This window comes from Ananas comosus, linkage group 10, assembly GCF_001540865.1.
Source record: "Ananas comosus cultivar F153 linkage group 10, ASM154086v1, whole genome shotgun sequence".
Taxonomy (NCBI): Eukaryota; Viridiplantae; Streptophyta; class Magnoliopsida; order Poales; family Bromeliaceae; genus Ananas; species Ananas comosus.
The window spans coordinates 7,800,916-7,869,940 of record NC_033630.1 but is presented as its reverse complement, the minus strand read 5'-3'; the positions used below and the strand labels follow the sequence as shown (position 1 = coordinate 7,869,940).

The window sequence follows — 69,025 nt, the reverse complement described above, 5'->3', positions numbered from 1 at the left end:
AAGCCTCAACCGAAGAAACCACCAACGGTTGATCAAAAGTCTAAACAAACGGCACCTAACGTCGACAAGCCGAGAAAACCAAAGATCCGACAAGTTTTGATCCGGAAAGGTGATATCTTTCCTTGCTCATCGTCTTAGTCATTTTTGATCTTTAATGTAATGCTTTGATAGGTGCTTGTTGCATATTTTTACTCATTGTATTACATGATGATTTTCGTGTGTAAAAGTTGCTTTTAAAATTGATTTGAGAAAAGGTGTTTAGGAATTCAAAATTTTCGAGAAAAGAGATGATTGAGATCCATGTTTTTGGAGAGAGAAATTATTTTTCAAAGTTGTTTAAATGGTGTTTAACTTCACAATCATATTAAGTTAAATTCATATTAATTATCGTCTTTACTCCACTATTTATTATTTTGACGATAATTTATTATATGATTTCTTAATGCATAAATTCATCAAAATTTTGAAATCAAATTTGATTTTTTGGTGATTAATTCATCTTGGTTGTGAGTGTTGGATATGATAAATGGGTATTCTCTAATTGACTAAAATTCGTCAAAATTATTTTCAATTGTGAGATTGCCTAATTTAGGGGGAGTTTGAAATTAAAAAAAAAAGAGAAAAAGAAACTCCTATGTTTAAAAGATGTGGAAAGAGTTACATCCAAAAGGAGTGTGAAAACTACCACCACATGTAGGAAAGAGCTACCACCCCGGTCGTCCGGCAAGTGTGTGAAGCTACCACATGGTATTTAATTGAAAAAGCCGAAAAAGGTTGGAAAAATATAAATATTTTAGAATTTTCGGAGTAATAAGGTGCTAGTTTGAAAAAGATGCTCAAAGAGCCACCCCCGGTGCCATATTAGTTAAATCTCTATTTTGAATGTATTGCGACAAATTGGTGTCAATTTTGTTGAATTTCTAAAAATCATTTTTCATCAACTTACATCTTGATGTTTTTGAATCATTAAATTATTTTTGATTTTGAAATTTTGATGTTTTGATGTGTTTTGAAATTTTATAATATCTTATTTTCATTACAATGATTTTTGGAGTAAAAGCCTTAACTATATGAATTTAATTTAAATGTGATGGATTTTTAAAGTATATTTTTCGAAAATTTTTTTTTCACATTTTGGTCCTTGTACCGGAACAAGAACCCGTGTACCGGTACAAGGTCTGCGGCCGAGCGAAATATAACCGGGTATAACGCTTCGATCTTTCTCAAAACTCAATCGTTTTCCAAAATTTTTGGTTCTGTGAGCTCCAGAGACTCTCCTTCATTCGTTCTACACATTTTTCCTGTGGATTTGTAAGTTTTTAGCATCAAATTTGTGAGTTTTATCCCGATTTTGCTATTTTCACTGTTTTTGCGGGATAAGGGTTTGATCTCTGTTCTAATCCGTTTTTGATGCAATTTTTTGCTATAGATCAGTGTCTTAGGCTATTACCTTGCTTGTAGAACACTTGAACAACATCAAAACAAGTTATTTTTCGCTGATCTAAAATTTATGTTCTAATGTGCATGTAATTTCGGGATTTTTCAAAAAGTTCGATTTTTGCTGAAATATTTTGCATGATCTGGTTAGAAATAGCTTTTGTATGCATTCTAATGTAATTAGAAATTTTTTCGCTATTTTTACAGATTTTTTCCAGAAATTATGTTCATGTATGCAATTTTTGATATAGGAAAATGGCATTTTTGCTCATACTGGTGCTTTTGGTGCTCATGGCTGGGAGACGGAGCCGTGGTAGTGGTAGAGGTCGTCATGGGGTTTCTAAAAGGACACGTACCACTGAAGAAGCGTCCGGGTCTGATCCGGATTATCAGGAGAGCTCCCCTGAAGAATCTGAAGAACCTATTGCGCGACTTGACAAAGGCAAAGGTTTAGCTGGCGAATCATCTCACGGTGGTGGTTCTCGTACTCGTGAGGGACGTTCAAAACAAGCTGCAGAGGTTCCTCCAGCACGGCGAAGGTTGTTTGCATCAAAGTCGTGCATAGCTGAACGCTTTGTGAACTTCCATGATCTGATTCGGGAGGTTCCTGATTTTGGACGACTACTACAGCGCGCGCCTATTGAGCCTGTTGGACGGGTCCCTGCGAAGGCTCCTTTCTGTGTAGAACTCATTAGGGAGTTCTATATGAATGGAAAGGTGCTTGCTGAAGATGATGAAACAGGCACTTTTATCTTCGAGACTGTTGTGCGTCAGAGGAGATTTCCAGTTACCCCCTATGATATTGGAGAGATCTTGGGGATGCATGTGGACACTTCAGGTCTTCTCTATACGTCAGGAGGATTCCAAGCATCAACTCACCTGGATATCGTTCTTGGAGCTATATGCAAAGCCGGTGTTTACATGACTCATGGTTACATTGAATCCAAGGACTTATTACCTGAGTATCACTTGCTATCCTTGGTTATGAGCTACAATGTTCAACCAACTATCGGCACAAAGAGGATCCGCTGGGAGAGATTAGTGTTGCTATATCTACTTGGTCATCCCGAGCAGGCTCGTGGGTTGAACATCAACATTCCATTTCTGATCTGGCAAAGGATGATTCACGTAATTCAGGGTGCCACTCGACGGGATCTACTACCATTCCCTGTTCTGATTACGAGGATTCTTCAAGCAAATGGAGTGGATACATCTTGTGACAAGTATGATGTTGGCCTTGGGCCTATTGACTCAGTGACTTGGGCTAAGTCGGTTAGCACTCTCAAGTCATTCCATCAGACCAAAGGGCCACCTCCTGAAGCATCTAGTCCAGCACCTCCACCGAGAGCAGCTTCTAGTTCTGCTCCTCCGCCTACATCTCGAGGAAGTTATGATACTTCATCTAGTTCGGGGGAAGCGACGACATTGGAATCAGTTAAGAAAGATTTGCGAAAGTTAAAGAAGAAGGTGAACAACATTGGAAGGAAAGTTGAGTCCGGCATCAAAAAGTTTGAGTTAAGTATCAAAAGATTGATGGATAAGATGGGGTGTAGACATGATGATATTTGGGAACCTACTCCATCTTCTACTTCGTATCAGCGGTCATCTTCACGACATCCTCTCATTCCACCGTCTGGTGATGCTCCTGAGGCTGGAGGTTCTGGAGCTGGTGCTGGAGATGATGATGATGATGATGAGGACACGGAGTGATTTCTTCGTCGAGCTTAGTCTCTTTCTTTCACTGCATTTGATGTTTAGGACGATGTTTTAGATTTGCTTGCTTATCTTTCTGTAGTATGTTTTTACTTTTGTTTTAGGCCTGTAACTATGACTAGACTACTCTCATGTTTTTCTAGTATGTTTTCTCTTTCTATTTGCTTTCTTTTGGCAATTTTTGACAAAAAGGGGGAGAGCGTAGATGAAGGGGGAGAGCATGGATGAACAGGCATTGAACTGAAGCAGAGGATGATGAGTTCAAGAACAAAGGGGGAGATGTGAACAAAGGGGGAGAAGGTATAAGAATTTAGTGCTAATCATTTTTGAATGAAGTGTTTTGCAGGAAATCAAGACTTCAAGACTCCTAGTTGCGTCTAAGTCATAGAGTCTGTTTTAGGAGTTTTGATGTAATTTTGAGTTTCAAATTGTATTTGGATTACACGCGAGGGGTTCGATGTTTTGGTGATGACATTGAACTTCGTTTTTTCTTTAAATTGTAATTTGTGAGTTTGTGTGTGTTTTGTCACGAAATTGCCAAAGGGGGAGATTGTTAGGTCCTATGTGTTGGCAAGTTTCGTGGGTCGAGTCGGAGTCTTGAAGAAGTTCGGAGCGGAGTATTGAAGATCGAAGAATCCAAGACTTCGAAGAATCGGAAAGGACGCAAAACACGTAAAACATGAATCACGATGCGTAGGTAAGCTTTAAATCTTGTTTATGGTGATTCATACTTAATTATAGATCTTAGAATCATGTTTTCAAGTTGTAATTGATTAGAAAGTTTCTAAGAGTTTGTAAAATCCAAAACAATGCATTTTCAGCGAAAATTGCATTGCTGTACCGGTACAAGGGTTTTCTGTCCAGGGTACAGCCATCAACGTTGCGCAGAAAGTTTGATGGTTGTTCCGGTACAAGCTTCATGCTGTACCGGTACAAGCCCTGTTCCGGAACAAGCTGAAGCTATCCAGGGTACAGGAGCTTCGCAGAAAAATCTTCCGTCATGGTGTACCCTGGACAGCATTCCTTGTTCCGGTACAAGGTGCTGATTTTGGAAAGAAACTTTCTAATTCTACTCCGTTTTGATTCTAAAGTCTATAAATAAGCTATAGGGGTTCTCTAACTGATTAAGCATCATAAGAATACATGTTTGAGAAACCCTAGAGGCTCGGATTTCATTCTAAACCTATTTTCTACAAATTAGCCTCTTTAGATCAAATCGAGATATCGTTTCGCATTCTCTATATGTCGATTTGATCTCCGCTTCGCTTGGAGTTCTATTCCCTGGTTTTCTACGATACTCCTAAGAGAAGGATCACAATAATCATGATGCTCTTTATGAACGGCGTCGTGGATTCGGCGTGAACAAAGGCGGTTCGTGGATTCGGATCGTTGGCTCGTGGATTCGAGTGGCGTCGTGGATTCGGTGTGATTGAAGCTTCGTGGATTCGAAGTGGAGACGTTCGTGGACTCGAACGTGAGGGCGTGGACAACCCGGAGGGTAGCGCGAAGATTCATAGGAGGTTAAGAGAGGTTGAGTCCGTGGAGTCGGTAATCACCTTGTAATCTTTTCTCTTAGTGAATTATTTTTTCGCGTGTTGGTCCAGTGGGTTTTTCTCCAAGTTAGAGTTTTCCCACGTAAATCTCGGTGTGCTTTTTATTTTTCGCATTTATTTTATTGCATCAAGATTTGTGGTTTTTGGCCGTTCATCTATTCACCCCCCTCTAGGTGATAGATACAATCTAGATAGATCCTTGGGCTCCTCAAAACTTTCAGAATCTTGCGAATTCAGTTTTCTAACCGAAATTCCTGCTTACCTCAGGTTAGAACACGTCTAGACTAGTCCCCAAGGTCAACAAATTAGCTCAAAATGATTCGAAAACCTGCTGCAAAGGAATGAGTTCCAAACTACATTAGGTCGCTCAAACAACTCGCATATAGTTCCGAAATAACTTCATAGTGAACTAATTATCCCTACTAAGCTTCAAAATAGCTTATCCCTGATCTAAGAAGGTTAATTCACATCTAATTAACCCATCTTTAATTGCTGAAATCCCCGATTAAAACAGTGGAAAGCAAAAACCTGAAATCTATACTCAACTCAACATTATTAATGGAAAAATTGAGTCGATTACCTTCTCGGGCCTCCAACCAGTGAACTACTGGTTCAGAGTTGTGAAAAGCCTTCCAAAACACTCTTTCACACGTCCACGAAGGCTCAGCGACACCCGCAACAGCGAAGAACGAGCGAGGCGACGAAAACGAGCAAAATCGCTGATTCCTATATAAAGAGAGAAAAACCCTAGAGAGAGAGAGTAGGAGAGGGACAAGAACCCTGCTCTGAGCTCTACTACCTTCCAAGATGCTCTAGGAGTCGTGCTGGGGCAAGGAGATAAGGTTAGGAATGTGAAATTACCAAACTACCCATGCTGCCACGTATCTGCCTATGTGTACCGGTACACCATAGTGGCTGTACCGGTACACCAAGCAGAAAAAGCTGAATTCCGCCAGTTCAATGCACTTTCTTGTTTTTAACCATCCAATCACTCTCTAATTTGTTCAAAAACTTGTCCAAGTCATATAGAACATGTAGGATAAATCCACATATCATTCCACACACTCGAACTCTACAATTTGCGAAAGTTCAGTGTATTACATATAACCAAGGCGAGAATTTTACTTCAAGACGTCAAATCCGTGTAGAACAAGATAATCCTAAGATTATACGGATTATGATTAGGATAAAGATAAAACCGAAAAAAATAAAAATAAAATAAACCGGGTGTATGAACTGCGCGCGCTACCACCCTTCTGGCCCGGCTCGTGCCGTGCGTGCATGTGTGTAAACAAGAGCATAACTCTCATTTTCTCCCAAGTAACTAGCTTGAGAATAAAGGAATATATAAATACCATCAACATCCTTTTAGTTTCCAATGTGGGACTAAATCTTACAAATGGAAACTTTCGTTGGGCTCCCAAGCAGAGCCCATTAATTATTGTTGAGCTCCCCAAGATGGCTAACAAGTTTTAAATCACAAAAATCCAATAAAACCCTACAGCTCACGACAGTCGGAGGGATCTGTGGTCAACGAGGAGGGGCCGGGGGAGGCAGCTATCGGCAACAGAGGTGAAGGTGGGGGTGGTGGTGGCGGCGCCAAGGATATAGCAGCCAACTTAAATGCTCTTGGGTTTAAAAATAAAATCCGACGATGGGGTAGGCTTGGGGGTATGGTGGTTGACCGAAGGGGGGTTGCCAGACCTCACAGAGGCCAGGAGCGGCAATGTGGTCGGGCAAGTGGTGCAGCCTGAAGAACACCCGCCCTCGGGTTCCAAGTTGGGAGATGGCGCAGGGGAAGGCTCGGCAGTCGGGTAGCTGGAGAGGAGGGTTGTCGGACCTCCTTGAGGCCGGCGATGGCGGCGGCAATGGCAGCCACACTCAAGAATACCCATAAAGGATGACAAGAGAGAGAGAGAGGGAAGTTGATCCAGTCTGCCGGAGTGGAGCCAGCGGCGTTGCAGGGAGAGGGAGATGAGTTGATTTGAGTTAGAGTTACTATATATATAAAGAGAAAGAAAGAGAGGGGAGAGGGAGAGGAGTTGATTTGGGTTAGAGTTACTATATATATAAAGAGAGAGAGAGAGAGAGAGAGAGAGAGTTCGGCTACAATACTATCAATAGTACCAAGCTTTTGGTACTATCGAGTTTTCTGCCGTTAGATCTACCCTTTGATCATTTACACCGGTTAGATTATACTATTCAATCAACCACCCATTCAATCATAGGAGATCGCTATCATCCTAACCGGGGGCCACTATCATCCTAACCGTACATCCTTTCATCCAACGATCAAAAATTCGATAGTCGGCGAAGGTGGAGGAAGGATGTGCCGCCGCAATAGTTACGAAAAAAAAAGAACGAGAAAAAAAGGAGAGAGAAAAAAGAGTACTGGTATTTTAGTAAGTTTTTTAAAAATTCGGACGTAGTTTTAAAAAATCTAAAATAATGATCTATTTTTATAAAATTTTAAAATTTATAAATTTATAAATTTTTGGCCAATTTACATAAAAAATTCACTAGTTTTGGGTTTTTGCAAAATCGGACCACCTTTTTCGTTTTTGCAGATTCGGTCCGAATTTTTAGCAAACTGACCAAAAAACCCTTATTATTTTTTCCCTCTCATTTTTTTTTTCTCTCTCTGAAGAATGCAGCGATGGCGAAGGCGGAGGCAGAGGCAGAAATAGGCCGCCTCGCCTCTCACCCTCATGCTCTCGCCTTCACCCACGCACCCTGCACCTTCCTTACATCCGACCCCGTCGAGACTGTGCCGCGACTCTTTTTTTTTCCCCTCTCCGACCCTCCTCCATCGCCTCCGACGACGACCCGCCTCCGACGACGCCGCCTCTCTCGCCCTTCCCCGCTTTTTCTCGCCCTTTCTCTCTCCCTCCTTCTTTGTTTCCTTCGCCACTTCCGACAACGACACCTCTTTGCCGACGCTGACGACGCGAAGGTCGCTGCGACGCCGCAACCTCGAAGCGGGAAGTTCTTAGCGATGTCATCGCCGGCGCAGTGGTCGTTGGCGGAGAGGCATGACAAAAAAAGATTGTAGAAAAGAATAATAAAAAAATAAAGACAAAAAAAATAGAAGAAGAAAGAAGAAGATGAAATTGCAAAAAATTGCATTGTTTTAAAAATTTTTACATTATTATAAATGAAAGTTGCACTCTTTGAAAAAAAAAATTACACTCTTTGAAATCATATTATACTATTTAGAACAAAATTGCACTATTTTGACAAAATTTACACTATTTCATTTTCTATTTTTCACACTATTTCTCTTCCATTCTTCTTCCTCTTTCTCCTTCCTCTCATCCTCATCCTCATCCTCATCCTCCACCTCTAGAGAAGAGGATTGGAGGGGCGATGGTAGCGCAGGAGCGAGGATCTGGCGCGGAGCCGGGATCTGGCGCCTGGAGCCGTGGATCGTCACTGTGGTCGAGGAGGAGGTTGACCTCGCGGCAACGACGAAGGAGAAGGAGGGCGCGGGGGAGGCGGAGGTGGCGAAGGGGCGGCAAAGGGAAAGGAGAGGGCACGGAGGAGGCGGTGGCTGTGAAGGGGAAGGAAGGCGCGGGGGAGGCTGCGGCTGCGAAAGAGAAGGAGGCGCAGGGGAGGTGGCGGCGACGAAGGAGGGCGCGGGGGAGGCGGCTGCAGCGGAGGGGAGACCGGCGTCGTGGTCGTGACGGATGCATGCCGCGAGGTTCCCCGACGAGGTGCGCTCGCTCTTGCGCTACCACCGCCCCTTCAATCCTCTCTCTCGAGGTGGAGGATGAGGATGAGGATGAGGATGAGGATGAGGATGAGAGGAAGGAGAAAGAAGAAGAAAAATGGAAGAGAAATAGTGTGGAAAATAGAAAACGAAATAGTGTAAATTTTGTCAAAATAGTGCACTTTTGTTCTAAATAGTGTAATGTGATTTCAAAGAGTGTAAGTTTTTTTCAAAGAGTGCAACTTTCATTTAAAACAGTGAAATTTTTTTTAAAATAGTGTAATTTTTTTTAAACAGTGCAATTTCATCTTCTTCTTCCATCTTCTATTTTTTTTGTCTTTATTTTTTTTATTATTTTTTTCTACAATTTTTTTGTCATGCCTCTCTGCCAACGACCACTGCACCGGCGATGGCGTCACTAAGGACTTCCCGTTACGAGGCTGCGGCGTCGCAGCGACCTTCGTGACGTCAGTGTCGGTAGAGAGGCGTCGTCGTCGGAAGTGGTGAAGGAAACGAAGGAGGAGGGAAAGGAAAAGGGTGAGAAAAAGCGGGGAAGGGCGAGAGAGGCATCGTCGTCGGAGGCGGGTCGTCGTCGGAGGCGGAGAGGGGGAAAAAAAAAAAGAGTCGCGGCGCAGTCTCGACGGGGTCGGAGGCGAGGAAGGCGCAGGGTGCGTGGGTGAGGGCGAGAGCATGAGGGTGAGAGGCGAGGCGGGCTGTTTCCGTTTCCGCCTCCGCCTCCGCCTCCGCCTCCGCCATCGCTGCGTTCTTAAGAGAGAAAAAAAAAAGACGAGAGAAAAAAAAGAGGAGAGAGAAAAAATAATAAGAGTATTTTAGTTAGTTTGCTGAAAATTCGGACCGAATCTGCAAAAATAAAAAAGGTGGCCCGGTTTTGCAAAAGTTCAAAACTAGTGGATTTTTTATGCAAATTAGCCTAAATTTTTTATACAAATTCGCCCGGTTATAAAATGTAGGCCTTTTTGCATAAAAAAATCCACTTATTTTGGGCTTTTGCAAAATCGGGCCACCTTTTTCGTTTTTTGCAGATTCGGTCCGCTTTTTCAGCAAACTGACCAAAATACCCTTATTACTTTTTCTCTTTCCTCTTTCTCTCTGCTCTTCGTTCTCTAGTTCTTTTTTTTTCCATCGGAAAAAAAAAGCGAAAGCCAGGCGGAGCAATTTTTTCTTCTCTTTTTCTTTTTCTTCTTCTTCTTCCTCCTGCTGGAGCACCTTTTTTTTTCTCCCTCTTCTTCTTCTTCTTCTTCTTCTTCTTCTTCTTCTTCCTGTAAGAGCACGGGGCGCGGCACGGCGACTTCCGGCCTCGCCAAGCGGCGTCCACCCGGCGGCGTTCTGCGGGGAGGGGTCGCACCGGCGACCGCAAGCGCTGCGGCGAGGGTGGGGGCGCGCGGGAGGCGGGCGGCGAGGTGGAGCGGGGTGTCGCAGCCGGGTACGTCGCGCCGATCGAGGGCGGCGGTCACGCACGCCGCTCGAGGCTCCGCTCTGGCGGCGTCGGCCGCCGTCGTGATCTCCGACGGCTGCTTCTTATTCTTCGTAATGGTGTAATGGTGCACGCGGGCCGGTGCACGCAGCGGCGGCGGGCGGGCACGCGGGCGAGCTGCGGCTGCTTCTTCTTCGTCGTAATGGTGTAATGGTGCACCATTACACCATTAATGGTGTAATGGTGTAATTACACCATTAACGGTGCACGCGGCCCGCGGAGCGGAGCCGCGGGTGGAGCTCCGCCGGGCGCAGCTGGCTGAGGGCCTCCTCGAAGCGCGCCAGCAGCGCGGCGTAGCACTGGCGCTGCCGCACGGAGCGGGCAGCGAAGTTGTGGCCGAAGCAGCCGCTCGAACTCGTGGCCGAGGTTGCTGCCGGCGGCGGCGAGCGCCAGCCCCAGCATGCGTTGCTCACGCAGGAGGCGCGCGGACAGCTCGAGCTTGGCGGCGGAGGCGGAGAAGACGGCGCCGGCGGCGTCAAAGTGGCGGCGGAACCGCCGCTCGTCGGGATGCGGGGAGGGATCGTCAGGAGGAGGGGATGGAGGGGGCGGAACCGCCGCTCGTCGGCACGCTGATTTCGCTTCCCGCTCCGCGCGGCAGCGCCAGCGCCACGCCGCGCTGCAGGCGCGCTTCGAGAAGGCCCTCGGCTAGCTGCATCCGGCGGAGCTCCACCCGCGGCTCCGCTCCGCGGGCCGTGTGCACCGTTAATGGTGTAATTACACCAATGGTGAAATTACACCATTAATGTAAGTGTAATTTCACGGCATACCACATTAATGGTCTAATGGTTACTATCATTAACGTGCGCGGCCCGCGGAGCGGAGCCGGCTGTGGAAGCTCCCCGCGCAGCCGGCCGAGGCCCTCGATAGCGTGCCCAGCAGCGCGCGTGAGCGGCGCTGGCCGTGGCGGAGCAGCCGCGCGTACTGGCGGGCGTGCGTGGTTGGCAACCCGACGGCTGCCAGAAGCGACGGGACAAGGTGGCCCTTCGCTGAGCTTCATTGTGCGCGCGTCTACGGCCTACGAGTGCTCTCCGACCCCTGTCTCGCGTCTGCGAGAATCACACGACCGTCGCCCTCCACGCGGCCGGTGTCGCGCCCGGATAAAAGCTGGCCGCGGCTGTGGGCAGCGGCGTCGCCCTCCGCAGGAGGCGCGGGCGCAGCAGCGGCGGCGGCGGCGGAGGGTTTGGGGATTGGGAGGCGCTGGTGGAGGGGCTCGGGAGAAGGGCGGCGACGGAGCGAGGAGGGGAGCAGACGTGGGGGAGCAGGGTCAGGAGGGCTCGCGATCGATCTCAGGCTCAGCCCTCTGATTAATCTATGATTCTCCTTTTATATTATTTTTATTACTTGCGATTAATTCGGATAATTTTGATGTATTTGATCTCTTTTCGACGGCTAGGATGGAGGAATAGTTGTTGGTGGTGGGTGTTTTTTTATATTCTGATAGGTAGTGTACACTGTACAGATTATGTAGCTTCTATGGAGGGGGCGGAACCGCTGCTCGTCGGTACGCTGACTTCGCTGCCCGCTCCGCGCGGCAGCGCCGGTGCCACGCCGCGCTGCTGGCGCGCTTCGAGGAGGCCCTCGGCCGGTTGTGCCCGGCGGAGCTCCACAAGCGGCTCCGCTCCGCGGGTCGTGTGCACCGTTAATGGTGTAATTTCACCATTAATGGTGTAATGGTGCACCATTACACCATTACGACGAAGAAGAAGCAGCCGCAGCTCGCCCGCGTGCCCGCTCGCTGCCGCTGCGTGCACCGGCCCGCGTGCACCATTACACCATTACGAAGAAGAAAAAGCAGCCGTCGGAGATCGCGACGGCGGCCGACACCGCCCGAGCGGAGCCCCGGGCAGCGCGCGTGACCGCCGCCCTCGACCGGCGCGACGTCCCCGGCTGCGACACCCCGCTCCACCTCGCCGCCCGCCTCCCTGCGCCCCTACCCTCGCCGCGGCGCTCGCGGTCGCCGGTGCCGACCCCTCCCTGCAGAACGCCGCCGGGTGGATGCCGCTTGGCGAGGCCAGAAGTCGCCGTGGCACGCCCCGTGCTCTTACAGGAAGAAGAAGAAGAAGAAGAAGAGGGAAAAAAGAAAGGTGCTCCAGCAAGAGGAAGAAGAAGAAGAAGAAGAAGAAAAAGAAAAAGAGAAGAAAAAATTGCTCCGCCTGGCCTTCGCTTTTTTTTTCTCGCGGAAAAAAAAAGAACGAGAGAACGAAGAGGAGAGAGAAAGAGGAAAGAGAAAAAGTAATAAGGATATTTTGATCAGTTTGCTGAAAAAGTGGACCGAATCTGCAAAAACGAGAAAGGTGGCCCGATTTTGTAAAAACCCAAAGTAAGTGAATTTTTTATGCAAAAAGGCCTTAAATTTATTTATAATTTTAGAAATACCCGAAGAAAAAAAATTCACTCGGCGGCGGACGTTGAAGTCGCCTTGCTACGGGCGTCAACAGCGATCAATGAGCACGAAAGTTGCATTTATTACTTGGATTCAAAATTAGATACATACACAGATACCCTACTTCTAAAGCAGGGACCTTACTGAAAAGCCTTTCTGCTTGAAATAGATTCCCCTCCTGGTGGCGAAGCCTTTACTAAATCTCCTCCTACTCGGAATAAATCAGTACATAGAAGAAGATCGAGAAAGAAAGAGAAGAAAAGGAAAATTTGAAGACATGGAAATGAATCCCCTTCCTCTGCTCGTGGGCCCCGGCCTCGGCGACGACGAGGACGACGAGGAGATGAGCGCGGCGGTGGCCAGGGTGGAGCGGCTCCTGGGCTATGGTACCAGCGGCTGGAGTTCGTGGGCGACGCCGCCCTCGGCCTCGCCTTCTCCAACTACCTCTACCTCACCAACCCCGACGTCGGTCCCGGCTCTCTCTCCGTTCTCCGAGCCGCCAACATCTCCACCGAGAAGCTCGCCCGCGTCGCCGTTCGCCACCGCCTCTACCCTCTCCTCCGCCGCAACTCCCCACGCCTCGACCAGCTCGTAACCCGACTCCTCCCCCCACATTACACTAAATCCCAATTCTTTCATCTTTTTATCTCTAATTCCGGAGCTGTTCTCCCCCACCTCCCTCCCCCCCTCCTCATCCTATTCAGGTTAGCCAGTTTACGGAAGCCGTGCTGCAGGAGCCGGAGGACGACCTCGTAGGACTTCTCTATGGCGGCAGCACCGTCAAAGCCCCCAAGGTCTTAGCTGACATCGTCGAGGCGATCGCCGCAGCCGTCTATGTTGATTCCAATTTCCATCTCGAGATGCTTTGGAAGGTTCTTGCTCTTCTCTCTCCGTTACTTCTCACAATTAGTTTCCATTCTAGTTAAAGACCAAAGAAAGAAGGTTTTTTCTGTTGTACTGGGGTTTTTGGAACGCACATAGGTTATAAGGGGAATTATGGAGCCGATTATCACAGCGGAGACGGTGGACGAGCAGCCGGTGACGACTCTTCACGAGCTCTGCCAGAAGTATAAAAAGAATGCCATGTTCAAGCACTGGCGGAGGGATAATACAAATGTTGTTAATGTCTTTGTGGACGGGGATCTCGTTGGGATTGGATCCTCGGAGCAAAAGATGATTGCGAAGCTTAACGCGGCCAGGGACGCCCTGCATAACTTGGCAAACTCTAAATCGGATTTGTTGACAAGAGCACAAGTTGGTAGTGAAGCAGGGGAGCATAGAGAAGCTAAGCAGAAGCTTAATGAGTTATGTAGCAAGAAGCGCTGGCGAAACCCAAAGTACAAGTAAGCTTCCATTCCTTTGGATTGGATATAAGTGGGCCGACTCTGGAATCATGGATCTTTCCGGTGCTTTTTCTCACTCTTAAATTGATATTTGCAGTACATAGAGTTGAGCTACAGTGCTATTATTAATAGCACCCCCACCTTTGTGCTATAGAGTCTTTTTGGATGATATTTGACCATTGACACCATTAAACATGATCAATTAGTTGAGCATTCTATCTACTGAATTTTATGATCTTTGAAAACTATATTCTAGGCCATCAACTTGCCAAGAAATGGACGGTCAAAATTGAACAATCATTAAAAATAAGTGATAGAGATCTTAGATTTATATTGGGAGTAGTAGATCATTTTCTAGATAGTTGAAAGAATTTTCTATTAAAAATTCAAGTGATTTGGATTATTCTACACTGTTAAACGAGAAAACACCCTATATAGACCGTTGAAATTGTCACTTTTGAGGTCGCTTGATCACCAAGTAAATGATCACCAAACATCAAAAATGACTCTATAGCACAAAGAGTTTGGTGCTATTAATTGTATTCCAGCCTTGCTTGCAAAGCATATATGTTTACTATGATGTGTTGATGTTATCTTCGATTAGCTTTTAAGTTAGTGTCAACCGTGGATTGTTAGGGAAAAATAGTCTCGTGAAATTATTAACTTTTTTTTTTTTTATATCGCTGTTTCGATTCCCTCCGTGATGTTTGAACCAAGTGGTCGTAGGCAGGACGTTTTGGTATGCTGCAAAATTTTGGTAATCACGTCCAAGTACAAAGTGGCATGCTACTAAGGATTTTGAATTTGGTTTTCCTGGCTTCGTAGGTGAACATAGTAGTGGAAGGCTAACCCTATTCAGTAAATTAGTTTTGCCCGCTAGGGAAGTTCCAATTCAATAAGTATGCAAATGGAAATCAGTTCAATAATTGGTTATATAACGTATGGAGCCACCATATCTTCTGTTGGTGCGTGCTTTCTTGTTAGTCTACTCTTTTGGTAGGACTGATCGCTAAGAGCAATCCTTGTAGTATTGGCCTCTACAACACGCAAACTGGGCATGCCAGCCAACTTGCAGTGGTAAGATGCCCGTTGTCTTGTGCCCATCGTCTTATCAGCTCTCTTCTACAAGCACTAGCACCCAACTTCATAGTGCTATGGGAAATAAGTAGTTGAATAGCCGTAGCTAATATCATCTTCCATGATCCTAATCCACTCAGAATTTTTATTGGACAAGAAATGCAATAGCAAATGTGGGAACTTCAATTCTAATAATATTCATTCTTGGGGGCTAATTTGTAATCCAAGGTTGAAAATTCACTAGAGACCTATTTGTACCTCCGCTTGGAGCTATCAAGTTTTTAGGTTAGTTTTTCTTCATCCTGGGCCACCTGGGGGTGCTTGGTATGAGATTACATAGAGATGGTCGTGAACTTCACTCACAATGGGGTAGTTTTGTACTAGTTGAATTGGAGGTGAATATGTTTAATTTATTTTATAACAATCTCTTAGCCTTGGCTATGAGTTATTGCTACTTTAGAAGTGATTTTTGTTGGTGCAAAATTCTTATTTGGACGGTCTTTAGGTTTTAAAGAAGTACCTTTGACATGGTAGATTAGAATTGAAAGTAGAAAAGTATTAAGATTGATGTTCTAAGTTTAGTGATGTTTCTAGTTCCCTTGTCTATATAATCCCCTGATAGATCTGCTAAATAGTCGCCCCCTGTATTTCAGTTCATGTGGAAGTTTAAAGTAGTCAAGTACCTTTTCTTGGGCTCTTTTGTTTAAATGGGAGAATCTTTGCCCGAAGCCATGATTCTTGCTCAAGAATCAAGTGAGTTTCATTATGATGTTAATTAGTACTTCTAGAGTGACACTTCGGTAAGGTTTATTTTGAATGTGATAGATTTGTACTTTGTACAATGTATCATAAGAGAAACTAAGAAAAGTCTGTTTGTTACTTTGGTCACTATAAAAATTTAGGCCTTTGCAGCCCACAATGTTTGTTGCTGTAGGATAGAAATTCGTCGCTACTGCTATTTAGCACAAAAAAACCTTCGTTGCTTCTTTATCGCTACAGCCTCGTCGCTAAAATGTTTTAATGACGAAGTAAAGCAATTGGTCGCTGTTGTTTGCTACATTTAGTGACGACAAAAGATTTGCCACTCTAAATATACTAATAGAGACAAAATAAATGGTCGCTACTTGCCTGATAATTTGTTGCTAAATATACATTTAGATAGTATATTTTCGTTGCTAAATATAACTTAATTGCAACAAATTCTATTCGCTGCCAAAAGCCATTATTTTTAAATAATTTTATATTTTTATGATAGTATAGCAACGAGAATAGTTTGTTGCAACTTCAGTGACAGGTTAATTAATTTAACTAATATTTTGAGACCAAAAATATGGTCGCAAGTTCATCTGTCAAATATACATCCAATTATATATTAGTAACAAATAGTTTGGTCGCAGTTTCATCGATCAATTAAATAGCAATATGCATCTGCTATTTTTATGACAATTTCTCACATTTTACAATTCAAATTATCATCAAACATTATACATAAAAATTAATAAACAAGCCAAAATATATTTCCAATTCAAAGTATCTGCGCAAATCGAAATAAATAAAATATAGCCAATCAAATGTATCTTTCTTGAACAGTTAAAATATCCAAATCTTGATTAATCATTCTAATATGTGTTCACTAATATTTTTTCAACCAAAATGCAAAATTCTATCTTTGAAAAAATTTTGTACTTGGCTTGCTCCGGTATAGTCCATTTGCACATATTTGCACAAAAAGTATAAAACTATTATTATTAATAAGGTACCAAAATTTATCTAATTAATTATTACTTCGTCTAAACAATCTATTTACACCACTTCACAAAAGACTAAGATGATAATACAAGATGGATAAATAAGTTACGATTAATTGACTTAGTTATTTTGTGTAAGCAAAAGGATATGTCCTTTTGAAGTATAATAATGTTTTATTCCAATATAGTTAATATCTGTAGTTAACTTTTATAAGTATATAAGATTTTGACAACAAATGATATAGGAAAAATTAAATTTGAAAAAATACTCAAAAGAATCTTATTTACCACATAGTAGATGGTTCAAAATCATCATTTCTTGGTGACATTTGAATAATTTGTTGCACCATAGTCTTTAACTATTCAATCTCTTTACTTTGAGCTTCAATTTGAGATTGTTGAGTCTCAATTTGAGATTGTTGGGTGATGGAGAACCGAGTCCTTACCGGACTTATACTCGTTGTCGCAACCATATTTGAAATATTTGGTTGGATGATGGACCGGTATTAAAAGCCTAACTTGAATCTGAGCCTGATTCAGATCCTAAATTGAGTCTGAGTTTGATTAAGATTCTGTGGGTTAATCTTGGTTTATTAGATTAGGATTTCTAGTTTATTTGGAAGTTTTAAATTAGAATTCTATTCCTTTTTAGAATTCTATTTTGAATTCTACTATGTGAATTTATTTAATTTCCTTTTCGGACTCCCTAGTCGTATTCGTAGTCGTTTTAATCTATACCCTCTATAAATAAGAGTCAAGTCTCTATTGTAAGGTATGCTATGCTTTCGATTAATGAAAATTGAGTTGTTTGATTTCCTGGTGAATTTTCTCTACCTTCGCGAAAGCGTTGACTGGAGTGAGTCCGGCTTGAGACTTGAGAGCGAGTTCTGTGAATTATCTCTTTTGCCTCTCTCTTCTCTTTCCGCCTCTATATTTTAGAGCTGTTGGATCCGTTACAATTCAAGAGGGCCGTTGAGATCGACTTATTCGTGTGGGACCCACCCGCGGGATCCCTCCACAAATCATACGTGGGATTTCCGCTCCTTATCCGTGCGCATCCTCCCTCTTTCCTTCTATCCGTACGGGTAGGAACCGGGGTGGGCTTGATCAAAGACCGAAGGAAAAAACAACAACAACAACAATCTGAACGATCCGCCGTTGCCGCGATAACCATCTGATCGAGATTGCGATTAAGTCTTCTTCAAATTCTAGCGAAGCGGCTATGATCCGACGATCGAAAGAAATTAAACTAACTCGTCCGCGTGCGTGCGATGGATCCGATCGTACGGAAACTCCAAGGTGTGATCTTTCCTAATTGTTCTCTTATTTAAGTTTGCGAATTCCAGATTTGTCATTTATTTCTTTTAGTTTGATTTCTAAGAATCGCTCAATCCGTATTTTTAAGTAATTCTCGAAAATCCTAAACCATCCTGCATTATTGGGTCTCTCGAAAAGTCTTTTATACTTGTCAATTCTTTTGCAATTTTGAGGATTGATTTTATGAAACTTCACGTCGTGACTTAGGCTTTGGACCATGAGCTCGCCCAAGTATATATCCATATCTAGTCTCAAGTATTTTAGCACAAATTTCTTGCTTAGTCATAGGAACTTTATTCTCATCAGTAGGGGGTTGTGATTGCATCTTCACTATATTTTCCTACAATTAGAAGGCATAATATAGACAGTTAATCTAATACATATAAATATAGAAACATTATCCATATTTTTAATATAACAATTTATTAACATACATTCAAAATTAGTAAGAAGTAACATATCCTTTCTCAAACTTCTTGTTGGCCCATCATTTTCTAGTATGATAACTTTCCTTGAATAAGGCAATCTTACCACATTGTTGCGTTTTGTAATTCTAATGCATAATATTTATTTAATTTTTATCGTTTGTGAATAATGATTAATCAAATGCTTATCCACACAAATTACTAAATTTTCAATAATTATGTGTATCACAACTGAAGAGTGTCTCCTTGTTGGCTCTTTTTAAGTTTAGACAGTGTAATGAGGTGGTTAAGGATTTTCCTCGACGATTGATGTATCGATGCAAATAGTAAGCAAACATTTAACATCAAAAAAAAAAAAGAAGAAGAAAAGGAGGTGATTTATGCCTAATTGATATAGGCGGCTATTCGGATGAAAAGTATGAATTACTATAGTCGTGAGTTCTATAGCACAGAGGAAGAAAAGCGTTGGAATAGAAGAAGAAAGGGGAAGGAGAATGATAAAACACCTGTTAGATACTAGTCACACGGGTGTAAAGCTCACGCAGTTCAAAGACAACCTTTTAATTCATTAAATCTTTTTTTTTTTTTTTTTTAAATGGCTGTTCTCAGCTTAGGATGGAAATTTGGTGGTTTATAGCCATTCAGTGTCAAATGAATTTACTAACATATTTGTGATCTAACAGTGTACTAATACAGGGCGAGTTAGCATTGTGGGCTGTAAAGATCCAACTGCTTGACAATAACAGGAAGTATACTAACTAATCAATATAGAGATTATTGGAAGAAATTAAATGTGACATCATGTTCAGGTTGGGGTAGAACGCCTGGAAGAAGTCACGGGAATTTTGACACTTAATGCTGTTTTTTTTTTTTTTTAATTTTTTTTAAATATTTTTTTCAAATCAGGAATATTGCTTCGTTAGAAGAGGTTTCCAGCTATCATTAGAAATATTGCAACATAAAAACTCATCACGTAACTGTTTTATGTTGGTTATACCGGGTGGATTTTTCGATCAAGTGACTATATGAGCAGCCCTAAGAGTCTGAGCTGGAACTGAGAACTGATGTGATTGTCTCTTTATATAATTCACTAGGGACACACATAACATACTGAATTTCATGAATTTTTGAGTGATTGTAAGGTTTCAAGCCATAAAGACTTCTTAATTTGTGCTCACTTATTCTCTTCTCTTTGACATCAGAAACTTTTCCTTGTTTTTTAGTTCTCAAATTTTATAGACATCACTATTATATCCTCTGAATAGTAAGAATAGGTATTGCACAAAAAATTAAAACATTGTTCTTGAATTAGATCTATTATGATGCATTGATAAACAAACTGGTCCACTGCTCCAATTCGCTGTTGGCTACTCAGTTTTCTTTGTAGTAAAAGAATATAAGTTGAGATATTTGGAGAGGCACAAGAAGCTCTCTTCTCATCACTAGTCACACGTAATATGTTCTGATTGACAAAGTATTCGTACTTCTTTTTGCTTTTCCTGACTAGTTTAATGAGACTTGGTTTTTCTTGTGTTTATATGGTACTAAAGAAAATTGCTTATTGAATCTTCTCTATTTGGACCTCTCACATTCCCTTGCACCAATGTAACTGTTTTTCTGCATTCAATATTTTTCTGAATGTGACTAATGACAAGAGTAATCAAAAGTTAGTAGTCTGGAAGGTATCAATGCATTAGGTGATGTATAACAGGCCGGAACTAGTATTGATCGGATTAAACCGATTTAGTTCATCATTTTTTAACTTAGATTGGATTAGTTGAGCATATCTTTTAGTTAGTTAAATGAGAAATTTTAGCTATCCTCTTATTTAGTTTTATCTGTATTTATTTTAGATTTATCTCTTGATAAGGTTGTTATATTTAGTTATTTAAGATAAGATCGAATCCGAAGTTAGTTATGTGTATCTAAGGCTAAAGATATTATAAATAAGGTGTAAAGCTTCATTGTATGAGGATAATATTAATAAATTAATAAAAGATGATTCAGAACTTTGGTGCATGAGCAATCTTTTTTCCTTCGTGAATGCGTCGCCTTGGAGTGAGTTCAGTTACGAAGTGAGTTCGGTTTAGGAGTGTCCTGATTATCAACCGTGCTCACCTAGGTTGGCGGCGAGGAGCGGCGCCGGCGGCGGCAGCGGAGCAAACCGAGCCCGCACAAGCTAGGGCTCGGGTTCCACGGCAATGGCGGCCACGGCGGCGGCCGGGGAGCTCAGGGACGACGGCGGGGAGTTGCCTGAGGTCGGCGGGAGGCGGCACGGGTGGCCTCGGGCGAGGGAGAGCTTGCAAGGTATGCTCGGCCCGAGCAGACCTTGGGCGGCCACAGGTTGGCCGAGGCGGCGGCGGCAGCCCGCTGGGGTGGCGGCGACAGGCCGGGGTGGTCGCCGAGGCTCTGAGGAAGGCAGCAGGGATGGTCCAAGGTGGCGGCGACGCAGGGGAGAGGCCGCACACAGGCCTCGGCTCGGGCTCGGGCTGGATGGCTGCAGGCGGCTGGAGCGGCAGCGGCGGCGCTCAGGGTGGCTCGGGGCGGCGGCAGTAGGCGAGGAGGGTTGCTAGGGTTTCGGGGGAGGTGCCGGAGTAGGACCAGAGGGAGGGGGAAGTCCAGCTCTACCCTCGGCCAAAGAAGATAAAGAAAAAGGTGGTGGAGAAGATGAAAAAGATGGAGAGGGAGGCTACGGCTGCTGCTGGCCGGCCGGCGCGCGCGCGGCGAGGGCAGGGAGCTATATATATACAAAGCTCAAATTTGCGGAAAAGCCCATCCAAACTCAATATTTAATATTGAGTCTTTCACAGCGTGAGCAAAACGTGCAAACACACCTCTACGTGCGATTTCATGCGAAACGGCACATAAAATGTCGCAACTCTTGCAAAATTACCGTTTTGCCATCACCAACCCCTCGAACAACGCGCGATACCCGCAGATCCGTTCGTCAGATTTGCGAACGGATCGCACCAGTGCGATCAGCACAACGGAGACAACAAACCTACGATTTTGGTTCACCTCGATCGGTCACGGATTCGCGGCGAAACCCGTTCTCTCTCCGACAGGCGAAATGACGCACAAACACATATAATACGTGTATTTTCAGATTTTCTCGAAATTCGTGCGTCAAACCCAAAATCCGCCAGCGCCATCGGTTCCAGAATGGCTGAACCGTTCGAAACGAGCTATTGGACTGCTATGAACGGAGTTCGATACGCGCCGGAAGCCAACTTTACACATTGGCCTCCCCAGAAAACCGAGTTACTATTCACTTTAAGTGAAAACTGTAAATCGCGTAAAATCTCTATTCTAACTTGTTTTCTCCCGAAACTTGACGAGTGCTTTCGTAATTAAATTACACACAAAAATATCGTCAACAGAGAGTTTAGCTACACTGCCAAAATTTCAGTCCTTACAGATACAAATGAACCACAGCTCCTAAAGCTAAATCTGGTAACTTTCAGAAGATGACAGTGTAAGGTTAAATGGTTTTCTCCTAAGTCAATTTCAGGTCCAACATGTAAAATTATTCTAACCTCTAAATTCAGATTCTATATTAACCGATACAAATCAATGAATTGAGCTATTAAACATGATTCTACACATGATACACATGCTATCATAACTTCGGCTTGGGAGGGAATTCGACGATTTCGGTAAACTTCAACCTACCTCAAAAAACTCGTCCAACCACCGCGAGAAGTCGAACGAAGGGAAACCACACGTTCACCTGGCCTCCAACGGCGCAACCGTGACGTCCACGCGCTCAAATGGCCCTCTGGATCAACGTCGACAACCTCCCGAGCTTGAGCCGCGACCACCACCACGAGCACGCCCAAAAACTAGAGAGAGAGATAGCAGCAATCCAAAAACCCTCCTCTTAGGCTCTCTAAACATATATAAAGAGGTTGGGTTACATAGTGAACGTTACCTCAAATGACCAAAAGGCCCCTCACCAACTCAAAAATCCAGCTGGAGTACCGGTACCCAATTTGGTTACCGGTACTCGGCTTCTCAACCCGCAAGCTAGCACACAGGGTACCGGTACTCGCCCGATGCAGTACCGGTACTCGGCATCAGATTGGCGTAACCCGAGAGCATCAGTTCTAGAAATCTACTGGGGTACCGGTACTCCTCTCCCTAGTACCGGTACTCAATACTAAAATCTTGCATTTTGCAGATTTCAATATCAAAACTCTGCTCTCGCATCGCACTGAGTCCGTTTTGCGTCCAATTTGCCCAAAACGACTCCGACTTGTCGCGACACTCCAGATGTGTCGACAAGCCTCAGGTGCTGAAGTTTCACAGGCAACCAAACACTAGGGATACTACAGGGATACAGATTCGACACGATACAGATACGGTGATATGACAATTTCTAAAACTTCTAGGATATGATACGCGGGATAAACTTAAATAAAATATTATTTTAAATATATTTAAATAAATGTTGATTATATGTAATGATATATTGAGAACAATAAAATATCTCGACTATATTAAGGAATATATTCTAATATGCATTAACTTGTCTAATTGTTCTAAATATGTTCATAAAAAAAGATAATCAATCATATAAAATAATAATTCAAAAAATATCAAGCCAACTATCATTCAATTTGATCAAATGATAACAATAGATATATATATATAGTCGCACAAACTAGATAATTAGCCATTCAATATATATGTTTGATTTGTTAGTTCTATTATTAAAATAGCAATAAAAAAATATGCTAACAATTTAATAGAGAAGGAAAAAAATCATATTTTCTTTAGCCTTTGTTGCTTAATGCTGGGTTGACAAATTAGATTAAAGAGAGTAAATACTGTGTAAAGATAGAACGAGAGGGAGCGCCTTCTACCATTTAAGAGCAAAAAGATAGATGAAATGTCAAATTGAACAGATATTGGTGTTTTTCTTACTCTTTTCCTTCTTTCCAATAGGTTTGGGCGTGAGCTTTTAAAAAATTTTTTAGTTTCGATCATTTTAGACCAAAAAAGAACCTGGCAGTGTCCCTCCCGTATCTGCCTATATCCCTTACGTATCCGAGCCGTATCCGATTTTTTTATTTTTTAAAAATGCCGGATACTTCATTCGCGTATCGGACACGTATCGGGTGCGTATCGGTATTTGAGACGTATCCGATACGGATACGGCATGAAATTTGAAGTATCCATGCTTCATAGACAACTATCATCATGCAATCAACAATATATAGATGAACAAACGATAAATAAAACAATTGACATGTAGAGACTACGATGGTGATATAGAAGAACAGAGGAGAGTGAAACGATCTCACCGACTACTAGTTCGAAGCACCCACCTATCACTATCATGTTGGGAACTTGGGTGCGCAACAAGTCAATCGAACCTACGAAGATCCACCGGATCAGTAACCAACCCACCAATCCAAAATACCCAACTCACAAACCCCACACAAATTCCCAAAATCGGTTTCCTAAAACCGATCACCGTAACTCGTCGGAAGTCTCGAAAATCACACTTGGACGCCGTCGGGACCCACGAAGTGTCCCGAAACTCACCCGTGCCACGAGTCACCCGCTGCCACAAAATACATCGATTTGGATGTCTTGGCAGCAAACACAAGGACACAACTAAACAATTATCGCCGGACAATTGTTCGGATTCGGGTTCCCGGAAGTGTCAATTTCGACACTGGAACCCACCGTCGCTCGCCCGTCATCTCTGAACCCACGATATGATGATGGTGACCGGCCGACAAGGCTCAGCGACAAGTCTCAGGGCAAACAAACACCGTCGGATGAAATCCGAATCGAAACCGCGTTCTGCCGGCGAATTTCGCCGAAAAATGCACTGAAATCACTATTCAATTTCGGCGAAAGCTATCGGACCTTGGACAATCAGTCCAGAGGTCACCACACACACATACGTACTGCCCACAGTAGCCACAAGATGCACAATTGCATAAAAGTCCCTACATTTACATGAAATCTTAGTGTTTTATGTAAATAAGGTGATTTTGTGGCTCGTTAATGAAAATCGAAGACTTTCGAGGTCCACCGAGACACGTACTAACAGGTCTCGACGTGTCGGAGGTCGTGCTCACGATCCAGAGCACAACGGCTCATTGTGGGAGGCGCGGGAGTGACCCAAACATTCAGCGAACAACGCACACTCAGGGAAAACCGCGCTGACAACGCAACTTCGGAAGCCGTTGATCCAAAGTGAGGTGAGCACTATGATCGGCACTGACCAGCGATCACCGTGCTCACCTCCGGAGGCATCGGGACAGCCTCGGATCGTCGGAAAAACAAATGCAAACCCGAAACAGCAACCAAAAGACCCTAACAAGCTTACCGGAGCAGTGGGGGCTAGGGCACGGCCGACGACGGCTCGGCTGCGGGCGCGTCGGCGGTAGGCGGGTGCGGCCGACGTGGGGAGGCCGGGGCTCGCACCGGCAGACGAGGGGAGGCGGCGAAGGCGGCTGTGGAGCAACCCGAGCCCGCACAATCCGAGCTCGGGCTCGGGGTTCCACGCCGGCTTCGGTGGCGGTCGGGCCACCTCGGGGCGGCAGCAAGGGGTCGCCTGAGGTTAGAGGAGGAGAAGTGAGGCGGCGGGCGATGACGGCGGTGGCCGGCAGCTTAGGCACGGCTGCCTGAGCTCGGCTCGGTCTGAGAGTCGCCGCGGCGGCGCCCTAGGCGGGCGTGCGGCGCCGGCGGCCACTCCGGCTGGACGCGGAGGTGCCGAAGGGTAACGAGGGAGGTCGCCGATGTGGTCTCGGGCGATAGCAGCGTGGGGGAGGGGTTGCGAGCTCAGCTCGGTCTGAGCTTGCCCAGGGAGCCTGCAGGGCGGTGGCAGCACTCGGCGACGGCGGCAGTCGGCGGGGGAGGTCGCCGGGGCTCCGGGGACGGCGACAAGGGTGGCCTCGGGCGGCGGTGGCGGCGCGCGGGCCAGGAGCTACAATGCCCTCGGCGCGAGCTGACCCGACTGGGCTTTAAACTGCCAGGGCGGCAGCGGCGACGCGCGGGGGCGGTGGCGACCGGCGGGGGAAGCTTTGATAGGGTTGGGGGGACGCCGATAAAGGGCAGGGAGGCAAAGCCGCCTCGGACTTCCTCTCCAACCCGAGAGAAAGAGAGAGATAGAGGTGGAGAGGGAGGAGAGGAAGGAGAAGGTGATGGTGGCCGCGGCTGGCCGGCCGGGGCTAGGTCTGCGGCGGCTGGGGGCGCGCGGCGCACGATGTGAGGGGGAGGTAGGACGGCTAGGACAGTTGGGGGCTAGGGTTAGGGTTTGCATGGTGCAAAACCCTAGGTGACTATATATGTAAGGACTTGTTTTGCGCAAAGGTCCCCCCAATCTCGGATATTTTAAACCGAGTTCCTCACAGCGCGAGTAAAACGCGCGAACACACCCCCAAATCCAATTTCATGCAAAACGGTACATAAAATGTAGAGCTTTTCGCAAAATTACCGTTTTGCCATTAATGACCCCTTCTCGATCAATGCACGATATCAGGAGATCCGTTCGTCAGATTTGCGAACGGATCGCACCAGTGCGATCAGCACGATAGACCCAAACTCACGATTTTGTTTCGCCTGGTTCGATCCCAGATTTGCGACAAAACCCAATCTCTCTCCAAAAGGCAAAACTACACACAAATACATAGAATATATGTATCTCCAGTTATCTCGAAAATCGTGCATCAAATCTGAAATCCGTTAGCGCCAATGGTTCCACGATAGTTGGACAACACTAGTAATAATAACTGGGCTTAAGCATTTTGGGCTGGTGGTTGGGCCCAACGAATTATTGTTGCTAGTGTGCTGGGTCGTTACATTTGGTCTCAGAGCCAATCACCAGCTGGAAATGCGTGGCTAGTCTCGGCTGAGTCAGAGTCTTAAAGACAAGGTGATAGGCTATGTCGGAGTCTGAATGACAAGGTGACCGGCTATGTCAGGGTTTGGATGACAATGCTAGCGAGACGAGTCTCACATCGCCGTGTGATCTTGGGCTGTGTGTGTGATTAGACTGACGAGGACGTCAGGGCTTTAACGGGGGTAGTCTGTCAACACTAGTAATAATAACTAGGCTTAAGCATTTTGGGCTGGTGGTTGGGCCCAACGAGTTATTGTTGCTAGTGGGCTAGGTCGTTACAATGACAGTGAAGTGTGCTTGTGTTTCATACATGCATGCATGAAACACATGCATGTCATGTTGTCAAGAGCCTATGTAACACATGCATGTCATGTTGTCAAGAGCCTATACATAGGCTAATTAAAGAAAGTTAACAATTGAAGTTGCCAACTTCAATTGTGCATTTGCATGCATGCCTATAAAAGGGTTTTAACTCCACAGATAATGAAACAAAGCACAAACAACAAGCAACGAGTGAATTAAGTGAGGTGTGAGGTGAGGCCTGAAAACTTAATTAGTAGCTTGTTGAGTTTCTCTCTACTTTTAAGAAAAAAATTCATTTGAGATTAAGGTAGGGGTTTTTTTCTTGTAACAAGGGAAGGGTAGTAATAACCATAAGGCTCTTGTGTTTAGATTGAGAGAAGCATAAAGGTATGGGCTTGTATTTTGGTTTTTTTTATATAAAGGATACATCTCTCTCGCTCTCGATGTGGACGTAGGCAACTTGCCGAACCACGTAAATCGTTATCTCTTTTTCTGTATATTTCTTTTCTATTATTTTTCGCTATTTCTATGTTCGTGTGTTTTTTATTGATAGCACATGCAGGACGATCCTAAGTCCCAACATGGGTCGCCCTGGAGTGACTCTAGTCCCGAAGTGAGTTCGGTTCAAGAATGAGTTCTGATTATCTTTTCTATTTATTCTTTTTTTTTCTATTTTTTGAATTTTTCTATTTTCTTTAATTTTCATTTTTTTAATTATGAAAATTTTGAAAAAAATAAAAAAATATTCAAAAAAAATATTTCAAAAATTTCTATAATGTTGAAAAGCTTTCAAAATTATAAATCATATTTTGGAGCCCTCCAAAACGTAAAACCTTTTATTCCATCTTCCATCATTAGGCTTTCGCTACAGAATAGCTACCGAATATTCTGACTAGATTTTCATGACTGTCTGCCATGCTACATTTGACTAGCTGAGTTCTGAACTGATTTCAAACATTTTTAAATCAGTTCCATTGCTGTCTATGTAGATCAACCTTCAAGATCAATCTTTTCCTTAATACTACCTACATATACTAATAGTTTTATGCTTTGAGTAACCTCACTCCGCAAATCATACCGAAGGAACACGTGGGTAAACCTTGAGGTTTGAGAATATAAGAGAGCTCAACGCTTTTCCATCGGTGATTGACTCCAATCTATAGAATAGCTAGTTATGCCAGTTGCTATCATTGAAAAGGAAGAAGATGGAATAGTTTAACTGTGAAATGGAAGTCGTGTGCCATGCTGCCATCTGGCTAAACAAAAATTTGCCCAACTTGAATATATTCAGTCACACAACAATGCACAGCTGTTGAAAAATATACTTGAATATTACAAGTTGGTGAAGGCTATAATTTTCCATAAGACTTAGACCATATTCACCCAACTTCTGCTTGGGCTAGTTGTTTTAATTCTTATTGTTGCTAGGCCTTATTATTTTAGACTACCTTCTATGCATTAGTTTATATATAATATGCCGGGCTATGCCGATGCGTGTCGATCATAAAAAATATATGTGTGCCGACACGTAATGGCATAAAATATTTATTTTCTTTAGCAACAAAACATGCTAATTATTTATTATATATTTTTGTCAAATCTTTTGAACTTTATTAAGAAAATTACTTACTAATTTCAAAAATAGAGAATTTTGAGTTGTGCCATCGGCACGGGGACTGTATTGTACCGATATCTTACTGGCACGATACGACATTGTGGATACGGTCCGTGCTGATAGGCACTTTAATCCTTGATATAATATATGTTTATTCCGCATTGAATATGTTATAGTATGTTAGATAAGTTTGCATTGGATATGTTATAGTATGTTAGATTAAGTCAGATTATCTAACTTATATTATTTTTTAAAATAAATAACTTAACATAAAAAAATTAAAGACCATTGAGTTAGTTTAGAAATAGATTAATTTAAATAAATGTATTAGATTTATGAACTTGCAGACTATAGAATTTCTACTTGAATAATTACGTAGAATAAAGGCATAATAAATTTGGGCCGTTAGCTTAATTATAATAAATTAGAATTGGTAGAATATATTAAATTAGATATAAAATATATTTGATTTATTAGATTTTAGATTAAATGTATAAATTTATTTAATTTGATTGTATTTTCTTCATGGCTTCATCATATTGTGCAGAGTGGTGCAACACCATCGTGAGTCGCTACTTCAGTATAACATTGATTAGATGAGAAAATTATCAGTTTATGTATCACCGTTGTCTTAGAACCCGTGTCTGTTTGGTTGTAATTGTTATTGTAGAGACAAAGGCGCTCCATTCATTCTGTATATTGGATGTTGCAATGCAGTTTGCTAGAGTTATTATTATTGATTCTAGAATTTATTTCTATCAGCTTCTTGTGCTACTATATGCATTTGCTATTTAACTTATCCCTGTTTTTCTCCCTAAATTTGGTGATTTTTATTTTTCTATTTTCTTTTCTTCTAATGCTATTAGAAACAAGTAATTTGGAGCACATATTCTTTTTTATGATACTTTTTCATCCTTGAAGAAGTCTTTAGTATTCTTATCCTTGTTTTGACACTTAAATATCTATTATGTTGGTGCTTCTACTTCTTCTTTTGGCTACAATAGTCTCTGATGTAGTTAGTGTTTGGCAAAAAGAAACATGTGGCACTTTTACTACAGTCGGAAGCTGAAACGAGATTCTTTTTTCCGAAAGCAAAAGCTTCAATTCGGTGCTTTGGAATTTTCTCTAGAGAGTGTGTTGGGTGGATTTTTAACATAGTGCATCTCCTAATGCTGCTTTTATAGATAACATTTCGTAGAACGGCACTATTCCCTAAAGAAGGGCCAAACTTTATTTACTATGTTTGACTTGCAGAGTGGAGAAAGAACAGGGGCCTGATCATGAGAAGAAGTTCATATGCTCTGTTCAGGTTGAAACTTCAGATAACGCTTTTGTAACCATTGGTTACCCAATGTCAAGAGTGAAGGACGCGGAAAATTCTGCCGCCTCCAAGATGCTGAATGAAGTTTTGGGTGGTATGTAAAAAACGCAGTAACGGTTCAACCTCAAGCCTTATTGTTACCACTGACAAATGAAGGTGCTTCTGTTATCCCCCTCTTTTGGGACTAAGGGGAGTAAGCTTATTTATCAAAACTTCTACGAACTATTTTACTTCCTTGTGTTCTCTGTATAGTGATACTGCAATATCGAGTATAATCATCGTGTTGTTGTATAATTGTTAGTTAAATGCTCTATGGTCAGGAGTTTTTTGTGAGGTCATCCTGGTTGTGTGCAGATGTTTATATGTAGCATGCTTATTAAAGAAAGACATCCTGTTTAGGGATACTAGCGGGGAAGATTTGATTCATATTATCATAAGAAGTTTATTTTTAACTTCAGAGATGGTTTGTGTACTTTTTAGGTTTATTTAGGTTTATCTTGGTATACTTGTTTGTATTGTTATGTAGCTTCTGCATGGATTTGACCCAGTTGATCTAGTCAGATTAGCATACATAGTGTAGACCTGTCGATTGGGTGGGAACATAACAGTTGAATGGTGCTTGCTGTGTCTTAACTAAGTGGACCACACCCCATCGGCTTGAAAATTAGGTTTTCTTGGGTGATTGTCTACAGAGCAAGCAGTCGACTACATTCAAGAGGTCGGCAAATCCCGTTGTGAAGTAGGGTTGCGACCTTGTTCGCTGTTCTTTTCTTGAATTTCAACTTCATTTACCGCGAGAATTCTTCAATACTTCATATTTTTCTTGGTGGTTCATTTTCTTTAATGTGATTTTGGGGAAATTTAGTACAAATTCCTCGGCATATCATGTTTAAGGTACGTTGTCTTTAATTTGATTTTGGGAAAATTCAGTACAATTTCCTCAGCATATCATTTTATTTAGGATAGATTTTAGGGATTGTTTGTTCCAGGGTTTGGAATAGGCTAATTTGTATAAAAAATTCACAAATTTTGAGCTTTTGCAAAACTGGGTTATCTTTTTCAATTTTACAGATTCGGATCGAATTTTTTGCTATCGGACGAAAATACTCTTATTCATTTTTTTTCTCTCTCTTCTTTTTTCTCCCTCTTCTTTTTTTTTTTTTACTTCACCATTTTTTTCCTCTCCCATCCGCTTCGCACGGCGCCCACGCCCCCCCGGAATCCTTTGCCTGCTTCGCCATGCTGTCTGCCAACCTCTTCTGCCCACTCCCGTCGCCCGCCTTCCCCTGCTGCCGCCACCCTCCTTCTCTAGAATCTCTTCTCCTCGACGATGACTCCCCCGTCGCGTCCCTCGCGCCGCTGTGGCCACACCTCAGCATCGCCTACGGCATCCTGTCGGTGTCGGTGTCGGGCGCGGACCAGGCCTCCCTCCGCGAGCACGCCGGGCACAGGTTCCTGTTCGGGTTGGCAGCGCTGTTTGAATTGGAGGAGCCGCGGGAGCGTGACCGGCTGAAAGAGTTTCCCTCGCCCACCTCAAGATCGCCGTCCGAGTCCTACTCTCCGGCGAGGGAGATAAGAGCGTCCAAAAAATACAATTTTTTAAGGTGTAAAAAGTTGTGTAATGGTGTAAAAATGAAGAAAGGGGAAGAGGAGGAGAAGGAAAAGTTATACAATTTTGGACGAAATGGTGCAAAGTTGGGCAAAATGGTGCAAAATTGTGCAATTCTCATCAAAATTGGCCCAATTTTTTGCCCAATTTTGCACCATTTTGCCCAATTTTACACCATTTAGGTGAAATTTACATTCCTTTTTTTTCTTCTTCTTCCTCCAATTTATACTATTTTTTTCTTCCTCTTCTTCCTCCTTTCTCCTTCTTCTCCCTGAAGCCCTACGAAGAAGGTGGGATGCGGGCCCATGGCGGCAGCGGCAGTAGAGCGTGGCGCGACGGAGCGGAGAAGGTGGGATGCTGCAGCAGCAACGGCGCGGATGGCGGCAATGGCGCGGGTGGCGGCCGCGGCATTGTGTAGGATGCAGGCCCCTTGCGGCGGCGGCAGCGAAGCGCGGCGCGGCGGAGCGGAGAAGGTAGGATGTGGCAGCGGCAGCGGCAAGGGTGGCGGCAGCGGCGCGGGTGGAAGGATCGGGGGGAGATCTGTAAGGAAGTGAATTCTCGAAATACGAGAGTTAGACTTCATCCAGAATCGACCAAGGGTCGTATTGGTGAGCTTTGGAAAAGCCAAAGATGTCAAAATCACGAAAAGTGCAGTGGAAATGAGTCCACAAGAGCAATTAGTGCAAAACCTGCATTAGAGCAAAACTGCTCTCGGGGATCGGTCCCTCGCAGGGAGGGACCGGTCCAATCGGCTGGGGTTGCGGGGATTTTTGAAGCAACCGGTCCCTGGCAGGGAGAGACCGGTCCCCGAAAGTGACCCTAGCGAGAAAAGCCAAAATTTGGCTAAGTCCCGAAATCTTAGCTCTCGGGAACCGGTCTCTCGGCCAAGGACCGGTCTCCCGGGGACCGATCTCTCAGGGAAGGACCAGTACCCGAATGCGTGATCCGAGCTGAGGTTCTCGGGGACCGGTCCCAAGTCGGGGAGACCGATCCCTCAGCGCGCAGAAGGCCCAGTAAGGGCAGTGTATAGAGATGAAAGGTGAGGGGCTTTTATACAAAATGGCCTTAGTTAGAGAGGTATACATGGGAATTACTCTCTCCCTCTCTCATTTCCACCCTCACTCTCTCTCTCTATCTCTCACACTCTCTTGCTCTCTCTCTCTAGAAGAGAAGAAGAAGAAGAAGAAGAAGAAAAGAGAAGGAAAAGAAGGAAGAAAAGGAAGAAGAAGAAGAAGGAGATCAAGAAAAAGAAAGCTTTGGACCTCTCCTTCTTCCTCTCTTCTCTCTTTGGAGCTAACCTAGAGGTAAGCTTCTAACCCTAGCTTATGGAACTTAGGGTTTTTGGGTTTTAGCTCTTTGGATGGGATCAAATGGATCCCTAGCACCATGAATGGTGGAATTGGAGATAGAATCTAGGGTTTTGAGATGGGTTTAGCTTGGTGCTAACCCTAGGGCACCAAAATGGGGTTTTAGTAAAGAATGATATTGATCTCATTTAAGACCTTGTAAACCTAATTGGTAGGTGCCAAAACGCGGGGGTGAAGTCGGATTTTGCATTCGTCGAGCGGAAGAAAAGATATCCGCAAAATAAGGCCGACCAAGCTTCATTTCGACCTAAGAAGATCAAGACTTCGTCGTAACGTCCGTTAGAGGGCATTTCTAGAGCCTCCATACCCTCAAGAGGTGGGGGGTGTCATCCCGAAGCAACCGGGTTTCTTTTTATGTCTAAGTTAATTATGTTGATCATATTGCGCTATAGGAATAGTAGTTGTACATTTTCATTTCCTTGCATGCTTTCTTGGTAGTGTAGCGAGGTGAGCTTGACACGTGGACTAGGATAGCATGAGGATTGGGTCTTGTGACATAGAATCCTATAGCGGCATAAAGAGCCGAACTTGGACATAGCCTAGTAGAGTGGCATCGAACTAGTGTGGTAGAAGCACTATGACATGAACGAGTGGCCTGTAGAATAATTGAGACATTTACTACAATGACTAAACGAGTGGCATTGAGTCTAGTGTAGTAAACTTGACATGAGCCTAGGGATAGTAGAAGTCCCAACATTGATTATATATCATGATTGTGCAGCAGAGGCACATAGACCCTAGTAGACAGGGTACTTGAGAGGATTGGATCATACTCACTAGTCTGTTTTGCTTGTCGGTGGTCTCTCCACCGAAGCACGAGTCTCCGGAGTATCTCACAGGGTTGTCCCGCAGACGGTCTCGGTGTGCGAGTGTAGCTTCTCCTCACCTATGAGATTGAGAGTGAGTTGAGGGTTTAACCTACGGGTTAACTAAGTAGATTGGGTAATAAACATGGAATGCATAGTAGACTTGCATTATTATCTTGAGTAGACATAGTGTATGTTGTAGTTTACATTACTATGCACTTTTATATGCTTATGACATAATACTAGCATGATAGTAGTTGTTGCATGCATTATTATCATTGATGGCATGATAGAGTAGTTGCAGTTCATTTCTATATATCTATCTATCTCTCTATCTGTGCCAGCTTAGACCTAGTGGGAAAACCAGCGGCGTCGGCGGCCGAACCCACTGGGAACTATATTTATATAGTTCTCACCCCGTGTGGTTTTGGGGTACAGGTAGACACAGAGGCGAGCCAAGCGAGAACCGCGGCAAGGGCATAGCGCCCTAAGTGAGCCTAGTTAGTAGCTTTTCCTTTATGCATTAGAGTACCCTCGTGTACTAGATGACGTTTTGGATAGTTATTGGAGAGCTACTTGTATTTTGCAAGATGAAAATGTAATGTAATCAGCTTATGTAAATGTTGAATGGTTGTAATAGTTAGACTATCTCTCTTTATACACTTGTACATTCACTTATGGTTCTTGCTCTTAGTTATAGTGCACTTGTGTGTATCATATTGATCATGTATGTTATTTAAGCATTCCCTAGGCGCTTAACTGTACATGATCTGGTTGCTTGGCCTTTGGCGGACAGGAGAGGTGCTGTCCGTTCGGCGGTCCGTCTGGCGCGCCCGAACCGTGCCAAATTGGTAGTGGATTCGGGGCGGGGCGTGACAAAATCCGAGCATGGTGGGGTTGGACGGAGAGGAGGAGGAAGGAGAGGATGCGGGGTTGGTAGTAGAGGTAGGCGTACGCGAGCGCTGCGGCGGCGGCGAGGGCGAGCGTGAGTGCGGCGGCGGGGGTGCAGCAGAGGGCACAACGGCGGGTGGCTGAAGAAAAAAAAGTAGCGAAGGAAAAAAAAAGAGAGAGAGAAAAAAAGAAGAGAGAGAAAGAAAAGGAATAAGGGTATTTTCGTCCGATGGCAAAAATTTCGGCCCGAATCTGCAAAATTGAAAAATGTGACCCAGTTTTGCAAAAGCTCAAAATTGTGGATTTTTTATGCAAATTGGTCTTTGGAATACTCTGGTCATCTTTCATATCTTTTATTGAAAATATTTAAATTATTACCATTTAATTTAAGTTGCCCAGTTGTAAAAGATGTTGTAAAGTAGAGATATTATTATAGATTATTATGTTGCATGAGATATTTTTATTTTCATGCTTGATGGGAATCATTAGTAGTCTATTAATAAGAATATATTAGTTTCTAACAACATTCCAATCCAAATGACTTGATAAGTGAGTAATAAACTTACAATTTCAAATATAAAATATACAATATTTTTAAAATATTATAAATTTGAACCAAACTGTCTCTTAGAGTCAGTAGATTATACTCTCAAATTATAAGATTTTATTAGCATTCAATTCTTGTATTGGATTAATTGCGCTTACATTTGTTCTCGAATCATGCAAATTTTAGTTCTACCTGGGTCTTTCTTAAATGCTGAATACATGACCTGGACACTAGATTAATTCATGGCTAATTAGAACTGTAATTGAAGGACTGATTTGAGAAGTTAATTATTTTCACCCGTTAGATCATACCATTTAACTAACTATCCACTCAATCCTAAGGGACCATTATCATCCTAACTACACATCTCTTAATCCAATGGCCNAAATTGGTAGTGGATTCGGGGCGGGGCGTGACAAGAGTTGTTCGTATCAGAGCCTAAAAGTAAGTAAAGAGAGAGTCTAGGATGGACCTAAGAGATGTAGGTTGGCAACCCTAAGGTGATAAGTACGTGAGAGAAACGTAAACCTATATCGGTTGAGGAAGAATCCGATTAGGTCGGATCGAGTATAGATCTCTAGTGTGGCTAGAGATAGAATCGAGCGATGTTAGTTCTGAGCTCGAGGAGTTTGTGTTGGCTGCCGACAACACGACGCTAAGAGTTAGGACTAATACAATGGTGTACGTCCGCTTAGGGCGGAGTTGAGTCGCGTAATATAGAATATGCGACGAAGTTAAGTGGGTTAGGTGACTAACCCGGTTGTTGTGTTGCAGGAACAATGTCCCCAAGACGCTATGTATGTAGATCCGTTCCGGCACCGTCTTCTGAGGTGCCCAAGGAAACCGGATCTAGTAAGGTATAGGAACTACGGGCGCAGGTGTCGGCCTTGACCGGCATTGTACAGCGCTAGGAGAGTCGATTCGAGCAGCTCCAAGGGCTAATGGAGCGGCATTTTGCGGCGGCAACTGTAGCTGCGACTGAGGGCCGTGATCCACCCCCGCCTCCAGCTCGTGCGCCAACGGCGGCTGAGGGTAAGGGCATTGTGGCAATTCTGGTGGCGGCACGTCTTTCGCCGGCGAGCGTTCTTCCGACGGCGTCGGATTCTACAACACCCGATGCGACGGCATTGGAGGCGGAGAGAGAGCGCGCGCTTGCGGCTCTCGAGAAGTTCCGAAGGTTTAATCCACCGACCTTTGAGGGAGAGAAGGTCGAGCCATGAATGGTTGAGTCATGGGTGGACTCAATGGAGACCTTGTTCGAGGACCTCTACACCTTGGAGAGGGACAAGGTCTACCTCGCCACTCATTGTTTGGAGCAGACGGCGAAGGTTTGGTGAAAGCGAATCAAGAGGAACCGAGCTTCCGACCTTCTGCCGTTGACGTGGGAGGAGTTTCGGGGATTGTTCTCTGTCAACTACTTCCCCGATAGTGAGAAGAAGAAGCTCCAGGAGCAATTTTAAAAGTTGAAGCAAGGTAGCCGCACGGTAGCGGAATATGAGCGGGAGTTCTCTCACATCATCGACTGCGTCCCTGACGTAGTGCGGGATGACAGGGATCGAGCCGATTGGTTCGAGCAAGGGCTCCGTGCTGATATCTACCTGGCAGTGCACATCCTGAAGCTCACTACCTTCGCGGAGGTACTCGATCGAGCGTTGTGGGCGGAGCAAGGAAACGCTCATATCCGGGAGGAGCGAGAAGCGTCCGAGAAGGACAGCGGCAAGAAGTGGGCCCAGAGTAGTTCGGGAGCTCAATCGAAGTCAAGGAAGCCGCCGAAGTACCCGCGAACGCAATCCAAGGGCCGCGAACCGCAGCGGCGCACAATCTGTGGTGGGAACCACGAGCCAAGGACGTGTGATCAACGGGAAGGGAAGTACTTCACGTGTGGACAGGCGGGCCATATCAGCCGCTACTGTCCAGTGAGGGCTTCGCCTGCCCCTTCGGTCACGTCGACTCCGGCGACTTCGGCGCACTATGGAGGAGTCCCACCTACTGCGTCATCGGCTGGACGTGCGATGGAACCACGCCAACCTGAGGCGATGAGATCGGCTCCGAGCGGACGGGTGTTCGCCGCCCAAACTCAAGCCGAGGAACCTGCTGAGGCGGAGAATCGCCATGTACTCGCAGGTATGGTTTTAATTGACGGAGTTCGCTCCAGGGCCATGTTTGATACAGGTGCTACACATTCATTCATCAGTAGGTCATTTGCACGCATGCATGACATAAAACTACAAGAGAGTAAAAGCACTTGGAGAGTATCGGGCCCCGGACGTGATTTTCTAGTCCGTATGGAGTGTTCGTCTTGTCCCGTGCGGTTGGACGATTGGATAATGCCCATCCGTATGTTGATGTTCAAGAAGTTAAAGGACTTCAACGTCATTCTAGGAATGGATTGGCTCTCAAAGTACTATGCGACCATTCACTGTAGAAATAAAGTGATAACGTTTCGAGAGCCGGGTCAGGAGGAATTCACCTACTGGGCCTGTAGAAGCTCGCGCTTCGCTGCTATGGTGTCAGCAACGAGGGCGAGGAAGTTGATTAACAGCGGTTGTACGGCCTATTTGGCGATCGTTGTAGAAGTCGAGAAGACGACTCTGGCGCTTGAGGAACTATCCGTGGTCCGAGAGTTTCCAGATGTGTTTTCCATGGAGTTACCGGAAATGCCGCCAGACCGGAAGATCGAGTTCGTGATAGATTTGGTTCCAGGAACCGCGCCTATCTCGAAGGCTCCGTATCGGATGGCACCAGCAGAATTGAAGGAGTTACGGGCTCAGTTGATAGATCTCCTCGATAAGAAATTTATTCGGCCAAGTGTATCGCCGTGGGGAGATCCGGTTCTATTCGTGCGAAAGAAGGACGGATCGTTTCGACTTTGCGTAGATTACCGCGAGTTGAACAAGGTCACGATCAAGAACAAGTACCCGTTACCGAGGATTGACGATATGTTTGATCAGTTGCAAGGGTCTCGGGTTTATTCAAAGATTGATCAACAATCCGGTTATCATCAACTCAAGATTAAGCCGGAAGATGTGCAAAAGACCGCGTTTCGCACGCGGTATGGACACTATAAATTCACGGTCATGCCGTTTGGGCTCACTAACTCCCCGGCAGCGTTCATGGATTTAATGAACCGTGTCTTCAAGGAGTACTTGGACCGATTTGTCGTGGTTTTCATAGACAACATCTTGGTCTATTCTCGTAGCGACGAGGAACATACCGAGCATCTGAGAATAGTGCTTCAAGTCCTACGGGAGGAGAAGCTGTATGCTAAGTTTAAGAAATGTGATTTTTGGCTCTGAGAGGTTGCATTTCTTGGGCATGTCATTTTCGAGGGAGGAGTATCTGTTGACCCGAGGAAAGTGGAGGCGATCAAGGATTGGCCTCGCCCGACTAACGTCACGGAAGTCCGAAGCTTTGTGGGTTTAGCGGGTTACTATAGACGATTTGTGGAGGGATTTTCGAAGATCCTGGGTCCACTTACCCGTCTGACTCAAAAAGGCACCAAGTTCGTGTGGAGCGGTGAGTGTGACCGGAGTTTTCAAGAGTTGAAGAATAGATTGACTTCGACTCCGGTACTCGTCTTACCGGTGCAAGATGAAGACTTCGTGGTGTATAGCGATGCGTCACAATCGGGTTTAGGGTGTGTTCTGATGCAGGGCGGGAAGGTGATCGCGTATGCGTCCCGTCAGCTGAAGAGCTATGGGAAGAACTACCCTGTTCACGACTTAGAGCTGGCCGCGGTAGTGTTTGTTCTCAAGCTGTGGAGGCACTACTTGTATGGCGCGCGTTGCGAGATATACACAGACCACAAGAGTCTAAAATATCTGTTTAATCAGAATGAGCTCAATATGCGCCAGCGGTGGTGGTTGGAGTTGCTAAAGAATTTCAATGTTACAATCCTATACCACCCCGGAAAAGCAAACGTGGTGGCCGACGCGCTTAGCAGGAAGTCAGTGAAAAATCTTGCTATGTTGGTCACACGTCAGGAGCCACTGTGGAGAGTGATGGAGCGATTAGATCTCGAGGTGGTAGCTCCGGAAATCCCGTCTAAGAGTTTGCAATCTGCAGACCCTAATCTCCAAAAGGTGCGGCGAGACATCGAGAGTGGACACGGCGGTGATTTCAGTGTAGACGCTGAGGGTGCGCTTCGGTTTTGAAACCGATGGTGCGTACCGGAGAACAAGGAGGTCCGGAGGTTAATATTGCAAGAGGCATATCAGACTCCTTATAGTATTCACCCGGGTGGCACCAAGATGTACCGCGATCTGAAGATGCAGTACTGGTGGCCGGGCATGAAAGCAGACATTGGGCGCTATGTAGCGCAGTGCCTTGTATGCCAGCAAGTGAAAGCTGAGCGCCTATTTCCAGCGGGAAAGCTTCGAGGTCTACCCATTCCCGTCTGGAAATAGGAGAATATCGCTATGGACTTCATGGTCGGATTGCCCCGTTCGACGGGTGGCCACGATGCGATCTGGGTGATTGTGGATCGTATGACCAAGTCGGCACACTTCCTACCGATTCACACCACCTGGTCGGGGGACAAGTTGGCGCAGGTATACTTGGATGAAGTTGTGAGGTTACACGGGGTTCCGAAGTCGATCGTGTCAGATCGAGACCTCCGTTTTACTTCGCACTTTTGGAAAAGCCTGCAAGAAGCACTTGGCACACGGCTCGATTTCAGCATCGCGTTTCATCCTTAGACAAATGGACAGCCAGAGAGGACTATACAGATTCTAGAGGATATGTTGCGGGCGTGTGTCATTGACTACAAGGGTAGTTGGGCAAACCATTTGAGGATGGCCGAGTTCGCCTACAATAACAGTTATCAAGCTAGCATTGGGATGGCATTGTTCGAGGTCCTATATGGACGGAAGTGCCGATCCCCTATATGTTGAAGCGATGCAGGTGAACCTGCGGCATTGGGCCCGGACATATTGCGAGAGGTGGAAGAGAAGGTCCGTCTCGCTCGCGAGAGGTTACTTACGGCACAGTCGAGGCAAAAGAGCTATTCTGACAAATGCCGTAGAGATTTGGAATTCGCGGTAGGTGACCGCGTTTTCCTAAAGGTTTTGCCAATGAGAGGTGTGAAACGCTTCGGAGTGCGGGGAAAGGTAAGTCCCTGATATATTGGACCATTCGAAGTATTGGAACGTATTGGAGCGATAGCATACCAACTTGCATTACCGCCGAAGCTCGCGGGCGTGCATAATGTGTTCCACGTCTCCAACCTTCGGAAGTATATTCCCGATCCCGAGCATGTTATGTACTACGAACCGCCGGATCTACAAAAGGATTTGAGTTATGAAGAGTTTCCGGCGATGATTATTGCTCGAGAAGTGCGAAAATTGAGAAACCGTGAGATTCCCTACGTGAAGATTCGTTGGACCAATCACGGCGATCGTGAGGCTACGTGGGAACTCGAGGAATCGATGAAGGTGCATTATCCTCATCTTTTCACGGAAATGTAATGAGGTATGAGTTGTTGAATTTGTTTCGAGGACGAAACTCCTTTTTAGGGGGGGAGGATGTAAGAAAGTGAATTCTCGAAATACGAGAGTTAGACTTCATCCAGAATCGACCAAAGGTCGTATTGGTGAGCTCTGGAAAAGCCAAAGATGTCAAAATCACCAAAAGTGCATTGGAAATGAGTCCACGAGAGCAATTAGTGCAAAATCTGCACTGGAGCAAAACTGCTCTTGGGGACCGGTCCCTGGCAGAGAGGGACCGGTCCCATCGGCTGGGGTTGCGGGGATCTTTGAGGCAACCGGTCCCTGGCAGGGAGAGACCGGTCCCCGAACGTGACCCCAGCGAGAAAGCCAAAATTTGACTAAGTCCCGAAATCCCAGCTCTCGGGAACCGGTCTCTCGGCCAAGGACCGGTCTCCCGGGGACCGATCTCTCAGGAAAGGACCGGTACCCGAACGCGTGACCCGAGCTGAGACTCTCGGGGACCGGTCCCAAGTCGGGGAGACCGGTCCCTCAGCGCGCAGAAGGCCCAGTAAGGGCAGTGTGCAGAGATGAAAGGTGAGGGGCTTTTAAGCAAAATGGCCTTAGTTAGAGGGGTATACATGGGAGATTACTCTCTCATTCTCTTATTTCCACCCTCACTCTCTCTCTCTATCTCTCACACTCTCTTGCTCTCTCTCTCTTTAGAAGAGAAGAAGAAAAAGAAGAAGAAGAAGAAGAAGAAAAGAGAAGAAAAAAAAGGAAAAAAATAAAGGAGAAGAAGAAGGAGATCAAGAAAAAAAAGGCTTTGGACTTCTCCCTCTTCCTCTCTTCTCTCTTTGGAGCTAACCTAGAGGTAAGCTTCTAACCCTAGCTTATGGAACTTAGGGTTTTTGGGTTTTAGCTATTTGGATAGGATCAAATGGATCACTAGCACCATGAATGGTGGGATTAAAGCTAGAATCTAGGGTTTTGAGATGGGTTTAGCTTGGTGCTAACCCTAGGGCGCCAAAATGGGATTTTTGGCGAAGAATGAGATTGATCTCATTTAAGACATTGTAAACCTAATTGGTAGGTGCCAAAACGCGGGGGCGAAGTCGGATTTTGCATTCGTCGAGCGGAAGAAAAGATATCAGCAAAACAAGGCCGACCAAGCTTCATTTCGACCTAAGAAGACCAAGACTTCATCGTAACATCCGTTGGAGGGCATTTTTAGAGCCTCCATACCCTCAAGAGGTGGGGGGTGTCATCCCGAAGCAATCGGGTTTCTTTTTATATCTAAGTTAATTATGTTGATCATATTGCGCTATAGGAATAGTAGTTGTACATTTCCATTTCCTTGCATGCTTTCTTGGTAGTGTAGCGAGGTGAGCTTGACACGTGCACTAGGATAGCATGAGGATTGGGTCTTGTGACATAGAATCCTATAGCGGTATAAAGAGCCGAACTTGGACATAGCCTAATAGAGTGGCATCGAACTAGTGTGGTAGAAGCACTATGACATGAACGAGTGGCATGTAGAATAATTGAGACATTTACTACAATGACTAAACGAGTGGCATTGAATCTAGTGTAGTAAACTTGACATGAACCTAGGGATAGTAGAAGTCCCAACATTGATTATATATCATGATTGTGCAGCAGAGGCACATAGACCCTAGTAGACAGGGTATCCTCTTGAGAGGATTGGATCATACTCACTAGTCTGTTTTGCTTGTCGGTGGTCGCTCCACCGAAGCACGAGTCTCCGGAGTATCTCACAGGGTTGTCCCGCAGACGATCTCGGTGTGCGAGTGCAGCTTCTCCTCACCTATGAGATTGAAGAGTGATTGAGGTTAACCTACGGGTTAACAAGTAGATTGGTAATAAACATGGAATGCATAGTAGACTTGCATTATTACCTTGAGTAGACATAGTGTTTTGTAGTTTACATTACTATGCACTTTTATATGCTCATGACATAATACTAGCATGATAGTAGTTTTGGCATGCATTATTATCATGATGGCATGATAGAGTAGTTCGTTCATTTCTATATATTTATCTATCTCTCTATCTGGCCAGCTTAGACCTAGTGGAAAAACCAGCGGCGTCGGCGCCGAACCCACTGGGAACTATATTTATATAGTTCTCACCCCGTGTGTTTTGGGTACAGGTAGACACACGAGCGAGCCAAGCGAGAACCGCGCAAGGGCATAGCGCCCTAAGTGAGCCTAGTTAGTAGCTTTTCCTTTATGCATTAGAGTACCCTCGTGTACTAGATGACGTTTTGGATAGTTATTGGAGAGCTACTTGTATTTTGCAAGATGAAAATGTAATGTAATCAGCTATGTAAATGTGAATGGTTGTAATAGTTAGACTATCTCTCTTATACACTTGTACATTCACTTATGGTTCTTGCTCTTAGTTATAGTGCACTTGTGTGTATCATATTGATCATGTATGTTTATTTAAGCATTCCCTAGGCGCTTAACTGTACATGATCTGGTTGCTTGGCCTTTGGCGGACAGGAGAGGTGCTGTCCGTTCGGCGTCCGTCTGGCGCGCCCGAACCGTGCCAAATTGTAGTGGATTCGGGGCGGGCGTGACAAAATCCGAGCAATGGTGGGGTTGGACGGAGAGGAGGAGGAAGGAGAGGATGCGGGTTTGGTAGTAGAGGTAGGCGTACGCGAGCGCTGCGGCGCGCGGGCGAGGGCGAGCGTGAGTGCGGGCGCGGGGGTCAGCAAGGGACAACGGCGGGTGGCTGAAGAAAAAAAAGTAGCGAAGGAAAAAAAAAGAAGAGAGAAAAAAGAAGAGAGAGAAAGAAAAGGAATAAGGGTATTTCGTCCGATGGCAAAAATTTCGGCCGAATCTGCAAAATTGAAAAATGTGACCCCAGTTTGCAAAAGCTCAAAATTGTGGATTTTTATGCAAATTGGTCTTGGAATATCTGGTCATCTTTCATATCTTTTATTGAAAATATTTAAATTATTACCATTTAATTTAAGTTGCCCCAGTGTAAAAAGATGTTGTAAAGTAAGAAGATATTATTATAGATGATTATGTTGCATGAGATATTTTTATTTTCAATGCTTGATGGGAATCATTAGTAGTCTATTAATAAGAATATATTAGTTTCTAACAACATTCCAATCCAAATGACTTGATAAGTGAGTAATAAACTTACAATTCAAATATAAAATATACAATATTTAAAAAATATTATAAATTTGAACCAAACTGTCTCTTAGAGTCATATAGATATACTCTCAAATTATAAGATTTTTTATTAGCATTCAATTCTTGTATGGATTAATTGCGCTTACATTTGTTCTCGAATCCATGCAAATTTTAGTTCTACCTGGGTCTTTCTTAAATGCTGAATACATGACCTGGACACTAGATTAATTCATGGCTAATTAGAACTGTAATGAAGGACTGATTTGAGAAGTTAATTATTTTCACCCGTTAGATCATACCAATTTAACTAACTATCCACTCAATCCTAAGGGACCATTATCATCCTAACTACACACATCTCTTAATCCAATGGCCGAAAACCTACAGTACTAATGACTTAACTACTTTGAAAGCTAGGAGCTCAATTATATATATATATATATATATATATATATATATATATATATATATATATATATACATATAATTGATTTTGTGAGCTTTTGATCGTAAGCTAAATGATATTGAAAAATTATAAAATTTGACTTTTTGAAGTTTTAAATGCTCTACATAATGTTTAATGGTATATATCGTCGATTCGAAAGCTCTATCATCGAAAACAACTTATGAGTATGAAGGCGATCGTACTCATAAGAGTATAGTAGCCAAACTCTATATAGAGTAGGGTTACTATACTCTTATGAGTATAGAGCTCTTCGTACTCATAAGTTGTTTACGATGTTGGGGTTTTCAAATCAACGATTCATACCGTTAAACATGATCTAGAGTATTTGAAACTTCTAGAAAATAAATTTATAATTTTTCGAAATCATTATAAAGTCCATCAAGCGGGTTTAAAATGAAATGAACGGTTAATGTAATATACCGAAACTTCGGTAGAGTATATCGAACTTTAGTCAAATTGACCGAAGTGTGCGAGAGAAATAGTTGGACAAAGTCCAAATGATATTCTAATAATGTTGGAAGGGTTAGAGTTGAGTTTCAAGTAAGTTAGAGGGGTTTTAGCATTGCTCGGCGCGAATTGGAGTCGAAACAATGCAAAACTCAAGTTTGGAGCATTGTTAACCGGTTAAGCACTAGGGGTGTACCGGCACCAGGTTGCAAACTGAGAACAGGTTGCTCTCGGGTTTGGCCTCTGGTGTGTTGGTTAACCGGTGACTGTCCTGGGTAGTACCGGTACCCTATTGCAACCCGAGAACAGCCAGCTCTCGGTTTTGGGTAGCTGAACATGGGCGTACCGATGATGCCCTCTCGCGTACTGCTACGTTGGCTGCGAAACAGCAGCTGCAGTCTGCTGCAAATAAGAATATTTGGAGGGTCTTTTGCTATTGTAACAGCTTATAAAAAGACCTCAACCCCTCTCCCATTCACAGCAGTGAACCACTACTTCTCTCTCATTTCTCTCTCCCTCTCTCTCTAGGAGCTCTCCCCCAAGGTGAAAGGATGAGATTGGAGGAGATTAAGAGGAGATTTTAGAGCTTTTGGAGGATCTAGAGCTCTCCTAAAAGGTGTAGCTTAGTGAGCTTTTAGGCTAAGATGAGGTTTCTTGTAAGAACTAGGCTAGGATTTGGTTTTATACCCTAAAACACTTAGGTTTGATCTTTTTACATGAGAAGAAACCTAGTAGAGACCATGGAACTCATGAAAATCCATATTTCTTCATGAGCTCTCATGGTAGAAACTTAGGGTTTATTTTATATGCCCTTAGAATGGTTTAAATGACATAGAAATGGTTCTAGATAAGTTTCTAGATGATAAATAAGCTTGCTTTTGCTTATCTTAGAGATCAAAGTGGCGTATTAGGCAAATGACATTGTTAGGGCACCAAAATTAGGGCTTTTGCCCTAGGTTGGTTTAAAGGTAAATTGACCTTGTAGAAATCAAATTGGTTCCAACTCGTTGGTCGACTCGGTTCGCCAATTCGACGAGTCTACGCAAAGTTATAGGGAAAAAGCCTAATTTGGCTTCGTTTTGCTGCAGGCGAGAGAATAGGCGTCCACAAATCACGAGATTTGAACTGTAGCACCCTAGCAACCATACGAGGTGGGTGGTGCTTCCCGAAATTGATGAATTTCCTTTTATATTTAAAGTGTCATTTTTTGAGCATAAGTTATGTATGATCATTATGCATTGTAGGGTGAAATAAGAGCATGTGGACAAATATTGTTGCATGTTGTAAGTACAAATGCATGTGAGATAATTGTAAACTAGTGAGAACTTGTAAAAACCCTATGTATGCATGAATGATGACAAGAACCTAGAAAAGGTAAAGAAACTAGTGACATTACGAACAAATGACATTATGACATATGGATTGTGTGGCATTAGCAAACAAAAGGAATGCTAGAGTTGAACACTTAGTGTGTGGCATTAATGAAACAAGAATGCATGTAATTGAGTACAAAGTACATTTAGTGTATGTGGCACTAATGAAAGTAGAGAATGCAAGTACATGAGAAAGTTGACATTATGACATAGCAACCTTATAGTTAAGGGTCATATGAGTATTGCATTCTTATAGTTAAGGATTGGAGGGAACTTGGAATCCTTAAAGTTAAGGATTGATTATACTCACCTATAAGTCTTGGCTTGAGGGTGGTCGCTTCTCCTCGAGCCATGAGCTCCGGAGTTGTCATCACTGGGAAGGTGTTTTCCCCCGAAGACGGTCCCGTCGGGAGACAGCTGAGGGCCCGACCAAAGGGATTTGAGCTAGTGAGTTTATTGAGGGCGAAACCTACGGGTTAGCCAAGTGGATTGGAAATTGAAAAGTAATCTTGCATTCATCATGAGCATTTTATTTGAGCATAATCATTGATTATATCTTATTCAGCCATATTAGCTGTATTTGTTTAGTTTGGCTACTATCTATCTGTATTCTTCTATTATGTCTGATTTAGACCTAGTGGGAAAGTCGACGAGGTCGACGGCCGAATCGACTGAAAACTTTGTTGTAGTTCTCACCCCACTATTTACACAGAGCCAGGACCAAGTGAGCCGGCCGACGATTGCGGAAAAGGTAACACGCCATAGTCAGAGACCACCCGGGCGGGTTTCATATTTTGTTAGATGCATACCCTCTTTATATCATCTTTTGTCTTTGATAATGTTAGTAGTATGAACATGATAAATATTGTAAAAGAGCTTATGGTTTAATGTAAAATGCTTATATTTTGGAGGAAATATTATATTCATTTGAGATCATGTGATGTATAAAAAAAATGATGCAAAGAATGTAAAAGAATCTACAAGTTGAATGCATGTATGTGGTTAAAAGTTAATCATATCACTTGTATGAATGTTTAGTTAGTACTTTCACTTTGGCTATTACTTGCCCTCGTGCAAGCCACGTGTATCTTTGTTCCGCTGCATAGAATTTATATATACATGATTTATACTTGTGTTGAGCCTTGGGCGGACAGGGGAGGTACTGTCCGTTTGGCGTCTGTTCGACGTGCCCGAACCGACCAAATAGGATCGGTCCCGGGCATAACAGTTAAAATTGAACGACATCCTAAAAACGGATGATCAGATCCTTCAATTTAAGATTGGAGTTATTGATCTTTAGTTAGGTAGTGAATAGAATTTTCTATCAAAAATTCAACCTATTCCGATTCTTTTTCACCGTTAAACTAGCAAATACCTCATACCGGTCGTTAAAATTGTCAATTTTGTGAGCTTTTGATCGTAAGGTAAATGATATCGAAAAATTATAAAATTTGATTTCTAGAAGTTTTAAATACTCTACATAATGTTTAACGGTATGGATCGTCGATTCGGAAGCTCTATCATCGAAAACAACTTATGAGTATGAAGGCGATCGTACTCATAAAAGTATAGTAGCCGGACTATATATATATATATATATAGANATATGTATGTGTATATATATATATATATATATATATATATATATATATATATATATATATATATATATATATATATATATACACACACACACACATACATACATACATACATATATATTGTTAGGAGCCGAATTCCCTTCTCTTTGACCCGCTCAAAGATCCTCCTAGGGAAGCGTGTCGGGATGTAGAACGGCTACGATTAGTTACACTCGAAGTTTGCGCCCTTCGACTGGATCAAGCGATTCGGCTCACGAGAGATCGGACCAGCCGAGTTCAGAACCTCTACTATAGAATCGGTTCGGCTGGATGAGCCGAATGTACAAAAAATACTGAAATTTGGGTCGGCCAATAAGCCAAATGCCTTTATATATTGAAGTTAACTTGTGAAAACAGTACAAAGGTCGAGTGTGCCTGAGGGCATACAGACTCGGTTGCTCTAGCTTAACTCTACTCCTAAGAAAAACAGTAAGTGCGGTGAAGTAAAGGATTACAAGTAGACTACTCCTAGAAAATGCGATGAAAATGCAGAGGAAATAAAGGTGGTCTTCTATTCTCGGGAAAAAGACTCGTTTTCAAGGCGTTATTTGCCTATTGATCAGTTATTCCCTTTCCATGATTAGCCATTACTCCTATTTTTCCTGGCCACTTCCAGCTGATCGAAACCGCTTGTAACCACTTGCGGTTATTATAACTCCCTTCAATCATGCGGCGGTTTCTCAAATTTGTTTCGATGCTCCCGGTGCACATTAGACTCCTTGCTTTAAAGATTGTGGTTAATTGGAGCACTGACGCACCACCTGGCTGCACATTACTGGCCCAACAATTGCCCCCTCGACAGCTTCCTAACGGACGCTCCGGTAGCTGGCGTAATCAGAGCGGCGTCTCCCGATACAATCAGTTTCAAATTCTTTGTACGGTACCTCCCTAGCCGTCCTTTTCTTTTCTACGGCCACAATCTCACCATCTCTTTTTGTCTTTTGTGCGGCATTAATTATGTAATCTTAATTGCTGCCGTCTCTTCATCATTATAGCCGGTCTCAGAAATCGATTCGACTCGACGGCTTCTTTCTTCTTCGCCATGCTAGCCGTCCTTTTCTTTTCTACGGCCACGATCTCACCATCTCTTTTTGTCTTTTGTGCGGCATTAATTATGTCATCTTAATTGCTGCTGTCTCTTCATCATTATAGCCTGTCTCAGAAATCGATTCGACTCGACGGCTTCTTTCTTCTTCGCCATGCTTCCTCCTCTCCATTTGCTTTTTAACTCAAGCATCGTCTTCTTCGCCTTCTCTTTTCTTTTCCTTCTTTTCTCTGACCTCTTCTCCATCTCTGATCTAAAGCCTGGTCTACTTCTTTCCCTTTTTCGATCCTTAGAGTTTTTTCTTCACTTTTTTCTTTAGTTTTAGCAATGGCGCCGCTTCCGTCTTTTCCTCTTCTTCGTCTTTGGATTACACCATGCTTAGACAGTTCGTCTCATCGGACCCTTCTCGATTCATCTTAGGTCCTTCATTCACTGACAAACCAACCCCTGACGATTTCCCGTATTCCAGTGACGGTCTTCCATTGATGGCCCAAACCATTCATCTCCATTCTTGGTACCCGTCGGCTTCAACGGGGAAAAGCCTCCGGACTTGGCCAAGTGTCTCGATGCGTACCTTGCTTGACTAGACCAGGTAGAAGCTGTCTATGGTGATTTCTGGCGAAAAGTAGGTATTTATGAGGCGATTAAATTATCTCGGCAACCCCCTGTAGTCGACAACATTCTTTTAGCCGCTGCTCTCTATTTTTGGTCTCCTGCTTCCAACGTTTTTCTTTTCAAAGGAAGACCCCTCACTCCCACTCTTTTTGATGTTGCTGCCATCATTGGTTTACGCCCTCATGGAGTTACTCTCTCCATGGCTTACAACCCTGATGGCGTGTCTGACTTTGAGGCCTACCTTGACTTCAATGACTTGGCTTATTCCAAATTTCTCCGCAAGTTTGCAGGTGAGTCTCTTGCTGCGGTTACTAGGAAGGAGCATACAGCTTTCCCTCTGTATTGGTTATGCCATAATCTTTTTTGTACCTGTTGAACCAATCCGGCGCAGACAGTTGGCACACTGAGTTTATATAGCGTTGGATCGGGAGCACGGAAAACGCGCCAGGAGATATGAGCTGTGATTATTTGAAAAATGTGATAACCGTAAGCAGTTTTGGGCAGTTCCCAATGGCAGTTCTAATCGGCCGAACGTGGTCCTCCAATCCGGAGAAGATGGCCGATCGTGCAATAACTGAACACAAGGGGAAAATATATAAATAGGCCTGTAGTACCCTGAAAAGGGGTCTTCGCCCCTGCGCACAAGAGACCACCTTTATTTTTCCTCGTTTTTTCTGAGGAGTAGTGCTTGTAACTTAGCCTCTTTGAAGTCTGTCTGCCCTCCGGGCATCACTTCGTTGTAAACGCCTTGGAGTCTGTCTGCCTTCCGGGCATCACTCCCTTGTACACTTCGGAGTCTGTCTGCCCTCCGGGCATCACTCCCTTCTTATTAATAGAAAATCATTTTCGGCTCCTTAGGCCGACCAGATCTCGTTTTGTCCTGACTATTCGGTTCATCTCTCAGCCTGAATATAGGCCCTACCTGTTCATTCGGCTCGTCTTGCCGAAGCAAATTTACTAAGGAGATTTTCGGACCCGGCCGATTTGATCCCTCATCGGTCGAATCGCTTGACCCGTCGCGGGCGCAAACTTCGAGGGTCACGAACAGCAGCCGATTTCCATTTCGACACACTTCCCGAGGAGGGTCAAAGCATCAGGAAATTCGGAAAAATAATAATTTTTTGGCACGCCCGGTGGGACACATATTTGAGGTAAATTTGAATATGGCTGACGACAACGCTATGAATCTCCGTAATAGGGCCATTCCCAGAAATTCTGGGAGTGAACAGCCCAGTAATTCGGAGAACGCTGTAGAGCGCCAAGCAGTTTTACCGACAGAAGGTGAAACTAGCGGTCAATTCGGCCAACAAGAGCCTAGCTTGACCCAAGCACTTGGCCAGATGACTAGGGTCCTGCAGACTTTGGACCAAAAATAGTCATGCAAGTACCGCACGGCTGGACGCCGTTTTGGCCGCAATCACGGCCTCTAACGAAAATATAGCCCGAATAGGGCAGTTATTAACTCGAAACGAACAGCCGATAGCAGGCCTTCAAGCGCCTGTGGTAACACCAGTGTTACAGAATCCGGTAACACCGGTAGGTGGCCAGCCTCAATATCAGGGGGCACAGTATCAAGCGTTTTATAGACCGGCTGTCGGTAATGCCGGTCAACAGCCAGAAATGGCTTGGGGTTTGCCACCACCCCCTCCAATTGCAGCCTACCAGCCTCAAAATGTAGAGGCTAGGGGGCATCTTCGGAATGCACAAGGGGTAATCCCCTAGGGCAAAATATTGGGATTCAACAACCATTGAACCCAGTACCAGCGCAAGCCCCCGTGCCGGGGATTAATAATGAAATATACGCGCAAATAGAAGAAGCGATCATAAACACTTTCGGAGTAGGCACAAGGCCGGCAATGCGGCCTGTATTCAGATCACCATATCCTGTTAATATAGATGTGGAACACCCATATCCGGCAAATTGGAAGATGCCGAAGTTTGACAAATTTTCTGGAGATGAGACCGAAAATACGGTCGAACATGTCGCCCGATTTACAGCCCAATGCCGCGAAGCTGCGGCAGATCCTTTTTTGAAATTAAGATTATTTAATACTTCATTGACCAAGACAGCTTTCACTTGGTATACGAGTTTACCTGCTAATTCCGTTCGAGACTGGGACGAATTAGAAGGTAAGTTTCATGAGCAATTTTATAGAACTGAGCCTGAGTTGTCAGTTGCAGACTTGGCTCAATTTAGACAAAAAATGGGAGAATCGGTTGATGAATATTTAAACCGATTCAAGACGGCTCGAAGCCGATGTTTTGTGAGGATGCCGGAATCAGAATTTGCCAGAATGGCATTTAACGGCATGCATTTTAAGATTAAAGACCATTTTGAAGATAAGTTTTTTCCAAATCTTTTTGATTTGGGAGTTCGAGTTGCTCAATATGAGCAATTTCGAAAAGGGAACAATGAAGATCGGCCTAGGTGGAGCCGAAATAAAGATTGGAACAAAGGGAAAGAGAAAAATATTTCTTTCTTTGAAGAATCCTCGGCTCATGAGGAGCCGAATTCATCTGAAGAGGCAGAAAATTCGGCTGACGAAGCCGAAATATGTGCTGCTGAGATGGTGAAGAATAATCAACCATACAAATGTGCTTTGCTAAAACCTGCAAAGTCAAGAGAGGCAAAAGCACATGCGTCTACTTTTAGTTATTCTTTTGATATATCTAAAACTGATTTTATTTTTGATCGGTTGTTAAAAGATGGACGAATTAAACTACAGGAAGGTCAAATCATACCTCCTGTTGAAGAATTGAAACGTAGAAGATACTGCAAATGGCACCATTCGTGGAGCCATAAAACTAATGAATGCACTGCCTTTAAGAGGCAAATTTAAAAAGAGATAAATGAGGGTCGGCTAATTTTTGCCGACCAGGAAAACAAAGATATGGAAATTGATAAGAATCCTTTTCCATCACAGGTCAACACCGTGAATATGAAAGGAAAAGGGAAAGCGGCTGCAAAAAGGCAGATTCAAGAAGAAATAGAAGAGGGTCGGCTCATATTGGCCGACCAAGAAAATAAAAATCAAATAATTAACAAAACTTCATTTCCATTTCAGGTCAATATGGTGAATATCAAAGGAAAGGAAGTTTTAGACAAGGAGACCGCTGACAACGTGGCACATGCCAAGAAACATCTTCGGCTATGCATTAGGTGCAAGGCCGAAATGACGAAAAAAGACTGGGAAGCTATCGTGAATGCCAAGAAAAGGGGAAACGAATGGAACGAACTGATGGCATTCCCCGAGGATTGGGATGATATTCCCGATGGCGAAGACCTAGAAGAAGAAGGCTCGGATGCAGCCTCTAATGACACCGAACCGGAAATAGATTCGGTTCAACGCAAGAAAGACATCATGATGCAGAAGATTCTGCACGATTACTACAACAATAGGCGTGGAGAACGTCATGGCCGATGGGATTTCCAGGACAGACCTTTCGGCTCCAAACAAAGATTCCCTGGGTATCGGCCACATTGGCAACAACAAGCCAGGCCGAGACCAGAGCCAGAATTTGAAGGAATGACCGAGGGAGACATAGAATTCCTCGGTCGAAGGTTAGTCAATGAGCTCGGCATTCAACCTTGGCCGAGACCATGGGAAAGAAGAGAAATTTTGAAAAATCATTTAAGAACGGTGAAGATACCGGCGAATGTGCCAGTAGATGAATGGCACGACGTTGAAGTTAAACCATCGGCCAGATGGCGTGGGCCGATGTTAACAAAAACTCAGAAACGTCGGCAGCAGAGGATACAAGCCGAAGCAAGGCAACATTATGAGGAGGCGAAAGGGATAAGGCTCAATGTTTGGAGGCGCCCTGATGAGCAGTCACACCCTTTTCGTCCAATAAGAAATGATCACGAGGCAGGCGGCTCATCACTCGCCCCCCAGTTGAAGTCAAGAATAGAGCGGCCAATCGAGGCCGAGTCAGAAGATAAGATGATCAGGAGGGAGTTGGAAGAAAAAATAGCTTCCCTCGAGACTATGATCAAAAGAGAGAGATGGCCTCCGAAAGAAAGGGAGGTCCGGATGGAAAGTGATTCTTCTGCCGAAACAACAAAGGAGTCGGAGGAGAAGAAACAAAGAACCAAAGGAAAATCAGTCGAAGAATCACCGGCTGAGGTAAACATGGTGTATGCTCTGCCTCAATCCTTTAAGGCAGAGTTTATCGAGTATGAAGAATATAGAGAGGAGGAGGAAGATGGGCTTAGAGTAGCCCAGTTGCAATTAGAAGATGTTCGACCGGCCGACGCAGTGGTTTTTGAGAAACCATCGGCCATGCAGATGAGGTTTATAAGACCTCTTTTTATAAAAGCTTTGATTGAAGGTCGGCCGGTAGGCCGAGTGATGGTGGACGGCGGTGCCATGGTTAACGTAATGCCTACTTCTTTCTTTAAGAAGTTAGGCAAAGACGAGGACGAGTTGAAGCCTACCGATTCGATCATGACCGATTTCACAGGAAACGGTCAACAAGCCCGAGGAGTGCTCACCACCGAACTTACGGTAGGTTCGAAAACTTTAAAAACTGCATTTTTTGTGGTGGATGCAGATAGCCACTACAACTTACTACTCGGGCGTGACTGGATCCATGCGAATGAGTGCGTGCCCTCTACACTCCACGGGAAGTTATTCCAGTGGATAGGAGACAAGGTAGAAGAAGTCCGGGCCGAAGGACGGCCTCAAATGATAGATGTCGACATGGAGGACATCGGCCACCACAATTGGGCCGATGCTGATCCAGATCAGATTTCTTTTGTGAGAGTAACAGAGGAGGGAATTCAATTAGTTCTTTCTAAAGATATCAATACTATGGTGGCTGTTGAAAAGCCACCAAGATGGTTAAAATGGAATCCGAAAAATCAGGGATAGAGGCTTGGCATAAGCCTCAACAAGATGAGCCGATCAACAAGATCGGCTATGAGGATAACTCGGCTTTCAAAGCCGATGTGTTGGCACACGGGAAGTCGGCCAGTAAGGCCGAGAAGATCATAAAAGACTCGGTTCAAAAAACCGGGAAGGAAGGTCAAGCGGAATCGGCCAAAAAGACTGAAGAATCATATGAGGTGAATTGGCAACCAGCGGAAAGAGAACTAGAAGAATCGCCCATTAAAGCCGACGAGAAAAAGCTGGAGACCCAGGACTTGTTGATAGAGGTAGACCTAGGGTCTCATGAAGACAACAAGCCAACGTTCATAAGTTCCAAGCTGTCGGTTCGGCAACAAGAAGAATTGAAGAAACTATTGGAAGAATACAAAGATTGTTTCGCTTGGAGCTATCAAGAAATGCCAGGGTTAAGCCGAGAAATTGTAGAGCATCGGCTCCCTATCAAAGAAGGGTTTAAGCCTTTTAAACAACCGGCTCGTAGGTTCGAGCCGAGTATTGTACTTCAGATTAAAAATGAAATTGAAAATCTTTTAAAGGCCGGATTTATAAGAGCGGCCCGTTATGTTGATTGGGTGTCTAATATAGCTCCAGTACGTAAAAAGAATGGTAAACTCAGAGTTTGTATCGACTTTAGGAACTTAAATTTAGCTACACCTAAAGATGAAAATTCAATGCCTATAGCCGATATGTTAGTAGATTCGGCTGCTGGTAATGAAATTATGTCCTTTATGGATGGACATGCTGGCTATAATCAAATTTATATTGCTGAGGAAGACGTGGCTAAAACGGCCTTTAGATGCCCCGGTTCAATTGGAACCTTTGAATGGGTTGTTATGCCGTTCGGCTTAAAAAATACTGGAGTTACTTACCAAAGAGCCATGAATTTTATTTTCCACGATTTAATCGGCAAGATGTTGGAAGTCTATATTGATGATATAGTTATCAAGTCCAAGTCGCAAGCCGAACATTGGATCGATTTAAAACTCGCTTTTGAGAGAATGAGAAAATATAATCTAAAAATGAATCCTTTGAAATGCGCATTTGGGGTTTCGGCAGGAAATTTCTTAGGATTTTTGGTGCATAAGAAAGGAATTGAAATTGATAAAAATAAAGCAAAAGCAATAGTAGAGTTACCACCACCCAAATGCAAAAAGGAATTGCAGAGTTTGTTGGGAAAGATAAACTATCTTCGAAGGTTTATATCCAATTTAGCTGGAAGAATCAGGGCGTTTACTCCATTACTTCGGCTGAAAGATAAGGAAGAATTCATTTGGGTAGAGGAACAGCAGGAGGCATTTGAAAGTATAAAAAGATATTTATCAAACCCTCCGGTATTGGTACCTCCAAAACCGAATCAGCCGATGAAGCTATATATATCGGCTGCAGATGAAAATTTAGGATTTTTGTTGGCTCAAGAAAATGAAGAGAAAGAAGAGCAAGCTATTTATTATTTAAGCCGACATTTGCTAGATACAGAGAAACGGTACTCGGCTATAGAAAAATTATGTTTAGCTTTATATTATGCATGCACAAAATTGAGATATTATATTTTGTCAACTGAAGTATCGGTGATATGCAAGACCGATTTGATAAAATATATGTTATCCAAGCCAGTGCTGCGAGGACGTATTGGGAAATGGATATTGGCTTTATCTGAGTTCTCTCTTAAGTACGTTCCTGCTAAAGCTATTAAAGGCCAGGCTATAGCTGATTTTTTGGCTGATCACCCATGTGTAGAAATAGAGGAGCCGATACAGAATGTGATCGGTTGTCAACCTTGGGTATTGTATTTTGACGGTTCAAAAACAACTGAATCTGCAGGAGTAGGGATAGTAATACAATCACCTGAGGGTTATGTTTGTCAATTTGCATTTAAATTAGATTTCGGCTGTTCCAACAACCAGGCCGAATATGAGGCCTTGATAATCGGCCTTGAGATATTGCAAGAATTGAGAGTTAAATCAATCAAAGTCATCGGTGACTCACAGTTAGTGATCAAGCAGGTTAAAGGAGAGTACCGATGTGAAAATCCAAATTTGCAAAATTACCTAAGAAAGACATTAGAATTATTATGCAATTTTGGAGAAGCCGAACTTGAACATTTGAACAGACAAGAAAATGAAGGGGCAAATGAATTGGCCCAGTCGGCTTCAGGATACAGAGAACCGAAATCAGAGTCAATAATAATACACAAGAGACTGCTACCTTCGGTTCATATACGAGAGCCGATCATAGCTCCTGTAGAAGTAAAAGATGACTGGAGGAAACCATTAATTAAATATTTGGAGGATCCCAATACAAGGGTTGATTATAATATTCGAAGAAGGGCTCTCGGCTACTGCATATTAGACGGTCAGCTATACAAAAGAACAGCCGAAGAGGTTTTATTGAAATGTTTAGGGCCGGAAGAAGCTTTATTGGTAATAGGGGAAACACATGAAGGAATATGTGGAACCCATATGGCAGGAAAAAAGTTAAGATGGACCATTCGGCACCTAGAATATTATTGGCCAACTATGCATCAAGATTGCATAGAATATGCCAAGGGTTGCCAAGAATGTCAATTTCATGGCCCGATTCAGGGGGTTCCTGCCTCTGAGATGTATGCAATAATTAAACCATGGCCTTTTCGAGGATGCGCCATTGATTTAATTGGAGAAATTCAGCCGAATTCATCGGCTGGTCACAAATTTCTAATAGTAGCCATCGATTATTTTACTAAGTGGGTGGAAGCCAAACCCACTCGATTGGTTACACAAAAGGAAATTATTGATTTCATTGAAGATCACATAATTCATCGCTTTGGGATTCCTGAGACCGTTACAACCGATCAAGGGACAATGTTCACAGGAGGACAGTTCGTTCGGTTCATTGAATCTCGAAAGATAAGGTTGCTCCATTCGTCTCCTTATTATGCCCAAGCGAATGGGCAAGTGGAAGCAGCAAATAAGATAGTCGTCAACCTAATGAAACGACATATCGGGAAGCATCCAAGAAAATGGAACGAAAAGCTTTCCGAAGTATTATGGTCATGCCGAACTTTAGTAAAAACGGCAACAGGGATGACACCATTCCAATTAGTCTACGGCCATGAGGCCGTAATTCCAGCCGAAATAATAGTTCCTTCTTTAAGGATAGAAAAACAAAAATTTCTTTCGGCCGATGAATACAGTCAGTTAATGAAAGACAAAACAGAAGAATTGACAGACACTCGGTTGATAGCTTTAGATAATATGCAAGCTTACCAGAGCCAAGTGTGTAACGCGTATAATAGGAAAGTCCGATCAAAGACATTTGCCGTGGGTGATTTGGTACTTCGGTTGATTTTTCCGATCGGTCAAAAAGACCGAGTGTATGGGAAATGGTCTCCAATTTGGGAAGGACCATTTCAGGTTAGTCGAGTTACAAGAGGAAATGCGTATTATTTGCAAAACAGAGATGGGTCAGAAAATGAGAAACCAATCAACGGTAAGTATTTAAAGAAATATTACCCATCCATGTGGAAAAATAATCAAAATCAGGATTAAATATTACAAACCGAATCAAGGTAATAAATCTCTAAGTTGATTCCATTCGGCTATAAGATTTGCTTGGGCAGCTTCGGCAGCTTTCCTTCGGCGCTTCATCAGGGGATGCACTTTATAAAGTTGGGAAAGTTCTTCTTTAAGCTTTATCCCTTCTCTCCTTCTTAGATCTCAGTTGTATCTTTTAATTGGAGTCGACGCTCGGAGGTATGCGCCAGAGTCAACGGCCAAGGCTAAAACCGTACGAAAGATTGTGTCACGATTCGCCTGGAGTCTCGTCAGAAAATTTGAATTTGATTGGACCCGAGAAAAACGCCTCGATCAAGCTTGCTTTCGGCAATAAAGGGTGAAGATCGCGCAGCTACGAAGCGCTGCGCTTCGAAAGCGCGAGGGGGCAATTGTTGAACCAATCCGTCGCAGACAGTTGGCACACTGAGTTTATATACGCTGGCGCGGGAGCACAGAAAACGCCCAGGAGATATGAGCTGTGATATTGAAAAATGTGATAACCGTAAGCAGTTTGGCAGTTCCAATGCATTCCAATCGGGCCGACGTGTCCTCCACCAGAGAATGATGCCGATCGTGCAATAACTGAACACAAGGGGAAAATATATAAATAGGCCTGTAGTACCCTGAAAAGGGGTCTTCGCCCCTGCGCACAAGAGACCACTTTCATTTTTCCTCGCTTTGTTCTTAGGAGTAGTGCTTGTAACTTAGCCTCTTTGAAGTCTGTCTGCCCTCCGGGCATCACTTCGTTGTAAACGCCTTTGAGTCTGTCTGCCTTCCGGGCATCACTCCCTTGTACACTTCGGAGTCTGTCTGCCCTCCGGGCATCACTCCCTTCTTATTAATAGAAAATCGTTTTCGGCTCCTCAGGCCGACCAGATCTCGTTTTGTCCTGACTATTCGGTTCATCTCTCAGCCTGAATATAGGCCCCACCTGTTCATTCGGCTCGTCTTGCCGAAGCAAATTTACTAAGGAGATTTTCGGACCCGGCCGATTTGATCCCTCATCGGTCGAATCGCTTGACCCGTCGCGGGCGCAAACTTCGAGGGTCACGATCAGCAGCCGATTTCCACTTCGACACACTTCCCGAGGAGGGTCAAAGCATCAGGAAATTCGGAAAAACAACAGTACCCGTTTATAGAAAATTAATCGGGATTTTGTCCCAATCGTCGTAGGTTTAGCTAACGGCGATAGATTAGCTTTAGGACCCTATTTTCTTGCTTTTGTTTATAGAAAAATTTTTGATTCTATCAAACCACTACCTTTTGGAGATGGTGTAACCATCGGCTCTGGTTGTGGTGTTTTCTAGCTTTTACAAATATTTTTGCAAATTTATTTTTCTGATTTATGCCGAAATCCTTTAGATCTAAATTCGGTTGCTCATTTTGATTCTTATCGGTTAGCTCTCAGCTGTCCCCAGCTATTGTCATCGGGGCACCCTCTTGATTTTATCACTTATTTCAAAACTTTTTATGAATCGCGTCCTCATTTCCTCATTGCCTGGTCTCCATTTGCTGATCGTGTCCATCGGCCCCTACCAAAAGCACAGCCGAAGTTGATCGAATTTTAGCTATGGGGAATCGTCTTCGGCGGTTCTTTAAATTAGTAACCTTTAGGCCGAATTTCACAGGAGTGGTGGGTTTCCGTTATACCGTAACTTAGGATCATTTTACTGATCGGGTCTTCGATTTATCCACGCATCGGGCACATCGCAAGACCATTCATCTACTTGGTAAATCCCTTGCTAATTACTATAATTATTTTTCTTTAAAATAATTTCTACTTATTTTTTTTATATACAACGATATCCTTTTCGAGCAGTTCGGTTGATACCGTTGCTCCATCCGCACTAAGGGAAGAATCGAAAGAGAATTTCGATCATAATTCTGATACCGCACCTTCTTCTTCTGTAGTAAGCTCTACTCTTTTTGTTTTGATTTTTTTTTTCTTGTACGATTTAGTACTTACTTTATCTCTATATACAGCCAATTCTGGCTTCTTTATTGGTCCCAGCTTTAGAGAAAAAATCGATAGAGTCTGAACAGTCTACTCTTCCGCCGCCTCCAATGCGGTGCAAGTCGGCTGCTAAGAAACCACATTCTAAGAGAGCCGAAGGCACTCCTTCGGTTGAAGTATTGAAGAAAATAGCCGAAGGCACACCTTCGGCTGGTGTTCCAGAAAAAAGAGCCGAAGATACGCCTTCGGTTGATGTTCCAAAGGAAGTCTCTGTTCCTAATAAGCCAATCACGATTGAGGTAATCAATTCGATTGGCTAAACTTAATCTTTCTTTTGTTTTGATTCATTTATCATTTTTTCCCAATGAAACAGTCACCTCCTGAAGATACTTCAAGTGGCCGTTTCGCTTCATCTTTGGGGACGAAGATTGATAGACAAATCCGCCGAGAGGCCCGTCTTGAGAAGAAGCGAGAGGCCGAAAAGAAACGGGCCACCCAAGAAATGAACAGGGAAGTGCCGATGTCACGCCCCGAGCCCGGCCTATTTGGTCGGTTCGGGCACGTCGAACAGGCGCCGAACAGACAACACCTCTCCTATCCGCCCAAGGCTCAACACAAGTAAAAATCATGTATATATAAATTCTACACAGCAGAATAAAGTATACATGGCTTGCACGAGGGCAAGCAATAGCCAACAGTGAAAGTACTAAACTAAACAATATACAAGTAATATGATCAACTTTTAATCACATACATACATTCAACATTTACATTCTTTTAATCATTTCTTTTACATCACGTGAACTCCAAAATAGGACTCTTTACTTTCTTTCATTAATACATTTGCATCATTCATACATCTATAATCATCAAAGTACAAAAGATGATATAAAGGGGTATGCAACTATACAAAATATGGAAACCAACTCGGGTGGTCTCTGTCTATGGCGCGATGCCTTTACCACGATCGGCTCACTCGGTTCCGGCTCTGTGAAAAATAATGGGGTGAGAACTACAACAAAGTTTCCAGTGGGTTCGGCCGCCGATCTCGCCAACTTTCCCACTAGGTCTAAATCAGGCATAATAGAAGAATGAACAGATAGATAGTAACCAAACTATACAAATGCAGCTAATATGCCTGAACAAGATAAAATCAATGAAATATTCAAATAGAATGCTCATGATGCATGCAAGATCACCATTCCATTGCTCAATCTCTTGGCTAACCCGTAGGTTTTGCCCTTAATAGACTCACCAACTCAAATCCCTAATATCGGGGAGATACTCGCTACAACCCGACGGGACCGTCCTCTGGGGAGGTACTCGTTACAACCCAGTGATGACTACTCCGGAGCTCATCGCTCGAGGAGGAGCTGTCACCCTCAAGTCAAGACTTATATGTGGGTATGATTCAAATCCTTAACTTTAAGGATGTCAAGTTCAATCCATTCCTTAACTATAAGGATGCCTCAACTTTGAGGATGCCATGTCACATATGCCATTGTCTTGCATTCTTTATACTCATTCATTAGTGCCACACACTAAATGATCTTTGTACTCTTTCTCATGGATTCTTGACTCGTTAATGCCATACACACTATGTATTTGTCTCTAGCATTCAATACTCATTAATACCACACAACCATTCATGTCATAATGTCATTATGTCTCTAATGTCACTAGATTCTTGTCACATCTAGGTTCTTGTCATCATTCATGTACGCATAGGGTTTACACTTTCATTCAACATCTCAATTGCATCTTTATACTACAAGTATACAAATAACATATCTTAAATCAACCCTACAATGCATGAAGATACTATACTTACATATGCTAAAAAATGACACTTTAGATATAAAAGAAAATTCAAGAATTTCGGGAAGCACCACCCACCTCGTATGGTTGTAAAGGTGCAACGGTTCAAGTTTCGTGATTTTTGGGCGCCTATTCTCTCGTCTGCAACAAAACGAAGCCAAATTAGGCTTTCTCTCAATATCTTTTCGTAGGCTCGTCGGATCGGCAAACCGAGTCCACCAACGAGTTGGAAATATCCCCAATTTGGTTTCTACAAGGTCAATTTATCTTTAAACCAACCTAGGGCAAAAGCCTTAATTTTGGTGCCCTAACAATGCCATATAACCCAATGCACCGTATTGATATCTAAGATAAGCAAAAGCAAGCTTATTATCATCTAGAAATTCCTCTAAAATTTTTTCTAGGTCATTTGAACCATTCTTAGGGCATTTAAAGCAAACCCTAGAAATCTACCATGAGAGCTCATGGACAAACATGAATTTTCATGAGTTCCATAGTCTCTACTAGATTTTCTTTCATGTAAGAAGATCAAATCCAAGTGTTCTAAGGTATAAAACCAAACCCTAACATCAATTTTACAAGAAATATCACCTTAGCCTATGAACTCCACAAGCTCCACCTTGTACGAGAGCTCTAGATCTTCCAAAGCTCCAAATCTTCTCCAAATCCACCTTCAAATCTTCTCTTGATCCACCTCTAAGAGAGTTCCTAGAGAGAGGGAGAGAAAAATGAGAGAGGAGGGAGTGTTTTTGGCTGTGAATGAGAGAGGAGAAGGTGGGGTATTTTTATAAGCTGCTACAATAGCATTTAAGCCCTCCAACTCTTTTATTAGCAGCAGACCGAGCCTGCTGTTCGTAGCACTGCGTATCGGTACGCGGGATTGCATCACCGGTACGCCCCTGGTAATCTGCTCAAACCCGAGAGCTGCTATTTCTCGGTTTGCTACCTGGTACCGGTACTACCTGATTTAGTCACCGGTTAAATAGCTTGAACGGTTAACAATGCTCGGGTGGCCAGTCTGGTACCGGTACTACCCGATTTAATCACCGGTTAAATGCGGGATTGCTTCACCGTTACGCCCCTGGTAATCCGCTCAAACCCGAGAGGCCAAACCTGAGAGCTGGCTTCTCGGGTGGCCAGTCTGGTACCGGTACGGCCTTGATGCTTCATCGGTTAACAATGCTCCAGACTTGAGTTTGGCAGTACTTGACTCTATTTCGCGCCGAGCAATGCTAAAACCCTTCTAACTCACTTGAAACTCAACTCTAACCCTTCCAAAATTTTTGGAATGTCAAATAGAATTTGTTCAACTATTTCTCTTGCACACTTTGGTCAATTTGACTAAAGTTCGATATAACCTACTGAGGTTTCAGTATATTACATTCTCCACCCCTTAAAATTAGTTTCGTCCGCCAAACTAAACACATACCTTAACTCGTCGACTCGAATAGGTGAGGGTACATCTTTCGCATTATTTCCTCAAGCTCCCAAGTGGCTTCACGCACCACATGATTACTCTACTGGACTTTAACGTAGGGAATTGTGCGACTCCGCAACTTCCTTTCTTCTCTATCGAGGATACACACCGTGTACTCCTCATAGGTCATGTCCTCGCTCAATTCCACCGGTTAATACTCTAGCACATGTGTCGAATTGCGGATATACTTGCGGAGATTTGATACATGAAATACATTGTGAACTCCCGCAAGCTTCGGTGGTAATGCAAGCTTGTATTCCACCGCACCAACCAGCTCTAATATCTCAAACGGTCCGACATACCGGGGACTTAACTTCCTACGGACTCCAAACCGCTTTACTCGAATCCACGAGCCACTCGAATCCACGAGCCAACGATCCGAATCCACGAACCGCCTTTGTTCACGCCGAATCCATGACGCCATTCATGAAGAGCATTATGATTATGGTGATCCTTCGCTTAGGAGTATCGTAGAAAACCAGGGAATAGAACTCCAAGCGAAGCGGAGATCAAATCGACATATAAAGAATGCGAAACGATATCTCGATTTGATCTAAAGAGGTTAATTTGTAGAAAATAGGTTTAGTATGAAATCCGAGCCTCTAGGGTTTCTCAAACATGTATTCTTATGATGCTTAATAAGTTAGAGAACCCCAATAGCTTATTTATAGACTTTAGAATCAAAACAGAGTAGGATTAAAAAGTTTCTTTCCAAAATCAGCACCTTGTATCGGAACAAGGAAAGCTGTCCAGGATACACCATGACGGAAGATTTTTCTGCGAAGCTTCTGTACCCTGGATAGGCTGCAGCTTGTACCGGAACAGGGCTTGTACCGGTACAGCAATGATGGTTGTATCGGAACAACCATCAAACTTTTCTGCAGCAAAAGCTGATGTTTGTACCGGAACAAAAAATCCTTGTACCGGTACAACAATGCAATTTTCGCTGAAAATGCATTGTTTCGAGTTTTACAAGCTCTTAGAAACTTTCTAATCAATTACAACTTGAAAACATGATTCTAAAATCTATAATTAAGTATGAATCACCATAAACAAGATTTAAAGCTTACCTAAGCATCGTGATTCATGTTTTGCGTGTTTTGCGTCCTTTCCGATTCTTCGAAGTCTTCGATTCTTCGATCTTCAATACTCCGCTCCGGACTTCTTCAAGACTCCAACTCGACCCACGAAATTTGCCAACACATAGGACGTAACACTCTCCGATTGACCATCACTTTGAGGATGAAATGCCGTGCTAAAGTCGAGCCGTGTGCCCAAAGCGTCTTGTAGGCTCTTCCAAAAATGTGATGTGAACCTAGGGTCTCGAGCCTACACTATAGACACCGGAACCCCATGTAGTCTCACAATCGTGTCGAGATATACTTGAGCCAATTTGTCTCCGGACCACATGGTATGAATCAGCAAGAAATGAGCCGACTTCGTCAACCGGTCCACTATTACCCAAATTGCATCATGTCCGGCTTGAGATCGAGGCAAGCCGGTCACAAAATCCATGGCGGTATCTTTATATTTCCAAATGGGTATAGATAAACTTTGAAGCTTTCCCGCCGAAAACTGGCACTCCTCTTTTACTTGTTGGCACGTAAGACATTGCGCCATGAACTCCCCAATATCTTTCTTCATGCCCGGCCACCAATAATGTACTTTCAAGTCTTGGTACATCTTAGTGCCACCCGGGTGTATGCTATAGGGAGATTGATGCGCTTCTTGCATGATCGCCTTTAGAATGTTCTCATTTTTAGGCACACACCAATGATATCGAAATCGTAGTGCGCCATCGGTCCCAATGCCAAAATCATTGGCACTACCGCTCTCAACTTCCCTACGCACCTTTTGGAGATATGGATCGGAAGCTTGTAACTCTTTAATCTTCTCCAGCAAGGTCGGTTGCACTACCAATGCGGCAAGAGTGGCTGGCACTCCTAGAGCTACTACTTCAAGTCCAAACCGTTGCATCTCTTTTTGCAACAACGGTTGGGGTGTAATTGCCGAAGCCAAATTTTTCACCGATTTCCTACTTAGTGTATCGGCTACGACATTAGCTTTTCCCTGGCGGTATAGAATAGTAACATCATAATCTTTTAGCAACTCTAACCACCGCCGTTGTCGCATATTCAATTCTTTTTGTGTGAACAAGTATTTGAGACTCTTATGATCCGTGTAAATCTCACAATGCTCACGGTATAAGTAATGTCTTCACAATTTTAGCGCGAATATCACTGCAGCTTGCTCAAGGTCGTGAATCGGGTAGTTCTTTTCATAACTCTTCAATTGACGAGAAGCATAGGCAATCACTCGTCCATTTTGCATCAAAACACACCCGAGACCAATATACGAGGCATCATTGTACACTACAAAGCTCTCCCCAGGCGTCGGCAGAGCAAGCATCGGGGTCGATGTCAACCTTTCCTTTAATTCCTCGAAGCTCCGATCGCAATCGTCGGTCCACACGTACTTCACTCCTTTGTGCGTAAAGTGCGTTAGTGGAGTAGTTATTTTGGCAAACCCCTCCACGAACCGCTGGTAGTATCCCGCAAGTCCAAGAAAACTACGGACTTCCGCTATACTTGTCGGGCGAGGCCAATCTTTAACCGCCTCGACTTTCTTTGGATCCACCGAGACTCCGCTCCCGGATATCACATGGCCTAAGAAAGTGACCTCTGAAAGTCAAGTCACATTTCTTCAACTTGGCATAGAGCTTCTCTTTTCGGAGTATTTGCAACACGGTTCTCAAATGTTTCTCGTGTTCCTCCTCGCTCCGTGAATAAACCAATACGTTGTCAATGAATACCACAACGCACCGGTCTAACAACGGTCGAAAGACTCGATTCATCAAGTCCATAAATGCTGCCGGGGCATTAGTAAGCCAAACGATATTACCGTGAACTCGTAGTGGCCATACCGCGTACGATACGCCGTTTTGTGCACATCTTTCGGCATGATCTTCAACTGTTGATACCCCGACTGAAGATCAATCTTCGAATATACCCGCGACCCTTGCAACTGGTCGAATAGATCATCGATTCTCGGCAACGAGTACTTGTTCTTGATTGTCATTTTGTTCAACTCGCGATAATCCACACAGAGTCGAAGTGTGCCATCATTTTTCTTCACAAATAGCATCGGAGCTCCCCACGGTGACACGCTCGGCCTTATAAAGCCTTTATCGAGCAAGTCTTGCAACTGAGCTTTCAACTCTACTAGCTCCAACGGTGCCATTCTATACGGAGCCTTCGAAATTAGCGCCGCCCCGGTAACCAAGTAAATGACGAACTCAATCTCCCGGTCTGGTGGCAATCCCGGTAACTCCGCCGGAAATACATCCGAAAACTCGCATGCTACTCGGATACTCCCAAGTTCCGGGTGCTCCCTTTGAGTCTCTACTATTGTCGCTAAATAGGCTACACATCCAGCTTTAATCATTTACCTCGCCCTCGCCGCCGATACGGTCTCCGCGAAGCGCGAGCTTTTACATGCCCGATACACTAACTTCTCTTGATTAGGCTCATGAAAAGTGATCACCTTGCTCTCACAATCAATAACTGCGTAGTACTTGGAGAGCCAATCGATCCCCAAGATTACATCGAAACCCCACATTTGGTTTAGCACTAGCAAATCTGCCGGCATGATCCAATCACCCATCTGTACTGGACAAGCCACGCACTCCTCGTGAACACTAAAAGAATGCTCTGGTGCCTCAACCCACCAATAATTCAGGCTATACAACACTTCAATGCTATGAGTCTTAGCGAATGATGCACCAATGAATGAATGAAATGCACTCGTGTAAAATAAAGCTCTAACTCTAGTGTCTTTAATTAAAATAATACCTGCCACGATATCATCTGGTACAGTAGGCTCCTCTACCTGAGTGGCAAAAATCCGCCCACTAGGTGCTCGAGATCCCTCCGGCTGATGCGATGCTGATGCGCGTCCCGCCGACATAGTAGGAGGCAACCCCGCAAGCTATCTCAGGGTAGAAGGAACTGATGTCGCCGTCGGTGCAGACGACGTCCAACTCGGGCAATCCCGAGCAATATGCCCCGCTTGGCCGCACTTGTAACACTTTCCATCGCGCTGCGGGCATGCCGGCGGTCGATGATCACCACCACAAATAGCACAACGAGCAGGCCTCCAACTCCTCGACTGCTGCCGGAGATACCGAGGGGGCTTCTTTGCATTCGATTGACCCTCAGCACAACCCGCAGTCCGCTTCTTGCCCTTATCTCATTCCTTGTCCATAGACCCGCTCTCTTCTCGCGCGTAGGCATTGCCGTGCTCCGCCCACAACGCTCGATCGAAGACCTCCGCAAAGGTCGTGAGCTTGAACAACTGCACGGCCTTATAAATCTCCGGCCGAAGTCCTTGCAAGAACCAATTGGCCCGATCCTGATCATCCCTAACCACATCCGCGATGCAATCGATAATGTGAGAGAACTCTTGCTCATATTCCCCCACCGATCGATCACTCTGCCCTACCTTGCGGAATTTATCTTGTAGCTTTTGCTTCACCGTGTGTAAGTTACGAGGAGCCCTATGATCTATCTAGATTGCATCAAACACCTAGAGGAGGTGAATAGGTGTAACGGCCAAAAATCAGAAATCTCAATGCGATAAAATATAAATGCGAAAAATAAAAACCACACCGAGATTTACGTGGAAAAACTCCAACTTGGAGTAAAAAATCTACGGGACCAACACGCAAAAAAATAATTCACTAAGAGAAAAGATTACAAGGTGATTACTGACTCCACGGACTCGACCTCTCTTAACCTCCTATGAATCTCGCACAATTCTCCGGGTTGTCCACGCCCTCACGTTCGAATCCACGAACGCCTCGCACACGTCTGAATCCACGAACGCCACTCGAATCTACGAGCACACGATCCGAATCCTCGAACCGCCTTCGATCACATCGAATCCACGACGCCGTTCATGAAGAACATCATGATTATGGTGATCCTTCGCTTAGAGTATCGATAAAAACCAGAGAAGAATCTCTAAGCGAAGAGTAGATCAATTCGACATATAGATATCAATTTTCAATACCTCGAATTGACCTAAAAGAGGCTAATTTGTAGAAAATAGGTTTAGAACGAAATCCTAGCCTCTAGGATTTCTCAAACATGTATTCTCATGATCTTCAATAAGTTAGAGAACCCTTAAAGCTTATTTATAGACCTTAGAATCAATTAGAGTCGGATTAGAAAGTTTTCGGGTTTTACACTACGTACCGGTACTGCATCATGTTGGTACCGGTACCAAAAGATGACACAGAAAATTCCATATACTGCATAACTGGTTAATAGTCCAATGCATTATCGGTTAACAGCTGCAGTGTAATATACCGAAAATTCGAAAAATAAATATCGAACTTTAGTCAAATTGACCAAAGTGCGAAGATGGTGCACTTCGGAAAGTCCGAAGGTGTTAAAATGATCAAAAGTGAGTTGTGGAAGGTTTTCGAGAGCTAAAGAATCAAATTCTGTAAAACTGCAGATTTTCAGCTCTCGGGGACCGGTCCCTGGTGGGAGAGATCGGTCCCCGAACGCGTATGAAATGGGACTGCCGAAAAATCGGCTAAGTCCTAGAAGGATAGCTCTCGGGAACCGGTCTCTGCCTGAGAGACCGGTCCCCCAGAGACCGGTCCCATAAGGAGAGACCGGTTGCTCTGCGCGCAGCGGCTCTGGCTGCGCAGGGTGGACGTTCGGGAACCGGTCCCTGCTCGGGGAGACCGGTCTCTGCCTGCGAAAACTGCCCAGCTCGGGCAGTGTAATAAAGTGGAAGTTGAGGGGTTTATTAGCATTTTTGCAACCCATTGAGCTATGTTAGGGGGCTGAGGGGTTTTTCCTCTCATTCCACTCCCTCTCACACTCTCTCCTCTCTTTCTCTCTCTAGAAGACAAAGAAGGAGAAGAAGAAGAAAGGAAGAGAAGAAGGAGAAGAAAGTGAAGAAGAAGATTAAGGAGCTAAAGGAGCTTCATCTTCTTCCTCTCTAGTGCAAGTTAGGGCAAGCTTTGAGGTAGGCTTTTCCCCTTTTCATGATTACTCCCAAACTAGGGTTTGGGTAAACCTAGAATTGGTTTTTATGGAGCTTTTAGAGTATTTGAAGCTTTCTTTTTGCTTCTTTAGAGATCAAATCCATGGTTGAGCCCAAGGTGAGCTTCAACCCACCTCTAATGGTGAAATCCAAACTAGAGTTTTGGAAAGCCTAAGAATGGTTCTAGTGGACTAATTAGAGTGTAGTGAAGCTACTTTTGCTTCCCAATGAGATCAAACCCTAGGTTTGATATGTGTATTGGAGCTAGGGCACCCAAATTGGGGCTTTTGCTCATGAAGGTTTCTAAGTGCAATTGACCCTCTAAAAACCTAATTGGGGGTATTTCCGACGCGTTGGTGCGCTCGGAATAGCATTTCGAAAAGTGTATGAAAAGTTATGGGCAAAATGGCCTAATAAGGGTTCGTTTTGCCGCAGGTAAAGAACGAGGCATCTAAAAATCCTAAGAAAATCATCGGAGCACCTAAAGAGACCTACAAGGTGGGTGGTGCTTTTCAAACTCATTGAAATTCTCTCTATGCCTAATGTGTCATTCTCTGAGCATATGTTCTATATATTGTTGCATGCATTT

At 43.9% G+C, this 69,025-nt stretch overlaps 1 protein-coding gene across 1 annotated transcript; it reads left to right on the top strand.

Annotated features, from left to right (window-relative positions):
- Positions 12,564 to 29,757, top strand: LOC109716213 (ribonuclease 3-like protein 2; the record flags this gene model as incomplete). Its single annotated transcript, XM_020241543.1, has 4 exons — positions 12,564 to 12,881; positions 12,995 to 13,162; positions 13,272 to 13,633; positions 29,234 to 29,757. Coding segments are annotated over 4 exons (1,017 nt in total), but the record flags the coding sequence as incomplete, so codon positions are not given.